General features: G+C 44.1%; 4 protein-coding genes and 2 pseudogenes across 4 annotated transcripts; 1 reads left to right on the top strand and 5 right to left on the bottom strand.

Moving 5' to 3' along the window:
* Nucleotides 1–24,291: 24,291 nt before the first annotated feature.
* Nucleotides 24,292–26,688, bottom strand: LOC136505253 (L-type lectin-domain containing receptor kinase S.4-like). The gene has a single exon (XM_066500405.1). It carries the CDS (start codon nucleotides 26,674–26,676, stop codon nucleotides 24,589–24,591), a length of 2,088 nt encoding a protein of 695 aa, XP_066356502.1. The 5' UTR covers nucleotides 26,677–26,688; the 3' UTR covers nucleotides 24,292–24,588.
* A 9,962-nt stretch (nucleotides 26,689–36,650) lies between these two features.
* On the bottom strand, nucleotides 36,651–41,299 carry LOC136504219 (transcription initiation factor TFIID subunit 8-like). The gene is made up of 2 exons (XM_066499066.1): nucleotides 39,978–41,299; nucleotides 36,651–37,920 (listed from the first exon to the last, which is right to left on the bottom strand). Exon 1 carries the CDS (start codon nucleotides 41,150–41,152, stop codon nucleotides 40,061–40,063), a length of 1,092 nt encoding a protein of 363 aa, XP_066355163.1. The 5' UTR covers nucleotides 41,153–41,299; the 3' UTR covers nucleotides 36,651–37,920; nucleotides 39,978–40,060.
* A 904-nt stretch (nucleotides 41,300–42,203) lies between these two features.
* On the bottom strand, nucleotides 42,204–48,166 carry LOC136504220 (uncharacterized; annotated as a pseudogene).
* A 2,466-nt stretch (nucleotides 48,167–50,632) lies between these two features.
* On the bottom strand, nucleotides 50,633–51,322 carry LOC136503729 (uncharacterized; annotated as a pseudogene).
* A 4,378-nt stretch (nucleotides 51,323–55,700) lies between these two features.
* Nucleotides 55,701–57,104, bottom strand: LOC136503728 (UPF0481 protein At3g47200-like). The gene has a single exon (XM_066498716.1). The coding sequence runs from the start codon at nucleotides 57,102–57,104 to the stop codon at nucleotides 55,701–55,703; it is 1,404 nt and encodes a 467-aa protein (XP_066354813.1).
* Nucleotides 57,105–60,018: 2,914 nt separating this feature from the next.
* On the top strand, nucleotides 60,019–62,679 carry LOC136503727 (transcription initiation factor TFIID subunit 6b-like). The gene is made up of 10 exons (XM_066498715.1): nucleotides 60,019–60,130; nucleotides 60,770–60,876; nucleotides 60,960–61,097; nucleotides 61,177–61,272; nucleotides 61,390–61,514; nucleotides 61,694–61,706; nucleotides 61,800–61,812; nucleotides 61,909–62,072; nucleotides 62,143–62,241; nucleotides 62,647–62,679. Exons 1-10 carry the CDS (start codon nucleotides 60,019–60,021, stop codon nucleotides 62,677–62,679), a joined length of 900 nt encoding a protein of 299 aa, XP_066354812.1.
* Nucleotides 62,680–72,089: the final 9,410 nt, after the last annotated feature.

The following is a 72,089-nucleotide window of genomic DNA, read 5'->3' as shown; positions in this document are numbered from 1 at the left end:
GCTTGATTTCGAGGGTAATTGCCACTCGTAGCCCATGGATGAGGGCTTCGTATTCTGCTTCATTATTTGTTGCTTGCCATAATATTTGAAGGACGTACTTGAGTTGTTTTCCATCTGGAGAAATGAGGAGAACACCTGCACTGGCTCTGCCTAGCTTGAGTGATCCATCAAAGTACATCTTCCAATGATCAAGGATGGTATTTGACATAGGTTGTTGAATTTATGTCCACTCGGTGACAAAATCAGTCAGGGCTTGAGATTTAATTGCCTTCCATGGGTTGAAATGGATATTGAGAGCACCAAGTTCAACTGCCCACTTAGATATGCGCCCTGTTGCATCTCTGTTGTGTAGGATGTCTCCGAGTGGGAAATCTATCACCACGGTAATCTTGTGGCTTTCAAAATAGTGGCGAAGCTTGCGTGAAGTGATCAGGAGGGCATAGAGTAGTTTTTGCACATGCGGGTACTGGATTTTTGATTCTGACAGTACTTCGCTGATGTAGTATATGGGGCGTTGTACTTTATATACACACCCTTCTTCTTCTCTTTCTACGATAATCGTTGTGCTGATCATAGTAGAAGTTGCCGCAATATACAGCATCATGTCTTTGTATTTCTTTAGAGGTGTGAGAATGGGCGAGGAAGTTAGGTATGCCTTGAGCTTCTTGAAAGCTTCGTTGGCTTCTTCTGTCCACTCAAATTTGTCTGTCTTCTTTAGTAGTTTAAAGAAAGGTAACCCTTTTTTGCCGAGTCTTGATATGAAATGATTTAGGGCTGCCATGCAGCCTGTTAGCTTCTACACATCTTTGACACTTCGAGGAGGGCCCATCTCTGTTATGGCTCAAATTTGCTTGGCACTTGCTTCGATTCCGTGATGACTAACCAAGAATCCGAGTAGTTGTCCTGAAGGAACTCCGAATACAGACTTGTTTGGGTTCAATTTCCACCTCCATCTTTTTAGGTTTTCGAAGGTTTGCTTTAAGTCTTCAATTAGTGTATCTGGTTTCTTTGTCTTTACTACTATGTCATCCACGTATGCCTCTACGTTTTTGCTGATCTGATCACCAAGGCATGTTTGGATAGCTCTTTGGTAAGTGGCACTAGCATTCTTAAGTCCAAATGACATGGTTTTGTAGCAGTAGGCACCGAATGGAGTGATGAAAGATGTCTTGCTCTGGTCTTGTTCCTTTAATGCGATCTGGTGATATCCTGAATAGCAATCAAGGAAGGATAATAGGGCAGATCCTGCTATTGAATCAACTATCTGATCAATGCATAGTAGCCCGAATAGATCTTTCGGGCAGTGTTTGTTGAGATTTGTGTAGTCGACACACATGCGCCACTCATCCATATTCTTTTTTTGTACTAGAACTGGGTTTGCTAGCCAATCTGGATAGAGGATTTCTCTGATGAATTCGGCTGCCATTAGCTTTGTGATTTCTTTTTTAATTGTTGCCTTCTTGTCGGGTGAGAATCGTCATAGTCGTTGCTTCATAGGCTTGGAGCCTTCATTGATATCAATTCTGTGCTCAGCCAACTCTCTTGGGACACCAGGCATGTCGGCCGGCTTCCAAGTGAAGATATCTTTGTTGTCCCGAAGAAAGTTGGTGAGCATGAGTTCCTATTTTGCCGAGAGGTGGGCGCTGATGGTTGCCATTTTGGAGGGATCACCGGTGCCCAGGTCGATTTGCTTGATGTCGGCTTCTTTTGGTGGTGCTAGGATGCTAGGTTTTTTAGCCGGTATCACTAGCTCTTCTAGGCTCATTTCTGCTGCAATAGTGGCTATTTCTTTTATTCCATCGGTGGCCTGTGCTTTTGCTGCAATTTGGATTGCCTAAATATCGCAGTCAAAAGCGCGCTTCAAATCACTCTGAAAAGAAAGGACACCGTTAGGCCCTAGCATCTTAAGCAACAGCTACAGATAATGTGGTATCGCCATGAATTTTGCTAGTGCTGGGCGCCCAAGGATTGCGTGATATGATGAATCGAAGTCCGCAACTTCAAACTTGATGAACTTTGTACGGTAGTTCGAGGGAGTCCCAAAAGTAACCGGTAGAGTGATTTGTCCAAGTGGCATTGCTGCCTTGCCGGGTACTATGCCATAAAAAGGTGTGCTTGTTGGTGTAATCATCCCGACGAGTTGTAGTCCCATCTTCCTTAGAGTTTCTAAAAAAATGATGTTGAGTCTGGCTCCCCCGTCGATTAGTACTTTTGTGACAGTCATACCAGCAATAGTTGGATCTAGAACCAGTGGGTAATGGCCTACGTTTCCTACGCTAGTCCATTGGCCTTCACTTGAAAATTGGATTAGATACTGTGACCAATTGAGATATCTTGGTGTAGCCGGTTCTACTGCCATGATGGTTCGTAACGCTAGCTTTTCTTGATGTTTGCTTCTGGAATCTGGAACCTCAACAAAGATTACTGCTACTATCCCCTTGAATTTTTGGAATCCCTTGTCTTCGTGGTTGTCTTCTTCTTTTTTCTGATTGCCTTCTTTGGTATTCTCCTTACTATCTTTTCTTGTGTATCGATCTTTGAAGGTGTAGCAATCTCTGATGGTGTGATTTCCTTTGGGGTGTAAGATGCAACGCATATTTTCAATGTCATCATACCTTCTAGGCTTGGAAAACTTCCTTGATTTGTTAGTCACTGCTATGGTGTTGTCTGGCCCACGTTTTCTTTCCTGAAGTCTGTTGTTTCGATGATTTTGCTTGTCTGGGTTGTCTTGGTTGTTTCTATCCGGGAATCTTTCTCGTGTCTTTTCTTCTGCGGTAATCATCTTTTCCACTGTTCGTCTGAATTCTTCATTGTTTCTTGGGTTTTCTTTGTAGAAGTCTTGAAATTGCCACCTAGCCATGATTCCGTGAGAGAAAGCTTCGATTACTTCTCGTTGGGTGATGTCATGTACTGGAGCTCGTAGTTCGCCAAATCGTCAATAGTAATTTCTGAGACTTTCACCTCCTTTCTGCTTGAGTCCTTTTAACTCTACGTGGGTGATTGGGTGTGTAATGATACCCACAAAATTTTCACAGAAAGCTCTTTGCAAGTCCTCCCAATTTCTGATTGATCCTGGATTCAATTTGTCAAACCATTGAAGGGGCATGGTTTCTAGGGCCATGGGAAAGAACAAGGTCTTGATGTCATCGTCTCCTCTAGCCAATTCAATCGATTGCGAGTAAATCCTAAGCCACTGCTTTAGTTTGGTCTTGCCATCATACTTGGAGTGGTTGGACGGCTTGAACTTGTGAGGCAATCGTACTGAAGCAAGTCTGTTTGCAAAATAGGGGAATCTATCGTGCGTTCTGGCTTCTGTGTATTCTGATTCAGCGCCCCCTTCTTGCCAACTATTGTCTTGGTGAGAGTAGTTTTGCGTGGCTGTCCGATTAGGTGCTTTGCTTCTGGCCTTTCTTGGTTGTTCGACTCGGTCATTTTGACTATGGTTTCTTCTGCTTTCTCTGTTGTGACTTCCACTTGGTCCAAGTCTCTCGAAAGCAGACTTCCTTTGATTTTGATCTTCCTGCTCATGAGATGTTGACCTATCAGGTAGTCTTGAGCGGGCCCTTCTGTCGTGTGTCCTTATGACTGTTGATCGAAGGAAGTCCCGGAGCTGTTCTTGTTTTTCACTGGGATGTGAAGTCGCCCTGAGTTCTTCTAGTGCTTCTTGGATCTTATCATAGGGTGTATTCACCGCTCGTCCTTCTTCGACCTCTCGCCCTGATTTTCTTCTATTGTACTCGGCTAGGTTTGACTCATATCTGATCCAAGCTTCCTTGCGCTGCTTAGCACAGCGTTGACGTCCTTGTTTCAATTTGTTCTTTCTCTCTCTGGCTTGCCTCTGACTCTCGGTCTCACCATCATGCCCCTAGGTAAATGGTGATATGTTGGACTCAGATTCATCTGAAGACCTAACGTTGGGCACTTCTAGGGGGACCAATGGTGATCGAGGACGGCGAATCATGAATACTTCTCAAGCGTGAGTTGTTCTGTCATCGGCGTTGGTTTCCGTACTGTCAGAGTTGTTGATAACTTCAATAGAGGCTTCAAGGTCACAGATCAAGTCTCCTTCTTGGTAGGGTAGAGCTGTTGTTGTTGTTGTTGTGTCAACTAGCTGGGTACTGCTATCCTCAAGAACAAAACCTGGCCAGTGGATGATGCAGTCTTGAGATGTTACGGTTAGTACGAGACTTTCCTAAGCTCTTGTCAGTGGTATTCCAAGCACTAGATTAAGAGATCTTTCGAGCTGTGCCCGATAAGACGTTGCCATGTTGCCAAGACCGAACGAAAAGGACCTGTCTTCTTTGAAGTACTCTGAGTGTACTCCGAGTTGTATTCTTGATAGGTTGATGTCATGTTCTGGAGCCTTGTCGGAAAAGAACTCGGTTTTCCGAAAGAACTCGGATAAGACTCTGTCTCGAAAGTGGAACCTGAGTTTGAATCAGATGCGTGAAGCCACGAAATCTGAGTTGGATCGGACATCGTGAGCTGCGCAAATCTTCTAGTAAGTTGATCTATCGTAGTCACCGAAATAGAATGGTCTTCATGGTGATCCAAATTTTTGAGAAGATGGCTCTGGAGCTTGCCATTGTCGTCCGCCTCATAGATCCATGAGCCGAAGATGAAGGTTGATCCCGTTGAGAAGATCATGTTGTCGAGGTCCATCGAGCTCTCGGATGCAAAGTCACCAAAAGCCCCTACCTGGCGCGCCAGCTATCGATGTTTTACCACCGATAGCCTGCCATGGGGGTACCCGGGGCAGTTTGTTTAGGCTTCAGCGTATGCAGAACTCGATGGTAAACGCAAGAGACAGTCGATTTATCCTAGTTCGGGCCCTCGACCATAATCGAGTAATAGCCCTACGTCCAGTCGGCGTTAGCCTTTGCGTTGGATTGATTGTAAAGTGTTGTGTTGTAAAATCTTAGTCCCGTCTCTAGGAACCCTGCCCTCCTTTATATAGTCAGGAGGTCAGAATTCTAGTCGGTTTACAATGAGAGTTCCTAGTAGGATTACAGAATAATACTACTACTAAGATTACATAGGAAGAATCCTAGTTAGACTAGATCTTCTCCCTTCCTTATGGGGTATCCCGTGGGTCCCATACCGACAGCGGGTCAGTACAGCTGGGGCTCTACAGTGTTGGCTTTTCTTTACCAGCAACTTTGCGAGGCGTGTCGTCGGATTTCGTCCTCAACCTCACTTGGTGGATGCACGTACCTACTCCAATTGTGGATGTGGGCTCATCTACCAGTTGGCCGTCCTGAGGTTCTGTCTCATAATGACTGGTTCCCAGGTTAGCCTCCACGTCGGTAGCCGACGTGGGCGTACCTTTGGGACCAGGTTAGAGTTCCGCACGTGAGGTTATAGTGGCCATACATTGAGTTCACAAATGAGCTAGACACGCTCACGACCTCTAGTGTAAGTAAATTTTATTTCCCATGCTGGTTTGAAATGGTTTAATATAGCATCTAACATCTTGTTTCGACATGTTGCAAGTGTCGTGGTAGCCATACGATGGAGAGAGGGCACTTCCTTTTTGGTTGAGCGACATGTGTGGGTGCGACTACGACTTCTACAGGATGAGGTGCCCTCTAATCTTCATCTATGCTATCGAGTTTCACCTGCTAGATAGAGTTGCATGCCAATTTGGAGTGAGATAGCTTTGCCCAACGGCTTCGTTCTCGACTGGCGTTGACTTACACAAGTAAGTGTTCTGCTATTTCAATTGTCCCGTTATAGTCCATTTCTATTAATTCCTATATAAGATAAAGTAATGATGTACGTGCACTTTTAAAATGGTCACATGTATATGGATTGAGATGAATGTGCGTGTATGGAATGCATATATTCATGTCATATTTTTGTTTGGTTTGCATCAAAAAACAAAGAAAATTTTGCCAAAATTTTCTGCACAAATTTGTATTACTTCGTATAAAAACTTCACTAACAATGGCGTACGTGATGTAACTCCTCTGGTGTTATGAGCTCGCTAAGCACTGAGATTATGGCCTGAGAGATAGATCTAATAATATAGTGAGTTCGTTTACTTAGTGTAAAGAGATGGTGATGAAAACTCCTAACAAAAAGAATAGAATGAGTTGTGTTAATTGTTGGCATGAAAACAATTTCTATGAACAACGACCAATTATAACTAGAGTATAGTGTGGAAATAAATATTTGAGGGCAAGTTACGTAGCTGGGCATGCAATTTCAAATCTTGGAGAATAATAATATCAGCTAGTATTTTTTGGGAAGCTCAGAAATCAAATTGAAATTAAATCCACTCTTCACGGTTAAGTCGGCAAACAAACAATTTAAGTTTAAAGTGCTATCTTTGGTAAATTATATAGTGGAACATACTTAAATAGTGCTTTAATATTTTGTTCCTACGAGTTAGTATGTAGTATGGGCTGGGTCATGGTACAATTGTTAGTTGAAACCGGCAAGGTTTAGACCCTTTAAAAATTACGGCAAAAGCACTAAAGGTTGTTAGTTCTAACCAAGCCTTTACTCTGTCCAAGTCACAAAAGAATTGTAGACAATGCCATTTTGGCAATTAAAATTCAACAAAAATGATTAATCAACACATCCATGTTTTTGTACAGTTGGTTGCATCAAGACGAGCACTTGAGCATGGTGTAGGTTATAGTCATGTTGGTTGTTACGTGGAACTCGTAAAAATTGCCCGAACTACCATGGAACGTGCTGTGAACCGTGTCATTGGCTCTCTGTTTGTGAACCGGCATTTTAGTGATGAGCTTACCTTGGCACTCGTTTATCTTTACCCCTAGCTGCTCTGTGATCATAATGGTTGTTTCGTTAGGAACCAGGTAGTGTTGTCTTTAAACTAGCATAAGTGGTTGAACCTTAGAGAGATAATTAGCTGTTTTTGTTTAGCTTGAAAATGCATGCACGACGTAGTTTGCTACCACTCGGCCTGAGCCATGGTCACTGCGCGCGTGGGCACTTCTAGCGTTGGGCTCGCGTCTTGACCGGGCTACGGCCGCTGACCAGCTTGCGTTGGTTGGCGCCACACAGCCTTGCCCTAGGCAATGGCCGGCCCCAGCTGGCTGCGGCCTGGTCCCGCTGCTATGTGCACGCTGCGCTCGCATGACCGACCGCTAGGTCTTGCCAACGTTGAGGCTGCATCGCTTGGTCGACGTGGCGCTCACCCCGCCCCTCGTTCTACCTACCATGCTAGTCTATGCCTTAGAGCCCTACTGCCGTGTCGCAATGGTGGCCCGACCACAGAAGTGATGGGAGCTTCCCTGCCTTGCCTTGTCTCGCTAGATGCCATGGAGAGCTTGGCTCGGGTTCGGTCACTCCTAGTTAAGAGCGTCGTGCCAAGTCTCCTATTCATCCATCGCGTGGACTTGCTCGTGTCACAGCCAGTGACCAGGGTTGGCCGTCTTAAGCCTTTCGCCCATGCACGTGTGCTTCTCCATGGTAGGGCACGACCAGAGCTCCCCGTGGTGAAGTCAGCAACATTCGGGGGGGCATTTGTAAAAATGATGACTAGGAGAATAGTATGTAGGGAGGTAGTGCTATTACGTAGAAGAACAGGGTCTCTTTTGCAAGAATGCCACCACGCGTGGGTGTCCCGGCCTTGGGCCACGTTGGGCCATCATGGTGTGCACGCGCCCGTACCCTATGCTGGGCCGTCGGGTCGGATTGGGTTAAGGTCGGCCCTTTTCTTTTTTCCAAGTATTTGTTAATTTAGCTTCTAAGCTAAAATTGTGAAACTCATCTTGTTAGGTTCCTAAAATCATGCTCCATCCACCAGTATACCTTATCCACAAAGTTCTATAATATTTGCAGGAGTTCTTAAATTAAACTAAGATGCTTAATATTATTAAGATGCAAATTTGTGGGAATTTTTGTGATAGAATGATGGTAGTGTTAGCTTTGAAAATTTTACATTAGCTCCATAGTATTATTATGTGCCATCTGTAATTTTTGTAGCTTTAGAATAATTAGTTTGCTGAGGTAACTAATGAGCCCTAGTTTATATATATAGTAAATAAAAGGAAATAAAGAAACACCTAGGGATTTTATAACTAAAACATTGTGGAAATTAGTGCCTAGTTCGACAACTTGGATACATGGCTTAGTATATTAGTCATTAGAGCTAGCTCGTTAGCTTGCGAGACGTAATCGTATTTTAGAGTTGCGGTTGCCGTTGATTATTTACATCAATGCGTTGCATCCACGTATTTCATGGTAGGAGCGATGTTGGATCGTGGAGTCATCGGGAGTAGCGGAAGCAGATGGTGACTTGATGATCATGCCACCAAGATGAAAGCTAACTTGGTTATATCTTACCCAGGCAAGTCCCGGTGCATAACCCCTATTATTCTGCACTTTATCTTATGCTTGTTCATTAAGTTTTAAGGAGTTGAATGAAAACCACTTGCATATATATATCCTTATCCTATGAGTCCTACTAGTATGCTAGGATCATGTAGATTGCTATGCTATAGGACCCGGTAGAAGTCGAGTGATTACCTGTCACTCGCGAGAGATAGGAAAGATATTATTGTTGTTATTATATTACTATCACCTGGAATATATATATATATATGAATGATAATTGGAGACTGGGCGGAATGGTACTTTGGATCTAGACTTGGTTTGGCATTCGAGCAAGGCTCGGATTGCACTTGTTCCACCTGTGTCGATTGAGGACCGTTCGTTGCATTGGATTCTAGTCAGGTCACAGACTTATTATCCTGAGCACATACTTGCTTATGGGAGCGGGAAGGCTCGTTGCTCTCTTATCGTGTGTTCTGGCTCTTTTTGGACCGACTAATTGGAGGCGAGGATGGTGGAGGTCTAAGCGTCACACTGAGTCTAGGACTCAGGAGTGGGGGCTTGGAGTCCAAGCTTGGACAGGGATCTGGACCCCTTGACAGGAGAGTGTTGGGTTGGTCTTGCTTATGCCTAGGCTACAAGCAAGGCGTGTGTTTTGGGGTACCCAGCTAGATACATTGATTCACGAATCGTCGTGTGATACGGTACAGCTTGGCTATGATCTAGCACCGTAGTAAGAACTGGAATATGAAATATGGTAAAATGGTTCTGATTGCTTACCACCTGCTTGAAAGTAGCACAGGTGCTTACTTAAAATGGTTAGATAATAGACTAATGTTAACTGCTAATAAAATTGAATATAATGATGCACGCTTAGTAATGCCTCCTGTAGATGCAACAAACCCACAAGCCAGATAGTCTTGCATATCCTTGGAGTCTTTTCTTTCCTCCTGACGGGTAAGTCTTGTGGAGTATAATTGAGTACTCAGGGTTTGTTCTACCCTATTGTAAGTGACAGGTGGATGCTAGAGCTGACACTTGTTTGCGGGAACCTCCTGGTGGGCTCAGCGAGGATTTCCTTAATGTGGTGGACATAGAGTTTATTTGAAAATTCCACCCAAAATGTTTTACAACTATTATGATGTATATAACGGATCATCATGTTAATGCTTAACTTGTCATTAAATGATTTTATTTCCGCTAAAACTCTGATAACATGGTTATATTTCGTTGTTATAAACAATAAATATTATACTCTAATGTTGCATGAAAAGTGATGTAAGAAATGGCTAAGAATATTGTAAGCTTTATTCTCTCATTTATGATACTGCTGGAAAAATGTGGATTTTTGAGTTCTCCCATGGGGTGTGCTCGATAGAACTCTTTAAATTAGCTCACTCTTGGGGTGTTTAGTGTCTAATGGAAGACAAGCACCTTAGGAAGTGAGTTATTTTAGGCGGTTCTGCCACACATGATGTGCAGGTTGGATCGTCAGAAGAACAGGAAGATTTTTTATTGGGAGAAGCACCACCACAACTACATTGAATAGTGGGAGCTGTTGGATGCCAACATGGACAAGAACGATGAGCCGCACATGAACCATGAGTATAGGTGCTACCAAGCTTGGTACCAACGTGCGACACGTTGCAGGTTGAGGCTACAATGGATAGAAGATGACTACACTGACATCGGGTCCTCCAATGATGAAGACACGACGTATGATCAAACTACTCATGTAGGAGGGCAAGTGGAGGTGGGACCAATCTTGGACAGAGGGGTAAGTTAATTGCCTTATTTTTCTATGTTCAGTTGCATAGCAATACAATCTTACTAAGAACTTTGTTACAGGGCAACACCCTCAAATGCTCGGTTGAAGACATTGAGCGCTTTCATCCAAGAGTCAGGGATGACAACATGCGTAGCTTCCTAGACGTAAGATTCTAAAAATTCTTTCAAGTATAATATTAATATGTTAAATTCTTTTAGTTAACATGATTTTGTACAACAGAGACGGTCACGTCGGCTATGCCGTGCGGCTACTCGTTGTGGTTGTAGGACAGCCATGATGCAAGACGTGCACGTTCCTTCCATAGGCAGAGGAGGCTTAGGTTCATCTAGCCAAGCACCTATAGGGTCCATAGGCATTGCGTACGAGGACGAAGAGGAGGTGGACCAGAGGCACGAGGAGCTTGGACCGTCTCAGCTATAGGATTCTCCCTCGACTCATCCTACACAGCCTCCAGGCACTAGGCGACGTCGTCGACCTGACCCTTACACTCCAGGCACCGACGCTCTTGGTCACAAGGGTAAGGGTAAGACTAGGAGGCAGTGAGGGTTTGTGGTAGAGTTTATGGTAGATGTTATTATGTACTATTATGGACTTTATGGACTTTCATTATGAACTATCGTGGACTGTATAGACTATTATTATGGACTATAAACTATTATGGACTATAATTATGGACTATGTGGACTATTAATATGCTCATGTATATGGTTTGAGATGAATGTGGCATATATTTGTATGTTTGAACATGTTGTATTGAGGTTAAATATTCATGTCATATTTGTGCATGGATTACATAAAAAAATAGGGGAAATTATGCCAAAATTTTTTGCCTAAAGTATATTTATGTAGTACACCTATAGCATCTAGCCTTTATAGTGATTTGTCATGTCACCGTCGAATAAGCTTTTTAGTGTCCTTTGAAACAGTGATTGAAGTCTAAATTGGAATAGGCTTTTTAGTCATGGAATGTAGGCTCTCCAATGTCCTTCGATGTAGGCTTTTCAGTGATTCTGAGTAGACTTTTCAGTAGCATTTACAACACAATACAATAGCTAGCAAACCAGCCTCTACCTATATATATGTGTTCCTGTTTGCATTGCTAATCAAAAGCAAAACCAAACTAGTATTCAGTTTTGTTGGAGTAGGAATGTCTGGAGGGTCATCTAGAGGTAAGGGTTTTGGGAGTGGGAGAGGAATGGGGGGATGAAGGGAACTCCCATTGTGTGGGAGGGGTCTCTTGGGCCAGATTTCTTTGAGGAACCAGTGTATCAGTTTCCCCTAAGAGCAAGAGTGATTTCACTAAAGAGTTCCCTCTCAGAGGATACGATAACCGAAAGGAAGATTGGCCAAAATGCATGCATGGTGAGGACTACATAGTGCAGATGTTCACCGAGTGGATCGACGGAGGTCGTCGCTTCTTCAAATGCCCGCGAGCATGGGTAATTGCTATTACATTTCGTTTGTTAAATATGTTTCTCGAATACCCTTACAACTCATAGGACATACTTATTGTGGTCTTTCGAGTCTAAAGAAAACTGTGAGTTCACTAGGTGGGTCGATCCTCAACAAATTTATCCGCATCAGCAGTACATCTACTACATGTAGGACCGTATCTTTGATCTAGAAAGGGAAGTTAGCAGCAGTTACAAGGAAAACAAAGACAACGATAACAACAATGGTGCAGGTTCACAGGAGGCACTCTACAATGATCCATATCGCACCTGCCCTCATCACAAGAACATGGGGCCTCCGCCGTCACCCCCACCACCACCAACAACAACAATGGGAGACTATTGTGGAGAAGATGCAATACAATTTGCTATGTGGCCACACTACTAGGACGACCCTATCTTATTCACATGGCACGTCCATGTGTTTGTTGTTTGGTTTAATTACCTAAGGCATGTTAGGTTCAGTCGAAGAAACTATATACCCTTGTTTGGTACATGTTCTCACATGTCATTTCGTGTGCTTATTGTTCGCTTCAATTACCTAAGGCATGTTGGGTTTAGTTCAGGACCTCTGTACCCTAGTTTGGTACATGTTCTCACATGCCATTTCATGTGTTGTGCGTATTGAATTATATAATGTCCTACTTCGTTAGGTTTTATTTGCAGTACGTGATCTCATTTCACTACGTCCATAATATTAAACTGAATATTATGACCACAGATAATGAAAATAATAACATAATGAAAAGTTCAATACTATGACACATTAAACAACACAATAATACTAGAAGTACATGCTGACAAACTAAATAATGCAGTACATGACCTAAGTATGCCCATACTTAAAGTGCATTACATGACAACACAATGAAAAGTTCAATAATAGACAACATTGTTCATGAATAAACCATAAAACTAGTAAGACATGGAGACTACTGAGTGCAATGAGGCCACTTTTCCTTCCTCAGGGCATCGGGATTCTCCTCCATCGCTGTTTCTTCTCTCTCTCCTCTCTATACGCAGCAACACGCCTTCTTTCCTCCTCTTCCTTATGCTTCTTTTTTGCAGCATCCTCTCTCCGTCTTTTCTCCATCATCTCCTTGTCCTCTGCCTCCCACCGCAATAATTTCTGAATCCATTCCTTGTCTTCAGGCTTGATCTCAGTGTCAATCCACTGCTCAAAATCACAGAGCTGTAGAGGGGTCTGCAATAAATGCAATTGTTACAAAACAAAAAAAATCATACAAGATTTCACATGATACAAAATAATTATTACACAACATCAATTCCTTACCATCTTGTTAATGCGGCGCTGACGAAGTGTAGGCTCAAACGTAAAATTGGAACACATCCAATATATCTGCCTATACGTGTCCTCTTCATCGGATTTTGCTACCTTGCAAGGATCGTCGCAAAAGTACATGGGCACTGGAATACCACTAGGCAGAGGCAATAGATCGAAGGCATTTTCGGTCATCCAGCCATAACTACAATTTAATCAATTTCGTTCTAAGAACCGAAAGCAATTAACATTAAACCTTAAACCTAGGATTTTCTATTTGATCTACAACAATGAACCCATAATATAACAACATGCGATAAGGTTACCTTGGTTTGCTAGCTTTGTCATGCCTGACATCCTACGGTTGTATAATACAAATATTAAAAATTGCATGAAATTCTAAGTAATGACGATTCTTAGGTTGAAAAATCCGACTAATATATACCGAATTGATGTGAAAAAAAACTAGGAGGGGAGCGAGAATACCTGGCCCTCGAAGATCTACGGATCAAATCAAAGTTTCTAAAGTCCAATATGTTGATTCGTAAGGTAGGGTGAAGTTGGGAGAGTAAAAACCCAAGAGGGAGGAGAAAGAAGAGGAAAAAGCCTCGGTCAGGAAGGATGGACGGCAGGTTAAAACACCACCTCAGCGTCGGGGTTATTGGCGCCAAGCTCGACACCATAGATCTTGGCATCAAGCTCGGCGCCAATGACCCCGGCGCCGAGGTGGCTGCCATGGGCGCCGACGTGGCCGAGAAAGCTTGGCGCCAATTACTATAGCACCGAGACGTGTAATCTCGGCGTCAATTACTACGGCTCCAAGCTGAAGGTCCAGATTTTGAATGCATACCTCTAGAGACATATCTGTGAAAATCTTTCAAAAGAAAAGGGCTAAAAAATAAAAAATTCGGGCATGTAACAAATAATATGAAAACTCCAGTATAATTTATATATTATATTATTAAAAAATGCCAAAAGCTTTCTGGTGGGCTGCCGTCGCCATTCAGCGGGAGTCCGAGACCCAGCAGCATCTCATTCTTCTCCTCGCGCCCAACCACCGCATCCTATTCTTCTCCTCTGGTCCTCGCGGCATGCTATGCCGCATCGCGTCCTCCTCCTCGTTCGGAACCTGAGCAGGGCCACCGAGGACGTCGAGCCCAAGCGGTCGAGTTTGTGCAGGTACTATATGCTATATGTTCGGCTGCCAGTCATTCCAGCTGCTACTGCTGCCAACCTGTGACACAAAGACACTGTAGTTATAGTACTATCAGACTTAATGGATATATATATATATATATATATATATATATATATATATATATATATATATATATATAGAACTACTACTCTATAGCTGGCTACAAAATAACTTATTCTGTAGCCACCTTGAGTTACTATAATTACTATGTTAATTTATGAGATTATAATAACTCCTTACTAAGTGGTTTACTATAACGTTATGGTAAATATTCCTGTGTGTTATAGTAACCCAACTATAGTAAATATATATTGACATTATCGTAAATTAGTATATAAAATTATGGTAAATGAAGGTGGCTACAGAATATCTTATTCTGTAGCTGGCTATTGAATAGCCTCTCCCTATATATATATATATATATATATATATATATATATATATATATATAGAACTACTATCCTGTAGCTGGCTACAGAATAACTTATTCTGTAGCCACTTTGAGTTATGATAATTATTATGTTAATTTACGAGATTATAGTAACTCCTTACTAAGTGGTTTAATATAACGTTATGGTAAATATTCCCATGTGTTATAGTAACCCAACTATCGTAAATATATATTGACATTATGGTAAATTAGTATATAAAATTATAGTAAATGGAGGTGGCTACAGAATAACTTATTTTGTAGCCGGCTACTGAATAGCCTCTTCCTATATATATATATATATATATATATATATATATATATATATATATATATATATATATATATATACCAACACTTTTGGTCCAAACAATCTCGTGTGCTTCAGTCTATATATACTAGTCTTTCCTTTGTATAGTCAAAAAAAAATTGCGCAACTTAATGGACATATACTTCCTTCGTCCCAAAATAAACGACGTTTTTTACTTTTAGACTTCTTTGACCAGTCATCTTATTCAAATCTTTTATATAAATATTATTTATTTTGTTATGAAATAGTTTATCATTACAGAAATGACTTATTTATTTTATTATTTGCATAAAAAAATAAATAAGACGAACGGTCAAACAAAAAATTCAAAAGCATCACTTATTTTGGGACGTAGAGTATATGTTTGGTAGATACATGACTGTCAGCCATCATTGGCATTGGCTACTACTCACCGATCTTTTTGAATTTTGATGCAGCCATATGTCAAAATTTTCTTGATTTCCAAATTTTGCACGCTAATAAGGTGCATTCCACTAAAGCAAATATTTTAATTTTAATCCAAGGAGACCACATGTGTATATGATTCTTCGCCCGAAATGGAACGGTTTCTTAAAAAACAAAAAAGAGGCTACCACTGTCTCTCTGCCGTTTGCCGTAATATTTTTAGTTTAAGTTTTATTCTAACCATTGGTGCCCGAGACAGGTAATTTAAAGGCATGTTTAGGCGTAATCACCGGCGGAGCCATGTATTGGTCATAGAGGGCTCCCCCCCCCCCCCCCCCCCCCCCCCGCTCCGTAAAAAAAATAAGGATATATGCTGTGGAAGAAATGTTCAGCGTAGTTGTTGATAGAGACTGACAGAACTAGGCAACTATTATCTGCTCTGTTAAATAAAGGTGACCTATCCATTTTGGGCGCATAGAACATCTCGAAAACAATGGGCCGATCTAACAGGATTTCCACTTTTCTCCTGTTTGCTCCTGTCTCAACACCTAGAAAAAATCCACAACCGCTGAACTGGTAAGGGTTGTAGATGCTGATTTGCGCCGTGGGAAGCTGGAACACATGATACTGTCACGCTGCCGTGCCCCCCGTTTCCTACATCCTGTTCGGCTGGAGTGAAACGATCGTAAATTTTCAGCCGGAACAGTATTTTTCTCTCACACAAACCAACCAGCGGTACTTCTTCACGAACCAGCCTAGCCAAACGACAGGCTGCTAATGGTTAAAGCAACTCCATTTCTATATACCCTGTTCGCTTGAGATTTTTGCCGCCCCCGCCACTGTGGCTACAGGATACACCTATGTGTCATTGTTACTAGCAGGCACGGACGGAGCTAGGGGGGTCAGGGCCTCCTCTTGCTCCGGCTGTATCACTATGGAGGTTTACATGTCGCTGCATGCATGCAATTAATTCCTGCCTCTCTCGTACCATGCTTGTTGTTCCTGACGAGTGGATCACAGCTTACAAGTATGTGAATCCGCATATTGTTCATTTTTCTTTGATAGAATTTTAATTGTTCATTGCAGTCTATATAGATAGAACTTGAAAAAACAAAGATTTTCCACAGAATTCCAATTGTCTATACTACTATTGGTAATACTGTAGCAGTGTAGCTTTGAATCGACCCCCCCTGCACATTCATGCAAGCTCCGCCACTGGGCGTAATGTTAAATTATCTTTTATAATGACAAAGCTTGGTAGTCTAGATGTAAATTTAAGGGGTTATTTATGCTTTTTGATAATGGTGGAAGTGGGCAATCTTTTTGGAAAACAAAAAATGTTTAGTGGCTATTATTCTCTATAATGATTAGAATCATTTGAATTAATGGTTAGATATTTTTTATTTGTATCATAATTTCTAGAATTTATCTTTATTTTATAACATATATTGTGGAAATTAATGTGGAGATTCTGTTTAGGGCCTCTTGTTAGTAATGTTAACACAAGTGTCTTCATCTTTTGTATTGCACATCCGTAGGTCTTTAATATGTACTTAATTGAAACATAAGCTTACATTATACCAGCACATGTTGCATCTCTTTGTATGACATCACAAGTCCATAGTTTGGCTATCAACTTTTGATCTTTTTAGTTGTTGCAATTCTTTTATCCATGTGTTAAGTTAAAACTCTATCACTTAGAGCAACTTCAATTCAGGAGCCTCTTTATATCCTTATTAAGTGGTAAGAATAAAAATTTTGGTGAAAAAAATACTCTCCAATAGTTTCTTTAATTAGATCTCCAATCATAATCATCTTCTATATCAGATTTCTCGCTAACCAAAGATGGAGAGTCATGGCAATAAGTCGTGCTTATTAGTTGTGATTTTGAATTTTAGATGTTGTGTTGGGTTCATAAAACCTGGGGTCCCTCGGGGACCGGCTTCCACGCCAAGGCTTGGCCCAAGAGTCTAAAACGACAGGCCGGAAGGGTGGCCCAGTCATCGACCGGAAGGTCTGGCCGAAGAGGAACAGCGCCCGCTCATCGGCTACTTTGGCACACCTCTCCGACCGGAGCGTTCGCTTCGACTCCAGCTGCCTCCGGACGACCTCTCCGACCAGAAGGCCTGGCCCAAAACACTACTTCCGACTCCGACCCCGCGTCTCCGACCCGGCTTCGCAGAAACCCTGCTCACCGCTCTTCTCCGACCGGCACACTCAGAGCCGACTGGAGCCATCCGACCGGGGATGCCCGGTCGGTGGGAACTAGAAGACGTGTGGAGAAAAGCAAGGCAAGGCTCACAAGTCAAAACTACTGTACCAGGGACCATACCCTGCATGGAACAGTACTCTACAGCCACCCTGACACAAACAGTATTGTAGGCGCCGACATCTCCCTCTACAATATTATAGGGGCCGCTAAAACTCCCATACGGTAAGGCCCCCCACATGCCTCCGGGCATCGATAGCGGTATGGGCGCTAGGATTTACCGTACCGGGTGAACATAGCGAGACTCCTCACATGCCTCTAGGCATCAAACAGTATTTGCAGGTACCGACGTCTACCATCCCTGAAAAAGGCAGCACGACCTCCCGCATGCATCTGACATTCTACAGTGACATCAATAGCATTGTAGGCGCCTACCATTATCTTGTACCCGTCGGCGTGGGCAACAAGGCTCGGTAGCATATGTACCCTCACCCTCTCACTTATAAAGTCATCCCCTTTATCTATAAAAGGGGACGCACCCCCTCCAACAAAGGAAGAGCCCTTCTTGAAGATAACAAGAACCGATCAAGTTCAATAGCTCACGACCACAAAACCGTCGGGTTCGGACTCCAAGCACACACTTGAACACTTACTCATAGCGCAGCTCCCGTCGCTCCCGGCCCTTTCGACCGGAGCCGACCGGACCTCCTATACATCCCTTCTTCCTCCTTCTCGTTTGTAACCCCACAGCAAACTTCGAGCACCTGGACTCAGGAATAAAGTCACTAACCGACCCAAACTGGACGTAGGGCACGTTGCCTGAGCCAGTATAAATCCTGTGTCATTGAGTGCTAGGCCACCTCTGATCACAACGTACGGCAAAACTACAAATATTCACTAGTTGATCATTTTCTGCACCAACATATTGTTTATGCTACCTTAGCTTTTTTCCGTCCTCTGCCACTATCACGATTGTACATAGGATTTATACTTACTTTTAATTTAACATATGTAGAAGTGTGTAATTTTTTTGAGAATGTGTAGAAGTGTGTAATGTAGAAACACTTTGTGGTTATTGAAATATTTACAATAATAATTATATTGGTATCTAGACGTAAATTTGAGGGATATTTTAGTTTTGTTATAAAGATGAGTAATTTAGACACAAATTAAATGGTTACTTTATATTATGTTTTATAATGGCAGACGTGAGCAATCTAAAAGTAGTTTTAGGTGTTACTTAGCATTATTTTTAGTGACTGTGTGAGTGATTAGAAGGAAATTTATGGGGTTATCTTAAATTATCTTCTAAAATGGCTACTTGAGTAATTTAGATGCAAATTTACGAGATTACTTTATGTACTTCACTAATGATAGAGTGATATTTTCTTAGAAAATTGAATAGACCGAATAACTATTATTAGCGATGATAATTTGAGTATCTCAAATCAAAGAAAGATGTTTTCTAATGTTTATGAGAATTTATAAGATTTATTTTTTCCCTTGCGCACGTCATGAGGATTAACATGGTACGCATGTCATGAGGATTACAACATGATAAAGTGGCTCCCTTGGGGCCTCCAACTAGTAGCAATATATAGAATAAGATCTTTGTTTTAAATAGTGGGCTATTGAAAATAGTGGTAACTTTTTTTCAACAGCTATAAGGCTATAGCGGCGCTATAGCGATACTATTACAGATAGCGTTTTTATAAACAAAACATGAAAAACACCAATAATTGATGAAAAAACATGGTAAATATGAAATTCGATGAACACAAATATGTTTCTAAGGTTCCACAAGTATAAGTAACATTACTAATATGACATTACAACAAGGTTCATGAAAGTCTAGTGTTTAATTATCCAAAATACCAAATTAGTAAAATGATAAGTAGGAAATAACAAATTAAATTGTCAAAATCTATTAGTAATGACAAAATCTGAAATAGCGCTCCTATTTGAACCCTAAAGCTGTGCAATTAGCAGGGCTATAGCACATAATAGTGGTTAAAGTCGGCGTAGCGGCACAAATAGAAATAGTTTAGCATTGAGTCTTTCGGGCCGCTATAGCGGCGCTATAACGCAGCTATAGCCCGCTATTCTTTTCTATGATTAAGATTAAGTAAACAATGTCGTTCTACTTAGACCGAAGCAGATGTAGATATGTAGCATTTAGGAGGCCTTTGTGGAACTAGTCTTCTTTAGTCAAAAATAAATTGCGCAACTTCATGGACATACATTATGTTAGGTAGAGACATGACTAGTCATCATTGGCACTGGCTACTACTCACCGATCTTTTTTAATTTTGATGCAGCCTTTTTTTTTTTTTTGACACGAGGAACCTCTCCATTTTCATTGAAAGCAACGGAAATACATTGTTAGAGTTTACAGACCAAGACAGGAACAGAAGGATAACATGATAACGCCAGCCAAACACGACTCAGGTCGCCTACCATTCTGATGAACTGAAACAGACCACACCTAAAAGAACTGTAAAAGACCAACTACGGATTGCAAAAGAACAATCCACAACTTCAATTCCCAGAACTTCCTCTGGATCACCCTGCAGGCATCAAAACATGGCAGACTTTTCAGGCACCGCCATTCTGACCTCCTTCCTGATCGTCCTTCAACAGAAGTGGAGTCTCCTTCGTCGATTTCTTGGTCAGAAGCTTCCATGCAATCGCCAACATCGTATTTGCGCCATCCACCAGAGCCTCTCTATTAGCCTCCAGGAACAAACCTGCCCAGTAACACATGAGCGAGCAAGCCATACAAATGATTGTAATCGGATTGGAAACTTTTTTGCCTTCGAAACAAATATTATTTCCAACTTTCCAAATACTCCAACATATAGCTGCAATTCCCAGGATATGAAACTTTTTACTGGCTGGTAGCCATCGTTCACACCAGGTCCAGCATTGTTAGCCCCAATAGAATGAGCAACTACAGCCCACACAGTTCTGGCCATACTGCACTGAAAGAAGAGATGCGCCACACTTTCATTTTCATTGCAGAAAAGACACAAAGGGTTTCCTTTCCATTTTCTTTTAATCAAATTATCTTTAGTGAGAATCGCATTATTCATGACCAACCAGAGAAAAATCTTGATCTTGACTGGGATTTTTCCTTTCCAGATTTGTTTGTGATAGGGACCAGCATCATTGCTAGTTAAGGCATTATACACAGAACTGACAGAAAAGCTACCTTTCCCCCCAAGTTTCCATTTGACTGAGTCCTTCTCATTCATCAACTGAAAATCAAGCACATCCTTCAGGATGTTGTTCCAACTAATCCTTAAGTCATCTACCAGCCACCTGGTAAATGTTAAGGAACTAGGATTCAACTTAACCTGAGCGACAGAAGCTTTTGGTTGTTCACAAATCTTGAATAAGTCAGGGAAAAGGATGGCTAGAGGTTTATTGTAAATCCAGGAATCCAGCCAAAATAAAGTATTCTTACCATCTTTAACCTCAACTTTTCTGCCCTGTAAGTATACATTTTTGGACTTTTAGTAAATCAGTCCAAATTGGAGAGTCAGTGTCGGTGCAGAAAGTGACCAACACGTAAATATTTATAGTTTTGCCGTACGTTGTGATCGGAGGTGGCCTAGCACTCAATAACACAGGGGTTATACTGGTTCAGGCGACGTGTCCTACGTCCAGTTTGAGTCGGTCGGTGACTTTATTCCTGAGCCCAAGTGCTCGAAGTTTGCAGTGGGGTTACAAACGAGAAGGAGAAAGATGGGGGTATAGGAGGTCCGGTCGGACTCTGGTCAGAGGAGCCGAGAGTGATGGAAGCCCCGCTATGCGCTAAGTGTTTGAGCGTGTGCTCGTGGTTTGAACCTGGAGGTTCTGTTGTTGTGGACTAGTGAACTGATCGATCGAAATGAATCTACCTGTTGGGAGAGAGTGCATCGCCTTTTATAGATGAAGGGATGGCCTTACAAGTGAGAGGGGGAGAGTACGAATGCTACTGAGCCTTGTTGCCCACGCCGGCGGGCACAGGATGATGGTAGGCGCCTACAATACTGTTGAATGTCAGATGCACGTGGGAGGTTGTATTGTCTTCTTCAGGTATGGCAGTCATCGGCGGCTGCCACACTGTTGATACCTGGAGGCATGCAAGGGGTTTTATCATGTTCGTCTGGTACGGTAAATGCCGGCACCCACAACACTATCGATGCCTAGAAGCATGTGGGGGAAGCCTTACCGTATGGGAGTTAATGGCGCCAACAATACTATAGGAAAAAATATCGGCGCCTACAACACTGTTTAGGTTCTGTCGTGCCAGGGATGTCGCAGAGTACTGTTTCTGCTGGTGTATAGGGTACGGTCCCCGGTATTACGGTTTGACTTGTGCGTCCTGCCATACTTTCTTCGCCTGTTTCCTGGTCCTTACCGAGCGGACGTCCCCGGTCGGTTGGTCCCAGTCGGCTCTGATCGCGCCAGTCGGAGAGGACCAGTGAGCAGGGGTTTGGCGCATCCCTGGTCGGAGACGCGGGTTGGAGTTGGAAGCGGTGTTTGGCCAGGCCGTCCGGAGGCGGGCTAGAGACCGAAGCGAGCGCTATGGTCAGAGAGACGGACCGGAGTCGAAAGCGGGTGTCATTCCTCCTCGGCCAGGCCTTCCGGTCGGAGATTGGATCGCCCCTCTAGCCTGTCGTTTAGGTACTTGGGACGGCCCATGAGTTGTGCGTTGTCTGCTTGGGCCGAGCCTTTGTTGAGAAGCCGGTCCGCGAGGGACCCCGGGTTTATGAACCCGACAGTCATACTGTCTGTGACTCATAGTACAGACGACTTCAGATCTCAAGTACTTGAATCTGATGATGTTTTGCCATAGTCCCTCTTCTGTCTCTAGCTTCCTCCACCATTTGCACAATAGACTAATGTTCATTTTCTTGATATCTTTGATCCCAAGCCCACCTCTTTTCTTATGTTTACATTTTTTTCCATTTAACTAAGTGATACTTCCTTTTAGTCCCCCCTCCCTGCCAGAAAAAAGTCCATCCAATTTTGTCCAGTGAGTAGGTAATGGTTTTAGGCAGCAGGTAGATAGACATATGGTATATGGGGTTGTTATTCAAACTAGAACTGATCAGGGTCAATCTCCCTGCAATAGACATGGTGCCACCCTTCCTGACATCAAGTTTTTTCGCGCTTTTTTCAACCAGTGGCAACCAGTTATTAACATGTAACCGGCTCGGGCTCACAGGGACACCTAAAAATCTAATAGGGAAAGTGCCCATCTGACAGTTAAAGATCTCTGCATAAGCAGAAGCCAGGTTTTCCTCATCATTAATAGTGATAATCTCACTTTTGTGAAAATTGATTTTCAAGCCAGCCATAAGTTCATACATGTATAAGAGTAGCTTCATGTTCCTAGCTCCTTCAAAATCATGATTAAGACAGACAATTGTATCATCAGCGTATTGCAATAGAGCCACACCGTTTTCAATTATGTGATCGATCAGCCCACACACAAGCCATTAGATTGAGCCTTATGGACCATTCTTGTTAAACCATCCGCAATGAAATTAAAAAGGAGAGGAGAGAGTAGATCACCCTGCCTAACTCCTTTATGACTTTTGATATATGGGCCAACCAAGTTATTCAACTTTACACTCACAGTTCCCCCTGAGACAACCTTCTCAATCCAATTGCACCATATTTCACTAAAGCCTCTAGCTTTTAAGCACTCAAACAAGAAATTCCACTTAACTTTATCATATGTTTTTTCGAAATCTAGTTTCAAAATGACACCCACTTGTTTCTTTCTTTTTGTCTCATGTAGAATTTCATGAAGTACCATGACCCCACTCATAATATTTCTCCTCTTCATAAAAGCAGTTTGATTTGTGTGTATTAACCTGTCAGCCACTTTTTCAAGTCTAGAAGTCAAAGTCTTAGTGATCAGCTTGTATAAGCAGTTAAGCAGACAAATGGGTCGAAATTGTTGGATTTTTTAGGCATCAGAAACTTTTGGTAGCAGGGTGATGATACCATAATTAAGTCTGCTAATATCCACTCTTCCATCATAAAAATCATTGAACAATTGAATGATATCCCCTTTCACAATCTTCCAACAGGTTTGGTAAAACTCAATTGAGATCTTGTCAGGGCCAGCGGCTTTGTTTCTCTCCATTGAAAATAAAGCATCTTTGATTTCATTTTCAGAGAAAGGGCTACCCAACATGGAATTATCAGACTCTTAGACTTCCTCTAACTCAGCCCATAAATTTGGATCAATATGAATATTATGTTCCTCCCCAGGGCCAAACAAATCAGAATAATACTCAGTGGCATGTTGTAGTAAATTTTCATCTCCCTCAATGATCAAACCATCCTTGTCCAAGGATATGATAGTATTTTTCCTTTTACGCCCATTAGCAATCTTATGAAAATATTTTGTATTATTGTCCCCCTTAAGTAACCATTCCTCATGACATCTTCTTGTGCCAATAAGCTTCTTCTTGATCTAAGAGACTCAAGTTTTCTTTTACTAACCATGCTTTCCTGAAGTATTGTTCCTTATTAAGATCCCCTGACTCCTCGATCGATTCAAGTTTTACTAGCTCATCACAGATACTCTTCCTTTTCTTCTTTAATTCCCCTTGTAAATTAAAACCCCAACCTTTGAAATACTGCTTAAACAGTTTCAGTTTTTGTTGGATTTTGTCTAATGCAGATTGAGCTCTACAAGGTTTGAGCCAGATTTTTTTGACAGCTTCAATGAAATCAGGGTTGTTAAACCAACTAAGTTCAAAATTGAACTGAATGAATTTAAGAGAATTGCATTGCCCAGATGACAAAATTAATGGGTTATGATCAGAGACTTCTCTAGGCAGCTTCCTGACCATTGCATGGGGGAAAATGTCCTCCCACTTGACGCAGCCATATATGTCATAAATTCCTTGATTTCCAAATTTTACACGCTAATAAGGTGCATTCCACTGACGGAAATATTCCAAATTTTAATCCAACGAGACCGCACGTGTATTTGACTCTTTAGCCCAAAAATCGAACAACTTTTCTAAAAAAGACAAAAAAAAAGATTAAATAAGAGGCTACCAACTGCCACTCTGTCATCTGCCGTTACTGAGTGCAGTAAAAAAAATAGACAGCTCAGATATAAACAGGCTCCGGTCCCACGTTTGACGAAGTCGTCATCTTACTGGCAAGCGGGCCCAGGAGGAATGTGGACGCATCACATGCTCACGTGAGACGACCGCATGGACAGCGGCGAGAATGGAAACGTGGCAACCGACGTCTGGGTCCCACCGTCCCACCCGCCGCCAGCCGCGGCGGCGCGCTCGAACGACGACGACGGGTACGAGTGCACGAAGTCGTCGAAACCGACCTCGCCGGAGTACGCCGGCGGCATCGGCGGCGGGGGCGGGGGCTCCGGCACCTCGCCGGCCTCCCCGCCGTCAAGGTACCTCGCCACCTCCCGCATGGTGGGCCGCGACGCCGGCACCGGGTGCGAGCACCACAGCCCCACCTTCACGGCCGCGGCCGCCTCCGCGAAGTCGTAGGCGCCGGCGAGCCGGGCGTCCACCACCTTCTCCACCTCCCCGGCCGCGTACCGCTCCCAGGCCCACTCGGACAGCACCAGCTCCTCGGGCGGCGCGCGGGGCTCGATGGGCCGCCGCCCGGCCACCACCTCCAGCGCCAGGGCGCCGAACGCGAACACGTCGGCGGCCGCCGTCGCCTTCCCCGTCCGCGTGAGCTCGGGAGCCAGGTAACCCAGGGTGCCCACCACGCGCGTCGTGCTCGGGTTGGCCCCGCGCTCGTGGAGCTTGGCGAGCCCGAAGTCGCCGAGCCGCGCCGACATGTCGGCGTCGAGGAGCACGTTGCTGGCCTTGACGTCGCGGTGGAGGACGACGCTCTCCCACCCCTCGTGCAGGTACAGCAGCGCTGAGGCGACGTCGCGGAGGATCCGGTGGCGCACGGGCCACGTCAGGCGCGACGCCTTGAGGTGGTCACCGAAGAGGTGGTGGTCCAGGCTGCCGTTGGGCATGTAGTCGTAGACGAGGAGGAGGTCGCCGCGGCGGCGGCACCAGCCCTGGAGCTGGACGAGGTTCCGGTGGCGGAGGCGGCCGATAGACGCGATCTCAGCCACGAACTCGCGGAGCCCCTGCCGGGACTCGTGGCTCACGCGCTTCACGGCCACGGTCTCGCCGGACTTGCCCCGGAGCACGCCACGGTACACCTTGCCGAACCCGCCAGACCCGAGCACCTCGCGCTCCCGGAACCCGCGCGTCGCGCGCCGGAGCTCGGCGTACTTGAACCGGTGCGGGCCGTAGTCGAGCTCCCACGGCTCGATGATGTCGCGGTTCTTGTACCGGTACGCGCCGTACGCGCCGGCTCCCGCGAGCACGACGATCGCCACGAACGCCGAGAACGTGACGGCGAGGATGAGCGAGGTCCGGTTCTTGCCGTTCTTGACCCGCGGCAGCGACGGCAGCGATGCGAGGTCCAGCGCCGGCGCGGCGCCGCCGCCGAGGCGGAAGCTCCATCCCCGGACGTAGTGCGAGCTCGCGAGCACCCCCGTGGACGCGGAGAATCCGACGTACATCTGCTCGCGGAAGACCGCCGACAGGTCGACGCGGAAGGAGATGAGCGGCGCGGCGGGCTTCCCCGCCGTGCCGTTTGCGATCGAGACGTTGAGCACCCCGACGGCGCCGTCGTAGTCGACCCAGGCCGTGGTGTCCCCGTCCTTGAGGTTGAGCGGGTCGGCCTTGGCGGACGCGTTGGAGATGAGGCTGTTGAGGTTGACGCCGACGTGGTTGCCGTTGACGTCGTCGAACTCGAAGTCCTGCACGGTGTCGAACTCGACGGCGAAGAGGTGGTTGGTGGCGTTCCCGACGTCAGCGGCGCTGAGCAGGCCCAGGTACTGGCTGGGCAGCGCGCCCGGCATGCGCGGGTCGGGCGCGACCACGAACGCGAACCCGTGGCCGCCGAGCTTCGGGAACTCCGGGACTATGGTGAAGGCGAACTGCGTGGAGAAGGACACGGCGGTGCCGTTGGGCCGGTCGAGGAAGCGGAGCGGGGTCGGGTAGAAGGCGTGGCCCAGGAGCTTGGACGTCTCGTTGGTGACGCGGAGGACGCCGCTCGGCAGGACCTCGGTCGCCGACGTGCCGTTCAGGTTCAGGCTCGGGTTCTTGCCGGCGCCGCTGGAGCTGAAACCTTTGTAGGTGAACTGTTGGGAGGCGGCGACGGCGACGGCGAGACTGGCGAGGAGGAAGAGGAAGGAGAGGAGGATTGGAGGCTTGGGTTTCTTGGAGCTTGACATTGGAGTGATGGAGTGCGGGGAGGAATTAATGGGGATGGAGATGAATCGAATGGAGGATGGTGGTTTTGTAGGTAGGAGGAAGAAAGGGAGAGGAGTGGTGGGACTGGGTGTGGTGTGGCTGGCTGTGGCTCTGTGGCTCCCCAGGCCGAATTTTTTATTTTTTGGCTTTTTAAAAAAAAATTACAAATAGATTCACGTGGGTTTGGGCCATGTTTAGTTCACCCAGAATCAAAATCAAACTTTGACACTATGTAAAAAGAAGATTTTCTCGTCACATCAAATTTACGGTACATGCATGGAGTACTAAATGTTGACGAAATCAAAAACTAATTACACAGTTTGGTTGTACTTTGCGAGACGAACGTTTTGAGCCTAATTAGTCAACGATTAGACAATTATTACTAAATACAAATAAAATACTACGGTGCGCTACAGTGCATACCAAAATCAGCCGGCGCCAAGTTGGGCCGCAACTAAACGCGGCCTTGATTTTCGGTTATAGATCCTGATCTGGCGTCATTGTTTTTGCGCTAAAGAATCACGTCTCCACGGTATAACCAATGGCGCCGTGGTATTAGCGAGACGTCGGACGTGGTGGTGCTCTGGGTCAAGACGTAGACAAGGCCTGAGACAGAGAGAGCGTGCGCGAGTTCAATTCATCTGACGCGAGACGGTTGGGGTTGGTAACCTTTTTGGTGCTGGCGATGGTGAGCCGAGCGGACGGCGGTGAACCCACCACCGGCAGGCGGCGGCAGGCCGGCCGGTCTTCGCGATGGAACGGTATCGTCCGGGCACCTACTCCTACTAGTAGTACGCGACAACCTGACGTCAAAAGCTGGATTATTACGGTGAAAAAAAAGCATCAAACATACATTACGAGTCTTAATAAAAATGTAGAAAAAAACAAGATTCAGCGCGGGTTCAAACCCAGGATTCTGAGCTTTAAGTCCTCCACGTCCTAACCAGCTGAACCACAATAGCATTGTTGCATGTTTCTCGAAACAATTATACTTGTTTCATTTCAAACGCCAAAAGCTATAGGATAATAGCTCGGTGCCAAGATCTATAGCGCCAAGGCCTTGTCCATGTCGGTGCCAGGTCACCGCCACGTCCGATGCCTCGTCAAAACCTCGACGCCATTGGCTATGGCGTCGAGACGTGTTTTCTCGACGCCAAAAGCCATGGCACCGAGGTCAGGGTCCATAAACAAAAATCAAACCACCAGAGACTTATTTATGAATATTTTTCAAAAAAGACCGAAAAATAAAAAATTTGGCTCACCAGCAACACCCGTGTTTATTATAATATATTATTATATATCATTATTATTAAAGGCAATGGGCATATAAAAACACGAGGATATGTTATTAAATAGCTAAGATTGTACTACCTGCACTTTTGGTTCTGCTCATTTTCAATTGCCTGAAATATTTTTTTTCACCCGAATTAAGCAGAGTTTTTGTCTCGTATGTTAGTGATTGGAGGGGGCCGAGGTAGAGGCGCAAGAGAATTTTTGCTTTCTATTTAAAAAAAAAGTTGCAATTTTAGCTTCCTTTCAGGCGATGAGTATTGTATATATTTTATGTTGAAATTATAGCTTTAGTTCGTTGTAATTTCTATAGATATAATTTGTAATTTTTGATCCAATAATAAAAAATTATTTAGATAAAACCATAAACCTAACAAAATCTAATATACGTTGGCACAAAAACAACTGACAATTTATAATTTTTTCTATAGTTAGACGGGGATAAAAAATTAATATATTATAGCACAAAGACAATTAACAAATCATAAACAAATCACAGGACGACAAATACAGGCTGTGCCACATGGCCAGCACGTCGCTGATGTAACTCTAATTTTCAGACACTTGATGTTTACGAAAAGTGGTTTAAAATATGTATGTATGGCAGTTCAATTGAATGGTTTTCATAGCATAAATTAGAGTATCAAATACGCGAAATGTTGAAGTGACATAACTAGAATTAAGGAGAATAGAGAAGGGAATTGTTTGTTTATACGATAAACTTTCTATAGGAAGGAACTAAGATAGGGAAAGTTATGACAGATTCAGAATAGGAGCGAGAAGATAGACTTTTAGGTAATGAGAGAGAAGGTTGATGATTGGATAAAAAAATTACCATCTAAAATGTGGATATAGTTTTTATGTGTAATATCTACATCAATTGAAAGGTATGAAAACTATGGTCCCGTTCACTTCGTTGAAAAAACAAGCGAGACACTGTTCCGACTGATTTGTTGTGAGAGGAAAATACTATTTCGACTGAAAAAAAAAACAAGCTAAAAAAGACAAATTAGAAGAGAAATGAACATGGCCTATATCATGGTTTTATGGTTGGGACTATCCTTATATCTCCTAGTGAGTTCTAATAAAACAAGATAAGGATAAAAAGGCTGACATGTAATCTTAGTAACTATATACTCACTCCGTCCCTAAATGTCTATCGTTTTCGTTTTTTGAGAAATAATTTTGACTAAATATATATTAAAAAATATTAATATTTATAATACATAATTAGTATCATTGGATAGATATTTGAATATATTTTTTAATAAATTTATTTGGAGATAAAAATATTGCACGCATTTTCTATAAATTGAGTTAAAAGTTATTGGCATGCAAATCATTGCGACGAACATTTAGGAACGGAAGCATACAACTCTTCCTTTTGATTGACATTAGTCGACTCGCTTGCGACCGTCGTAAACCCAATAATGCCGCCTCACTAACACTAATAGGGATATGTTGTAGCCTTGATGCTTAATCGATTCCTTTACATATTTGTTTACGCTCGCCTTGTTCTGCATTTGTCAAAAGGCCAATATGAAAGGAACTTCGCAGGAAAACCCCAAAAGCTTGTGTTAATCGTCTTATTTGTTACTTACTCCAAAACTTTAGTCCCTGTCATATTGAATGTTTGGACATATGCATGGAGTATTAAATATAAACGAATTACGAAACTAAATACACATATTGAGACTAATTTGCGACACGGATTTTTTAAGCCTAATTAGTCTATGATTTGACAATGTAGTGCTACAGTAAATATGTGTTAATAACAGATTAATTATGCCTTAATAAATTCGTCTCGCGGATTATCAAGGACTTGTCTAATTTGTATTATTACTGATACCTCTAAATTTTAGCATCTGGATTTAAACAAGCAAGCACCCCAAAAGTCAACCAGAACAAGACGGCTCTAAAGCATTTGGCGCCTACTGTTTGACCCGAACAAGTGCGTGCTGAGAAATTCAGCAGTGTCGTCGGTCGAAAACTACCGTGTCATCCAACCAAGACCGTGTCCGTGTCCGTGGCTGACCAATCACGACGATCGGAGGAATCCGGAGCTGCAGTCACATGCGGCTATTCAATTCGCGCCGACGCTGGCTGGCACTGGCAGTGGCAGACATGACACTCTCTCTACCGGCCTGTTCGCCGCGGTCGCCGCCGTGCCGAATGCAATGGCAGCTCTCGAACAAGACTAAAGTTTAAGATGCAGATATTTAGATACTAATTAAAAGAATTAAATATAAGTCTAATTATGCTTAATAGATTCGTATCATAAATTAGTATGAAACAATGTAATTAGTTTTATAATTAATTTATGTTTAATACTTCAAATTAGTGTTAAATATTTAATGTGATATGGACTAAATTTTAGTAGAGAGAACCGATCATCCCCTCAACATCATTAATGAGGCAGAAGCTCGACATCAGCATGTCACCAGGCTACATGCCTACTCACTTCGTCCCATAAACTGCACTCCTAATTTAATTTACTTATGTACTTCTATGCTAAGTGGTATTTGTCGTCCCTCCTAAATTTTAGTGGTTGTCATATCGAATGTTTGAACATATGCATGGAGTATTAAATATAGACAAATTACAAAACTAATTACATAGTTTACGACTAATTTACGAGACGAATTTTTTAAGTCTAATTAGCCATGATTTGACAATGTGGTACTACAGTAACATGTGCTAATGACGGGTTACTTAGGCTTAAAAAATTCGTTTCGTGGAGTACTGACGGATTATGTAATTTATTTTTTTATTAGTATCGAATACCCCATGTAACATCCTTCCGACACACCTCCTAAATTCCAAACATCATCTAAGCTTAGCTAGTTCGATTTCTAGTGAATTTCACTGGAAAACGACTGTGCTCCGATTTTAATTTTGTTATTACACTGAGATTAAAGTTTTGTAAGAAAAAAGATTCTGCTCATACGCAAGTTCAAACCAAACCGCGACAGTTTCCATTTGCTTTGTTTTTTTTTTCCTATCTTGTCGTTTGGACAGTTTGTTGTTCCTTGGTTGAATTGCCAACGTTATATCATAAATTTCGACTTGGTCGGCGATGATGTGGATTAAGGAAGGAATGAATGAATGAGTGACTGTGATATATGAGGGGCTTACATACGTCACTTTCATTGCGCCTGACCAAACCTTTTTATTTATATATATACATACCAGGCCTAGCCCTACCTACATACAAAATCACTGTTAGGAGAGGCACATCTACATGCAACACAACCTGATAAAAGGAAAAAAAAAAACATCATGTGATTAATTGCTGAAAGGATTACTATTTGTTTATGGATCGGAGGACATTTCATTGGCAAATGCCAACTCAATCACAAAAGTTGCTCAAAGATTTGGTGAAGTTGCTCAAAGATTTGGTGTCACCACATCCAGTAGTGGTCACATATTCTCCTCATCCCTGTTCGTTTCGGAAAAATAAAACAATATTAGTTATATTTTACCTAACAATAATTTCAGTTGTAAAATATGTTCCTTTCTTCTAACTTTTCCTCCAATTGAGAGGATGAACATGACTAAACAATAACATGAAATCGCGTATTGTGGTAGTATTGTCAATCCTCGTTGACACTCTAAGAGTAAACAGCAAACGGAAAAGAGAGAGGTTGGAAAGATTCAAGAAAGGTGGGGATTTCTATCGTCTCCGGTTCAACCCAAAATCCAAACGGCAGCAAACGTGTTTGTCATCATTAGGAAGCCGCATTTTCTTTTTACACATATGATACGAGATACTATAAATTATTGCTTCTACTCCCTCATATTTTGCTATATTTGTTCATGGCCTCAGGAGGGTTCATTGCATAATGTTTGTTCATTGATATATATAGTCTAGAGTGTATGTATTGCCATATGTTCACTCACTGGTCACTGCCCTCAATTAAATGCCTTGAAAGAATAATAAAATGGATATCTTACTTATTTAATAGGGTCTTGATGATCATTTCATATTAATTATTACTCCTTCTGTTCCCAAAAAAAAATTATTACAGATTTGTACCGATTTAAGTTATCCTAAGTTGACTAAGACTCTGTTCACTTGAGCTTATAAGCCACAATCAACCCTACTTTATTTTTCTCTCATAATAAATCAACCACAGCAGCAATAAGTCCTGTCGAACAGTCCCTAAGTTTATAGAGAATGGTATTATTAGCATTTAGGACCCCGAATAAAAAATTAAATATGTTTCATGACTTATGTATCATAAATGATGATATTCTTTTTGTATAAACTTTGTCACTTCAAGTGTATCCAAAATGATACTAGGAAAGAAATATGATATTATGCTTGGTCAATCCTAGTTGACGCCAAAAAAGTCGTAAAGACCAACAGAAAGATATAGGTTAGAAAAATTCAAAAGGGGGAGAATATCATTATTTCAGGTCCACCCAAAATACAACCTGCAAGATTCTGCGCCTGCTTTTTCTCTATTGGTTTTCAGATACCATATATTAAATCATTGCTTCTGCTAAATAATTGAAGAAGAGTACTTCTGCACTTGCTAGTGGATATCTGTCTGATACACATGCCCCCATTGCGTGTTCTTAGGTAGCAAGATAAGAAGAAATTTCGTGCCTCGTTCGCTTGGCTGATAAGTCATGACTGAAAGTACTGTTGGTTGATTTGTTGTGAGAGAAAAATAATATTCGTTAATTAAAAAAATACGACTTATAAAGTCCGTCTACACTGACACACGATCTGCATATTTAATTATCTTGTTGCAATATGTTGGTTGATTTTCGGCAAACATCAGTCACATACGAATCCGTGCATGAGTGTATACCTTTTTGGAGATTGTGGTGGCAAATGCATCTTTTTCCCATACGTCTCATGCTGGCGCTAACATCCTGACGCTCCCCGTACAGCAAGTCAACAAGCGCCTAGCAAGTCGAACTTGTGAGGGAGCGCACCAGCAGCAGTGGTCACACGCCGCTATGCAATAGTCGATCTACTTTTGAAATATCTAGGTGTAATAGTTGTAATATACAAAAGAAGACGGATGAAACACTAACAAAGCGTATGAAACACATGCGAAAACGCCTGAAAAATATTTGAAAACCATTGCAAACATATGTCACATCCAGATGAAACACTTGCAAACATACGTATGAAACATCTGAAAACACTTGAAACATATGCTTACAACATGTATGTATATACAATATCTATATCTGTTTTTGCAACATCCAGACAAAACACTTGCAACATTCATCTGGAATAGATGAAATATTTGGAACATACACTTGAAATTTATGTGTATAGCCATTACAACATGTGCAACATCCTGATCTACTTTTACAACATCGATATACAACACTTGCAACATACTTCGGAAACATCTGGAACACTTGAAATATATTATTGCAACATGCGTTTTCAGCGTAGCATCTGCTTCTGCTCGGAGGAATGGAGGCTTGTCGACGTGGAGCTCGACGCCGGCACAGAGCTCGAAGCCGCGGAGTGGCGCGGAGGTCGCTGGTGTGGAGCCCATTGGCGGCACGGACCTCGGTAGGGGCAAGGGCAGGGGTAGGCGGATGAAGCACGGCCGCGACGGGAGGCGCAAGTCCGGGAGCGAGCGCCTAGCGCGTCGGACTCGCCATGTGTTGCGCGAGCGGGCGGGGGTGCAAGCGGGGGCGGCGCGGGTTAGGACGGGATCCGTCCGTCCGGACGCACGCACTATAAGGAGCGTTTTCCATTTTCCAATGTAATCTTCTGCGCGCTAAAGGTAGAAAACGGCTTGACCAACTTGAAAGATTAGTTGAGGCAGTTGTTGAAATAACAGAAATGGAACTTGTTTGTTTAATTTGGCCTTGTATGGGAAAACCAACCAAACCGAGATATCTCCACGGAAATGTTTGCTTCCTTCTTTCTCTTCTTCTACTCCTATATATACAATGACTTCGGATAACACCATTGGAAATTATGGCACTCGCAGACATATTTTTTGTGACCTTTTATTTTGTTTTATTTATTTATTTGCGAGAATTGGCACTCACAGACATGTGCATAGGCATTTTTCGTGTTATCAAGTAGAAATAAATGAATCTCTCGAGTACAAAAAAAAGTCAATCTTGATAGTACCATTTCCCACACGATACAATACCCTGCTTGTTTTTTTTTTCAAAAAAAATCTATCTTTGTCCAACTTTTCTATATAAAAAACATCAATTTATGCAATATCAAATATAGTGTAATTAAATCCACCATGAAATTTTGCCAATTATTTGGTACTGTAGACATTAATAAATTTCCATAAACTTTATCAAAGTTAGAGCAGCTTAGCTCAGGCTAAAATTATATATATATATATAAACACTTCCGTTTTAGAATGGAGGAAATATAAGATTATGGCTCATATATACTAGTAGAATATAAAAGACGATTGATCCTCCAAAATGCGCCCGAACAAGAGAGCGGCCAGGTTTGAACGAGAACGTGCAAAAGTGAGAGATCCACCACTCCCAGTCCATGCATGGACGGCATATATGCCGATCGATCCACATCAGATCCGACCCACTGTATATATGCACTCGTGCATGTTCATGGTAGTGGCTGCCTCGTCGTCCATGGATCCCACCCACATCTGCAAGTTGCAAGAGGCTGGCTGGCTGGCTGGTCAACAAAATCGTCTCCGAGTTGGCAGCCGCGCGCACCGGCCCATCGCACCCGCATTTCCATTTGGCGCCGCATGGCCCGCGTGCGTGCCTGGCTCCTCCTGCCTGGTGCTCACTCTATGGCTACTTTCGCTTCCCTAAAAGGCCATAGCTGAAAATATTCTTTTACTAAAAACAGTACGGCAATGTCGGCATCGGCACAGTTGTGGTTACTGCTAACACCACTCACTGCTGCTCCTGAGAATTATTCAGACCTACTAGCTGGGGATCTCATTCTCGTGGCCGGCTGCCGGGCCCTGTTTAGTTCCACTTCATTTTGTTAAATTTTTTTAAGATTTTCTGTCACATCGAATTTTTGACGCATGTATGAAGCATTAAATATAAATAAAAAATAAAACTAATTACACAGTTTAAACGAAATCTACAAGACGAATCTTTTAAATCTAATTAGACTATGATTAGACACTAATTGCCAAATAACAACGAAAAGCGCTACAGTTGCATTTTGCCAAAAATTTTGCATCTAAACTGGCCCAAGTGCCGACTAACGGTGATGTGATGCATGCCTGTCTAGCTAGCTAGCTTAGGTTCATGGTGGCTGTTGCTGTTAGAAACTCCGGCGTCTTTTTAGCAGTACTGGTCACGGTCTCCTTTCCCAACAAATTTCGTTAGGCTTTTTTTTTCTTGACCCGCTATATATCCGCATTTCCTTTCTACGACTCCATCTGCCCTCAAAGTACGTAGGATTGACGCGGTAGCGTACATGTGCTCAGATCATATATGAGAATAAGATTTTGTATATATACTATACACTCTGATGCGATTTTTAGAAATATATACTCTGTAACACAATCTGGTGGTCCCCGGCCCTATCTATCTTGTATACGTGTATCACTTCGACACAAGTACAAATATTTGCATGTCTATATTTGGTCTCCAAACAAGTACCAAACCCAACCATTTTATTTTATATATATAGTGCTTGCAGAATAAGAAAACAAAGTCTCGGCTGCAAAGACCATATATGAATAGATACTCGTACAGAGAATGATTCTCGTTGACTTGTCCTCATCTATGACTTTGACCTCTCCACAGCGACAGCAGTACGGCTCTGGTAACCGGATCAGGGGATTATTAAGAGCTGAAGAACAAGGAGAAGCAAACAAGAATTAGCAGGTGGACAGGGATAATTTGCAGTTGGATTTATTATTGGAAACGAGGTAGCGGTAGGGATTTTCGCGGGGATGGGATGGGCTGCTGGTTTAATCAGAGTGTTTGACTGTGCTCGCCACTTGAGAGTCGAGACATGGTTGTGGGTGAGTGTGCTCTGCTCTGGTCGATGGTGTGCGTGAAGTGAAATAGTGCCCGTGCACCTGAATCGAAGTATGCATTGGGTGCCTGTGCCACTTCCATCGCTGCCGGCTGCCGGATGCCCTGACCTGAGCCACCAAATTATTCGCTGCGTCGTCCAGGCAGATCTGTACTGGACCTATTCGACAGACCCGTGAGCAGGGACGAAAATAGATCGGACACGGACGAATATCACTGATATTATATATTTCTGTTCGAATTCGGATTCGAATATGGATAATGTCAACCATACCGGATAAGATATAAATGGATATCGACATCATAAATATGCGATTTGAGTATTCGGATATGGATACGGATGTTGAATATTCGGACTCGAATACGAACAGATTTAAATTTAAACTCATCTAAATGAATTCGGTTTCGAATACGATCAAAAATATCCGTATCGTTTTTAAATACGGTCGAAAATATCCGTATCGTTTTCACCGCTAACTGTGAGGATTGAGGTGGTGGTAGAAGCAGCTGCTGCACAAGTACATCACGGAAGTGGACTGCCGTGGGTGTTTGTTTGTTCAGGCTGCAAAGATAACAGTGAAAATGCAGGGGATAAGGGTGGCGGCAAGAGACCACCAAGATATGAGCTGCTGCTCTTCTCATGCATGTTCACGACACACAAGGAGGCTTCGTTTCGCTGAAAAAATAAGTCGAAATATTGCTCCGGCTAATTTATTATAAGAGAAAAACATTGTTCCGGCTGAAAAAACAAGCTGAAAAATACAAATTATAAGACAAGCGAACAGGACTATATGTTTACAGTATATACCACAACGGTATTTCAGACATTTCTATCTTTTCTGTTTTTTTTATAAGGTATTTCAGACATTTCACCAGTATATACCACGACGCATATGTAGAAGGAAGCAGAAGCCTCTTGAACCACTCAATAGCCCAATACGGCGGCCGATGAAACAGAAGACAACCTTGCAAGCAAGGCCGCCTAGTTGATCCAGTCTGGGCTTTCCTGGTCCCTGCAAAACACGCCGCATGCTTGGCAAAATCGAGGAACCACCCTGTGTTCAATGATCAAGACCAGTTTACGCACAGCCAGACAAGTGGACAAGATCCCAGATACACATCAGGATGCTGCCTTCCAAGATCTTCACACAAACAGCTACGGAAATGCACAAGCCCCAGCCCCATAAACACATTTCTGCATTGACTGCTACGTGCTACCTCTCAGGATCTTCACAGTTCACACAAATGCACAAGCTCCGGACACATTCCAACATGCTTCCTCCTAAAATAAAATCTTCACAAGTTCAATCTGGGATACTCACTCAAGTTAGATTGGGGGAAAAGACGAAAGAATCATATGGTACACTGTTATTACAATCCCAGTCTCCAACTATAAAGCACTACATCAACTCACTAATGACATGAACTGACCAACTAGAATCAATCAATCAATCCTCATAATCGAGTCCTTCACCAGGTATCTGGAAAGCATTTTTGTCCCAAACACAGCTGCGGTGTGGGGGGCCATACTGCACTATTAGGCCAACTTACTGCATACTGAAGCTGGCTGTTGATAGTAACCCACTAGATCCATCAATCCTGTCTATGACGAGTCTTGGTAAGAACAATCAGGTTAGCTTTTGTACAGACATCTCTCTCCAATTCTACCAGGGAATACAGCTACAAAAACTAACTCGGGAGCATCATTCTTTTGGATGCCAGGTCTGGGGACAAGAACCACGGCCTCACAAATCAGCTCCGTTTGAACCAACCCACTTACAGCTAAAGGTGAAATGCCGGCGGAACCAAGTTCAATGCGGTGAGATGGTGGAACTTCAGTTACAGCGCTGCAGAATTTATCAGCGCTTGGTGATTCAAGGAAAATGCTAGGTGGAGGAGGGAGAGCCTGGTTGCAGGTTAAGCTTCTGAGGAAGGTTGTATCACGGACACATGGCCTGCAGAAATCACCAAACCTCAAGTCAGATTAATAATTTATTTTGACATGCTGATGGGAATGTTTGGTTTGGAGAATCAATCCATTCTATATAAGGTGATGCATCATGAATCCATCCCTCAAATTTAATGGAATGACTTCATTCCTCATATTAGTACAGAATGATGATGCATTAACTCATTTCATTCCACAAACCAAACAAAATTAAGGAGTGAGATGATGATGGACTACCTCATTCCACAAACCAAACACCCAATAAATCGATAAATCCCATATATTTAAAAAAATAGAATGTCATTAAGGAATAAATAATTCCTACTAGAACCTAGATCCATTCAGTAAAGTAAACTTCATGGTTTGGACTCTGAACACGTGAAAAAGCAATAACAGTAGGATGGTGCATTGATTCGCCATGCCTAACTATTACTAGATCTGTGGTGAACTGCTCAACTTTGGGCTTCTTAACTGCTGCATGCGGGACTATGGGACTACTAAATGCTGCTTTCAAAAGCATGGCACCCATGTAAATGTAGTTGTCACTTGCCAGGTAGCCAGTGATCAATACGAGTTACTTTTGTTTCAGAGAGAATTCCACTTTTAAGGAACGATGCTACATTAGCTATATATTATCTTGTCTTTGTTGTATTATTCTCATAAGTTTACAAACCAGTATAGAAGTGCATAGCACTATGTAACTATATGTTTGGAAACACCCTTAAGGCATTCTGCATCTCAACTGATAGCATGCAAAGAATCCTGCATACCTTTAAGAGGCAGCAAAAAAACACAATAGAGAATCATGTGGTGGCATATTATTTTCCATCCCATCTTATTAAACTACAACTCGTTTCTGTTATAACAAAAGAAAAGATACCTATGTCACGGTATGGCTTACAAAATATGGTAACCAAAGTACCAAACCCTAACCCATATCGTGTTTCTGTTATTTGGAAAACATGGTAACCAAACCCTAAACAAGGTAACCAAAGCCTAAAGTAGGCATGTTCATCGATTGAAGTTATCATATCTACCAGAGCAACATATGAAGACATGATGCAGTTTTGAACTGCTCAACAAGGGATAATATGTAGGGTAAAGAAGTGAATCTAGTTACAAGCATGCCAAAGGACATAGGCAAGGAGATATCCTCTTGTGTGTACTACTTTACAAGCAAAATCCTGGCCGTGTTGTCATATCTTCAGCATACTATAAACACTCTAATACAGTCCTAGGCTAGTCAGGATAGCCATAATACCAAACTTCAAGAATTCCTTTTTTAGACTGATAGTCTAATCCAAGTAGTTGGTTAACCAATACATATCCAGATTAAATTCCTTTTTTCCAGAATTCCTTTTTTAGACTGATAACAGAATTCCTGTTTGGATGCATAGGGCTAATTGTTAGCCAGCTAATTTTCAGCTCCAGCCCATCCAAACAGGGGGTTAATAAGTGGGCTAATTTTTTTAGCGATGACTCCAACTGGTTGTTAACCAACTAGCTAGTCAGCCCCAACTAATTTGGGCTAATTTTTAGCCCCACCTAATAACTAGCCCTAGATGATCCAAATAGGCCCATAAATTAGAATATCCTCCTCACATTACACATTATGAAATAGTGAATGCATGCAGTACAATCTGTACTCTCTTGAATGGAACACATTGGGGCACATAAGCATGCTTCATTATTGCTCAAAGTAGCTCAATTGCTAATAATACTGAGCAGAGCAAGCCTACCTAAAAGATACTAAGTATTAACATCCCAGATTTTCTAACATCCCAGATTTTCTACCATCCAAGACTAGTCAAAGTGGGTAAAGCTAACAAATAGATGCATAGATATTTTTGTAAGAGCTCTGTGTCATTGTCCTACATGAGCCAAAAAAAAAATCAATACAAATATACACTAACACATAGCTCAGCTAAAATTGGCAAATCGTTCCACCACTTTGATGCACACAACCAAAGAATTTTTCAACTACATGGGTTTTGTTCATAGGCCTATAGAGCATTTGACACCCTGGACCAATGATTTACCACAAGATAAATGTTTACAACGTACCTCAAGATTCCGGAAACTGAAGTTCCACAATTACACCATGATGCAACTCCACTCTGGGTATCGCACTTCCTCCACAAAGAACTTTAGAGCTGAGGAAGTTCTTGTGGGTTCTCCATTGATGCCCTTAATATCATGCCCGCCCTCCGCTTCTTGTCATCCTTTGCTTCCTCTTTCAAGAAGGAAGGATCTTCCCTCAGGTCCAGGGCTCTTGAATTCAGAGCTGATGCTAATGGCTTCTTTTCAAATCCAAGCTTAAGATGCACCGGAGCCCTCTCTTTTGGAACAATGCTCCTTTGATTTTGATCCAACCCTGCCCCGGCATCAATCTCCCTGATGGTTCTAGCTTGGATAGCTGGCGCAAATGCCTCAAGGACAGAGAGTTTCTTCTTTTCAGGAGGCATATCAACCTCAGATACATCCTTCTCTCCAGGCGGCAATGCTGGCTCAAGAAATGGGTTCCTCTTTGTCCCAGCTGCCTGTATCTCCTTCCCCTTCTCTGCGCTATCCTGCACCACCGCAACCGCTGGACGAAACCCATCCGCGCCTGCCATAGCCAGCCTTCTCTGCAAGCTGAGCAGGGACTTCTCCGCCTTCCTCCGTTGCCGCGCCTGCTCCACCTTGTCCACCCTGTCCTTGGTCGCCGGCGGCTCAACCCACACCTCCGTGCTCACATAGGTGTGCGGATCCGGGAACGCAGGCAGCCACTCCGGCACGTTCCTCATCCCAGCCTCCCTCCCCTCCACCTCCACCGCCGGGCTGGCAGAGGGCTGCGGCTGCACGCGCTGGACTGGGAACCTAGGCAGCGGCCGCGCGAACGGCACCTCGTCCTTGGAGTCGACGAACGCCATGAGGTCCCTGACGACGCCGGAGCCGACGAGGCAGCGGCCCGTGGCCACGGCGCCCGCGAAGCCGTCCGTGTCGTTGCCGACCTCCTCGAGCGCCTGGATGACGTCGAGCTCGTTGGCGAGCGCTCGGCCGGCGAGGTTGGCGTGGAAGGCGGCGGACCGGCCCAGGTGGGTGATGTAGCGCAGGAGGACGTCGACGACCGCGTCCACCGCGGAGCGGTGCGCGCAGTCGAACCCCGCGGCCTCCAGCGCCTGCGCCACCGCGGCACGCGCCACCGCCCGCCCGAACTCGTCCCCGCTGCCGCTCCCGCCGCCGCCGCCTCCGCTCATATCTCCGCCGCTTCTCCTCCCCCCGCTTTCCAGGCACTCATGCCGCCGAGGCGCCGAGCAGCTCGCCGGCGCGGGGTCACAGATCCGGACGGCGCTAGGGTTCAGATCCCTCCGGCCGAATCGAGCTCCCCAAGCTCGCAGCGCTCTCGCTCCCGGCTGGCCGGCTGGGTGATTCGAGCAGGAATTCAAATTCAACCTCCAAATGGTTGATTGGAATTCGAGGCGAGGCGAGCGCGCGGTAGATTGGGCGGGAAACCGAGGGGATGCTGCTGGGGTGGGTAGGCGGGGGAGAGACGGGGAGGCGAAGGGGAGATGGTGGTGGCCGGGGGGCAGGTCTCATCTTTTATAGAGGCGGCGGCGGTGGCGGTGGGTGGGCTGGAGTGGATTCGCGTGTGCGCCAGGCGGGGTGCGCGGAGCAAGGAGGGCGCACGCATACGTGGCCATTCGATTGGACGCGCCACTCGCGTTGTGGACTTTTTCCAACGTGGGCTTTTTTAGATTGCAAGTTTTTTTACTTTTTTTTTATCACATTAAATTTTTAGATATATATATATGGAGTATTAAATATAGATAAAAAAAAACTAATTATACAATTTGAATGTAAATTACGAGAAGTTAGACCATAATTAGATAATAATTGTCAAATACAAACAAAAAATACTACAATATCAAATACTAATTTCTAACCGAGGATCCTTTCGTTTTACACCATCCGGAATTATTGGCCAGGCCCAGCGGTCCAGATCAGAATCAGGACAATATATATATATATAACTCCTAAAAATTTTCACCCCAAACTATCCCATCGAATCTTGCGGCACATGCATAAAATATTAAATATAGACGAAAAAAAACTAATTGCACAGTTTGATTAAAAATCGAGACGAATGTTTTAAGAATAATTAGTCCATAATTAGCCATAAGTGTTACAGTACTAACATACTCTAATGATGGATTAATTAGGCTTAATAAATTCATCTCGCAGTTTCCAGACGAGCTATGTAATTAGTTTTTTTATTAGTATTCGAAAACACTTTCCGACATCCCGAAACATCCGACCAAAAAACTTTTATTTTGCGAACTAAACACAGCCTCAGAGGCTAAGCCTGAGAGAGACAGGGACAACGGATAGTAGCATACTAGCATGTGTGAATTGTGATGGTCCGTGACAACAAACAATGATGCTCCATCCAACAAATAAGCTCTACAGAACCAAACCAGGTGCGGCTAAAACGTGTTCATGGCTGATTGGTGAGAAATGGCTGGCGTGTGGCCTGCAGAGCTTCGACGCCATTGGAGAAGCTGGACTCTGGTGAACGCGCCATTGCAGAAACGTGTTCATCAGCTTCCTCCCGGGGGCTGTAAACTGTTAATGGACATGCTACCCACAGCGTGCTGTCATTGGCTCATTGCATATGCTGGTGAATCTGCACGCTGCCTGCTGATGCCTGGTTCGCGGCTCTGTTGCTGCCGAAGTTCTGCCGGTTCGACTCCCTCGCTATCCTTGATCCAAACTGCGTAAAAGTATTGGATGGAAGTGGTATCAGGTGCAAGCTTGTATGCGAAAACTGCTTGTGATGTAGTAATGAAAATGATGCTGGCTATAATTATTATGGCACTAGCATGTATCAGATGTTTAAGCAGAGATGGTGTTGCAACTTTATCGGGGAGTAACTATCCAAGATGCTTTGCCTCTTGTTAGTCAATACTCCTAGATTTTGTTAATAATTGGGTACTTTTTACCACTATTTTTTCAAGGATTTTATTAATTGTTAGGTATTTTTACCAACTAAGGTCAAGTATCTGGTTAGAATATGCACCTGGATCACACGCTTCGGCTGAAGAGCGGCTTCTTGTAGGCCCAGCAGCCTTGCAACCTACATAAATAGGACATGGTGATTGTCATTAGCCAACTATTAAGCATGTAACAAAAAGAACTGCAATCCATCACCAAATCAGCCTTAGATTTCGATATTTCTCAAGGTAATTTTGCAACAGTTGCACTCATTTGCCACCCTGGCAACTGTGTCATTATACAATACCATTCCATCCACACAACTGATGCACTCAGCAAGTATATGTTAATTTGCAATGCAAACTAGCATACAATGCAAAAACTTCTACTCGAAGTAAGGCAATTAGGCAAATTATGTGCAAACCTCAATATCTTCTAGTCACCCTTTCCAACAGGTTCATCAAGTTTAGCAATTTCCCATAATGGAATTTCCAACAAAGTTTTTATCACGTTCTCATCAAGAAATGGGAAACGGGCCTACAGGATGTACAGTAGTACACATTAGAGAGCCAAAAAATAAAGCCATAACTGAAAATACTAGGCATTCAGATTCATAATCCAAGGAAAGACAGCTTACCTCCTTGCCATGATCAGATATGCACCTATCATCTCTTCCCATATTCCTTTTCCATATTCTGTGCACATCTAGTCTTATCTCCTGATCCAATGTGTTCCACCTAAATAGCAGCATAAAAGCTTAATTAATAGGATTCTTACCATTACAGTGCTTGAACAATTTAATTGATATCCATCATACTAAGTACAGCAAATCAAACTGATGTACGGACATACCCTCCAAGCCTATATTTAGTCCGATGTCTACCATAACCAGCACACTGCTCATCAGCCCCAGAACCCACTATAAGGTCTATAGATCTCGACCTGTACTTATAGCGAGCACCGTCTTGCATACGACATGTACTTCCATCCACCCAACCATCCCCACCAGCAGCCAACCAGAGAGCAATACCAATGTTCAAATCCTGTAGAACAGATCGAATGATTCAACTTTGATAACTCTATCATGAGTTACACTCTCTGTTCCAAATTATAGTTCACTTTGGCATTGTCCTATGTCAAACCTCTAACTTTGACCAGGTTTTTAGAAAAAGTATATTAACATCTACAAGTTCAAATAAACACACTTTCAAAAAAATATTCCATGGAGAATTTAATGAAACAATTTTGACAGTACAGATGCTGGTGCATTTTTCTATAAACTTGGTCACAAAACCAAAGTTAACTGAAATTTGGAATGGAGGTGGTAATAGACAAAATTTCAAGTTTATGTTACCATTCCAAAACCCCAAATCCACAAACATGTAAACAGAGTGCAAGTGCACAAACAATATATGTGGCATGTTATCTAATGTTATGTTATGGGGAAGCAATGGAATGAACATATAAGGCTTTAATAAAAGGATACACATCATATAGGTGTTTGAAGGGTGTATGAGTGACATCACATGTTCACTTTCCCCTTTCAAGTCTGTCAAAGCAGTGTCAATCTCAATAAGATGCCATCTGCAATTTAAGAACACAGGGACAATAAAACAACTATTTCAGCTTAAAGTCACAGTGCAACACAACATTTATAAAGGGCGTACCCAGTGCAGAGAGCTCCCGCTCTGCGCGGGGTCTGGGGAAGGGTGTTAGTGGCAAGCCTTACCCTCGCCTGTGCAATACGAGGGGACCGCGACTCGAACCCGGGACCTTACGGTCACAGGTGGTAAGACTCTACCGCTTGCACTAGGCCCACCCTTCCAACACAGCATTTATAGCTAAACTGAAAACTAAAATGAATTACAAACTTGCATGGATAGCCAGAAAAGCATACAAGTAAAGATGCAAGAGTGCATCGTAGCAAAGAACATGAAACATCATAATGGACAAGGAACTCATAAGGGTATAGTAGGAATTTCATTCGCCCAAAAAGGAAATTAGGTGCAGGTATCATCATTCTTCAAGTGCAATTACTATGGAGAATATGAAGATAGGTATGATTAAACAAAATCAAATACATTTAGTGCTAGATCATACAAGCTATTGGGGCTAAGAACACAGCAAGTTCAGAAGCCAAATCACCTCCGGCACAGAGATATCCTCTGAAGCTCCTTCAGTCCTGCTATTGCAGAAATCCTATCAGTGGCAAGCTGCCCATCAAAACTGACATTTAATAAATCAATTGTCCCTGTTGGAAATCTTTATTAGCTTTACTTAAATATTCAAGTTTAGGGATAGAGATGAAGAACATAATCTTCTAGCAGCAAATCTATATAATATATAAGAACTTTGAAAGCTTGAATGCAACAGAGTAAAATTAATAGTCGGGACTTACATTTGGAATCAATGCACTGGTCTAGCAATGCTGCAAGTATCATGGAGTCTAAGCCACCGGAGAAGAGGACTGCTATTGGGGCTGACTCTTCATCCTCAAATTTATTTGTCCACATGAAAGAACTCAGTATAACCTGATGTATACTAGCAAGTAATGGAACATGAAGAAAGATGTAACCATTTTCAGTAAAGAAGGTCCTGATTAATTAATTACGCAGGTGGAGTTGTTAAACGACCATAGGTATTACAGAGCAGCATTAAGAAATTAAAACTTGACATGTATGCCAACCTGAAAGAGTGTGTTCATTTTAGTCCGCAGCAATATAGATTCCCTTAATGCAACCAATACTCTATGTGCTGAATGTACATATCAACATAAACAATATATCAGTATAAGCAACTCTTTGAGACAATTCAATTATGAAATTTCAGTAGTAAATGTTTCATGTACCTGACTGTGTTATGCAATTTGCTTCACATAAACTAGAATCTGACAGGAGATCTGCCTTTGTAATCCCATTATTCGCATTTTCTTCAGCTTCTCTTGAGCTTATGAAGCTCTGAGACAACTGATGGTTCCCTCTGTAAACAGAATTGTTCTCCATGGTAGGAACTGTAAGTTTCCTCTCCCATTTAATCAATTCATTCAATGAAGAAGCCATCCATTTATGTGTGTTAACTTCCACAATCCACCTTTCCTTCATGCGTGCACCATATTTTCCAATGTCTTTCATATGGATGCTGTATATCCCACAAGGAAGCTCTTCCCAGTAGCTAGCTCCAGTATGGTTAGACATGTCACGATCTGACACAAAATCATTTACTATTGGATCTGTAGCAGAGGAAAAGACCACAAACACAAGATTGAATTTGTGAAAACTGAATAAGAGTTATCACTATTTAAAGCATGTAAAGAAACAAAAAACTTAAGCACAGACAAAACCATAGCTTACTGCAAAGATCCACCTGAAAGTTAAGCATATCTTACCAGAGTGATTCTTTGCAAGTGAAGGGGGTGATACTGATGATAATATGAAGTGAGAATCATCAGCTGTGGGCCAATGTACTAAGAGGCTTCTTCTTCCAAATGCATCCCGGCCAAACCAAATCGTATTTGTCTTCATCTGGAAGTTCAAGATGGCTTGGGTGTTAGAAAGATGAACCTCCAACAGATTGCAAAGATCACAATCATAAAAATTACCTGCCTGCCAGTATATCAAAGCCCATGGACCTTTGATTGTGGAAAGGAGTTGCAAAACTGATTTGGCACCACTCCCACAACAAGGACATGTTTTATCTCTACCAAGAGCATGGCAATCACATGAACAACAAGATTCCAGAGAGGTAAAAAGAGCTTGGGTATTGTTCTCATCATCTGCAACCTGAATTCCTCCATATATCTCACCTTAGACGAAATAATTTCATTAATTTGATCAGCATATATGAAGGGGGGGCCTGGTGCAAGCGGTAGAGTCTTACTGCCTGCGACCGGAAGGTCCCGGGTTCGAGTCGCGGTCTCCTCGCATTGCACAGGCGAGGGTAAGGCTTGCCACTAACACCCTTCCCCAGACCCCGCACAGAGCGGGAGCTCTCTGCACTGAGTACGCCCTTTTAATTTGATCAGCATATATCACCACAGGACAATAATTTGTGAAGAAATAAAAAGAAGCAACTTTACATCAAGCTCAAGGGCATTACGACACTTCCAGTGGGGGCCACCAGTGGCTGCGAAACCAGCTTAGCTCCCATAAGATGCAGTGTTGCCCCGATGAAGAACAAATCAGCAACACCAGAGTCACACTGCCTTTACCCTCAACTCCATCATTGCAGCCATCACTAACTGCAACGCACGACAACCTATAAGAAAATACTTAGATTCAACCAAAGTCCTGTGCATATAGAGTCACCACTCACCAACAACCGTGCCATCAGCGAGAAGGCGGCGACTTTCGTAGCCTACACTATCAGGACCTCGCCGGCGCAGGGCCTCCTTCAGCTCATCTGGCAGGCCCTTCCTCTGCAGTTAAGTGAAAGCAGCAAATCAACCTAAGGTGCTAAGGTTTAGTGTATGGCTGGCGTTTAACTGAAGGTTTGGGAGGTTGTGGAGGGTGCAGTAACATACCTCGCGGGAGTGCTGGATCTCCGATGCAGCGGCAGCTGCAGTGGCACAGGGAACGATGACGAGGCGGTCACTGGAGAGGACAAGGGTGATACCACACATCGATGACTTCAAGGTCTTCTTGTCTGTGGAAAGGGGCTAGTGCGCACAACGACTGTATAAAACTTGATGTTTTTGCAGCAAGGACCTCAAGAACAAGAAATTATGTCCTATTTGGTTCTCTAGTCTATGGACTAAAAGTTTTAATCCACTTTAGTCCATGAACTAAAAGTAGACTAAAGTGGTGTTTAGTTTCTTTAATTAAAATAGACTAAAATAGAGAGAGAGCAATTAATGAGAGGCATGGGTGTCCCCAACACTTTTTAGTTCATTTTAGTCCATTTTGCGATACGTGCATTAAGCATTAAATGTAGACGAAAAAAAAACTAATTGTACAGTTTGGTTGGAAATTACGAGACGAACGTTTTGAACCTAATTAGTCCATGATTGAACACTAATTGTCAAATAAAAATAAAAGTACTACAGTAGCCAGATTTCCAAAATTTGCGAACACGCACTCATTAAATCCCCACACAGGAACAAGCCGCAAGCCAATATCTGTTTGATTTTCACGAGAAATAGACAGATATAAGAGGCGGCAGGCAAGCCATACCCGCACTGCACTGACCCTGGCTGACGGTGGCAAGCCGCAGCAGAGATACCGGATGCGGCGCCCTCGACCAGATGGCCGCCGGCGGCGCCCTGGAGCAGATCAACGGCGGCCGGTGACGGGCTGACGGCAGCGGCACCCTCCCTGGAGGCCTGGACAGTTTTTTTTTAGAAACTGGAGGCCTGCGCAAGGCCCAAGCGGGAAAAGCTAGTCGATCTAGGCCGAAGTTCCCCTGCGAGGCCCAGACGGGCTTCCATTGGATTCCTGGTTCGTTGGGGACTTGGGAGCGCCGGGCGCAGGCGAGCGACGGAAATCTTGAGACGGACGCAGCCCGGATCGCCGGATCGGGCCCGTGGGAATATTAGGTGTCCGGCCCTGCCAATCCTGGGCTGGGCGGGAAGCTGCTGTCAGGCGCGGAGTGTCGAGTGAGAGTACAATCAACACTCAAAAATTGTTAGTAGTGAAGCTTAGGTCCTCTTTGGCAGGGCTTCAGCGGCTCTGGCTTCGGTCTGTCGGCCGCCCAGCAGCTAACACCTGTCTACTGTTTACCGGAACCCTTTTTCACTCATCTCCTTTGCTCTCTCACTACACACCCGGAGCTGGAGAAACTCGTTTTTCTGGCTCCACGGCTCCGGCTCTTGTAGGCACCGGCCGACACCCTACTACATGCAGGAGCCGGAGCCCGCCGAAGCCGTGCCAAAGAGGTAATTTCACGAAACAGGTCCCCTACCTCAACTCAATCAAGAACAACTGCAATCTGTTATGCTGTCGGATCCAGTAAACACAAGCATTTGCTATATATGCTAGGCACGTTTTTGACAGCGGTACAAATTTTTATTCACCGTGAAGAATATGCCTTTGTGAAAGGACCGAATAACTCGAGAGGATATGGATTGGACTCTAAAAATTCAAAATTAAAACCTTGCCATAATTAAATCTACTCCATTCACTTGTGTGAAAAGATCAAACTAAAGGTCCATCCTACTTCTACGAATATTGTGTTAGATATTTCACCCTAAACGGTCTCAAATAAAAAAAAATGTTTCAACTACGATCTAGTTCTTTGTCGAGCACTATAACTTCGGTATATTGTGTGTCTTCATATCAGGTCGGTTGAAAATTTTAAAATTTTTATTTCCAAAAATGGAGAACTAAAATGTATATTTAGGTCCATAAATGATCTCAAATAAAAAGGCACAAAATATAAAGTTTTAGATCTCACCCAATTCTACAGCTTCGATATAAAATCCATTTTTTCTTTATTTTGTGTCCTCGCCCCCACCGCCACCCATTTCTTCTTCTTTTTCTTCTTCCACGGTGGAAGACTATCAATGGAAAGAACTCAATCCGGTAATAGGAAATGCCAATTTGGATTGTGATGAGCTCATAAGATTAGAGATTGTCCATTTAGATGTTTTTTTAAGAAATCAGGAGGGGCTGGAGCCCGAACTGTTAGAAGAACAATGCCAAGTCCCAAGCATGGGAGGGAACAAACTTTTATTTGGAAAAAAAAACAGGAGGGGAGCCCTCAAACCCCTATTGTTTACAGAAAAAAAAAACTTGACTTGCATGGGCGATAGTACAGACTTCATTCAAGGAGATCGAAGAACAATTCACTCGAGCAAGATGTTAATTTAGTAGGAAAAAGGTCAGATCCAATTGCTACCGAGCACTTGCATGCTTTCTAATACCACCGCCAATCCAAACTAACAAAGTTGTTAGCTTCAACAAAAAGCTACACTACAAATATGCAGGGAAGGGATAAGGCTCCCAACCTTCAACACACAAGCCATGCTTCACTACACATGCAGGGAAGAGATAAGGCTCCCAATCTTCCCACTGAAAAGTTCCATCCTGAAATGACGCACGATCATGTAACTTTGGTCCCGAGATGACCCACGCCGGGGCCTCCCATCTCCTCTCCACCGCGGGGGTATAAAAACTTAAGGTGCATAGCATATATATATGGAAGAGAGAGAAATAGACGCAATATTTATGGAAAGTCATGTGAGTCTTGTTTAGATTGCAAGTTTTTTCACTCTCTCCATCACATCAAATCTTTGGACACATGCATGGAGTATTAAATGTGATAAAAAATAACTAATTACATAGTTTGATTGTAAATTACGAGACGAATCTTTTAAGCCTAATTAGACCATGATTGGATAATAATTATCAAATACAAACAAAAATGCTACAGTGTCAAATACTAATTCCTAACCCCAATCTAAACAAGGCCCTAGACTTTTTTCTGTCGCTTTGGTTGGGACTGCTCTAAGACTACCCAACACACCGACACCTTGCCATGCAAGGTGAGGCAAGGTATTTCCCCAAGAAAGAAGAATACCCTCACTCTACCATCGTGTTCTCCTTTGTTGGCAAAGCAAGGCTTGACACAATCACCTCTTCAGCTCGCTACAAATAATAACGTGCACGTACGGTGCGTGTCTCACACTCTCACAGCTACATATCCATCCCATTTATCCTGACGGGAGCACAGAATCCACACAAAATCATGTTACAATCATATATAGAGCAATGCCCTGCTAATCCGGCCGGCTGCAGATGCAAACGCGTTGGTCAGCTGGAGGAGCCCTGCAGCCTGGACACGAACGTGGACGCGGCGACGGCCTGCAGCGCCACCTGCCACGCCTGCTCCTCGGGGACGAGGTACACGACACGGCGGGGCCCGCGGCCAGCAGCGGGAGCGCGAGCGCCAGCAGCGCCCCCGGCGTGCCCGGGTCCGCGGCCGCCGACAGCGCGCCCAGCTCCTCCGCCTTGGACAGCAGGCCCAGCCGCTCCACCGCCGACAGCGACAGCCCCGCGCGCTCCGCCGCCGACAGCAGGCCCGCGCGCTCCGCCTTCGTCAGCAGCCGCAGCTTCTCCACGTTCGTCAGCAGCTTCACCGGCGCCTTCTTGCCGCCGCTCGTCGTCGCCGCCCGCGGGCCCGGCTCCCCAGCGGGAACACCGTCGTCGTCGTGCCCTGCACGCACGCGCGCTCCCCGTCGTCAACCGCGCCGTCCTTGAGACTCAACAACGAGAGGCGTACATACCTAGGAAATGGCGGCGGCGTTGGCGGTGCTTACCGATCTTCTCGTGCCGGAGACGGTCAACCGCTCTACCTCGAGTCCTCTCGACCGCTTTTTAACTCGCAGCCGCCGCCGCCCGACGCAACTTAGCGCAAGAAAGAACTCATCGGCAGGGGCGAAAACAAAACCCTACAAGAACCCACCGGAGAAGAGGCGGAGGGCGATCGGAGAGCGGTATCATGGCGGGGCCAGCTGCAGCGGTGGCGGAGGCGTGGGACAAGGTCACCGTGTTCCTGTACTCTCAGCTCTACGACGAGAGGAAAAGGGCCCAAAACAACGTGAGCGCCCCTCATCTCACACCCTTTTTTTTTGTCGCACTTCGCCTTAATTCTTGACTTTGTACCAACGATTCACGGTTCGCGATGCCGTCGCAATTGTGAACTTGGGGGGTGGCAATGGTAGATTGTAGGAGTTTTTTGGTTTAATATAATCTGCAACGTTGGGGAGCACGCTTAATTAAGACGAGAGGCGACTGATCTCCCTGCCTTTGTTGGTAAAAGACTAGGATTGAGTTGTCTTAGACTTCTTGTTTTATTTCTCCTGCATATCTGCTGTATTAGTTGTGCAACTGATTGCTGAGTATAGTTGTCTCACTAATTTGCTTGCACAGATAGTCATCTTAGATTGTGCTTTGATGTAAAGTCGATCCTTATTGGAAAATTTCTTGTGTATGTGACAGTCCTGCAACGTAATTAGGTTATTGAGGAAATTGGCGGAATTAAGTTGCTGCAGTTCGTGTTCGTGGTTAATGTGTTTGTTGTTAGTGTCATGGATCAAATTAACACAAGCTCCGTTCTCTGGACCCCCCCCCCCCCCCCTTTTTTTTTTGGAGTTCCTTACTTTCAACATTGAGGCTCTATATTTTATGTACTTGGATATTTGTAAGGTGACAGTCTGCCCTCTTGTGTATCTTTTAGGGGTGATATATTAAATAAATGTTGTGTGAACTAGTATACTGTTGGGTTGCGTGTAGAGTGAGCTCTAGGGAGTGTTCCGCAGGACTGAAAAATAAACCAAAATACTGTTCCGGCTGATTGTTGTGAGAGGAAAATACTGTTCTGGCTGAGAACACTGTTTATGCGAACAGTGTTCTTGTGAGTGCGCGCCCCAGCCCCAGCCGAGCGGCGGTCCAGCCAGCCGAACGCACTCCTAGCTTATTAACTTGTGCCTTCCTGGATTTGCTATTTCTGTAGCTCCTTGGGTTCAGGTGTGTCTCTCTCATATGCCAATGAATTGACTTAAGGCCCTGTTTAGTTTTCAAATTTTTTTTTGCCTCCTACAGTAAAAGAGCATGTTTCGACACATGTATGGAGTACTAAATGTAGACGAAAAAAAAAACTAATTGCACAGTTCTCGGCAAAATCGCGAGACGAATCTTTTAAGCTTAATTAGTCCATGAAAAGTCTTAAGTGCTACAGTACCCACATGTGCTAATGGCCGATTAATTAGTATCATTAGATTCGTCTCGCAGTTTCCTGATGGGTTCTATAATTTATTTTTTTATTAGTATCCAAAAACCCCTCCCGACATCCTTCCAACACATCCGATGTGACACCCAAAAATTTTCAACCCCCAACTAAACACACCCTAAATCAGGCTCACCTTGGTGTGGGAGCGACTCTTTTAATATTGGTTTTTTTATATATACATCAGTAACGACAAAAAACCCTGGTTATCTTTGCTTCTGGCATATAACCCATTTCTCAATGAAATAGACCTTGGTGTTGGGGGTAGGGGCGGCTGTGCCAACCTCACTCCATGTAAAAAGGCCCAACGTCTAATAATAAATTTAAGGACCTTCATCTAAATTCATAAACATAAGGGAGGAAGATGCATTCTCTCACCTCCTCTGTAAATAGAACCCAAGGGCAAGGGAATGCTCTTTCTCCCTTTCATTCTCAAAACGCTATGTTTAGTATCCACTCACATTCTATTCTCCTGTATGGGACAAGCTCCCCAGCTTTCCCTTCACCTCGGTGAAGGTGGTACCTAGACATAACCCATTTCTTAATCAAATAGAAATAGATCTTGGTTGTAGTATAAATTACAAAAAATATAGGTTCTATTCATCTGTCATCATTGTTGCAGAAAACCATGGTTATCTTTGTTTCTGCCATATAACCCATTTGTCAACTAAATAAACCTGAATTTTATTTTCATGTTTGTGGTTGTTCTTTTTTACTGAGAAACTCTATAATTACTAATGCTCTGTTTTCTTTCATCTTCTTTTGCTTGTACAGAAGATAGCAAAGGTTCTTGGTCTTTTCGCTGGATCCATCCTATTCATGCGCATCTGTGGTGATATCATGGCCATCTAGGGAGTCTTCGGTCGTCTGACAGCAATGGAGATCAGTGGAGCTGTATTTCTTTGTTCTTTTCTCCCCTTTTTGTTAGTAGTGGATTTGTTCTTACTTTAGTCTGGGATAATTGAAGTGCATCTAGACTCTAGAGACAGTTGTCTTAAATGAAACACAACGACTGTTGATTATGACATTATCAGTAATTTGCAGTAGTGACAGGACTATTAAGTCTATCGATTGCTGCTGATCATTTTTTCCATATTCTTTTTTAATTGCTTGGTCATATGTTTCATTGTTATGGAAAAGGAGATTCAAAGAGGAGCTTGGCCTAGTGTGCACTAAGGCCAATTCAAAAAGGCAGACCCCCCTCACAATCTGGAGAGATAGCTATACTTCATGACTTTGATTGTTTTGCTTTGGGTCCTGGAAGCCTTGTAATCTTCCTTCTTTTGCTTTATGTAAATACTGTAAATACAATTCTTTCATTTAGTGGAAAAAGAAAAAAAAATATAGGTAGGGGGCTCCCCTGCTTGTTTCGGTCAAAAAAATGTTTCATTCTTAGGCAGATTTCATTGGCTGGGAGGAGCATTTTAGTCTCTGTCTGTCCTCTCGTCCGTCCGTAGGACTCTGGTTAATTAATAGAATGTGATTGTTGGGTCTTCTGTAGCTCTGTGGTTGTATGCCTTTAGAATATGAGTGTGTTAGGTATATGTATATATAATATAGGGAGATTGGACTTGTTTGATCCTATGTCAGTATCATCTCCTCACCAAAGCAACAGGGCTGTTAGTCATCAATCACATCAGTGCACACAAATGTCCATCTCATCTCATTAAACAGGATGAGAGATCTTTCAAACATCGATAGTTAGCGTATGCAACTCTGCAATCAAGCGAGCTTGCAGCTTTTACATGCACAATGGTACCATCTAGTTTGGTTCACAAGGCGCGCTAGCTGCTGCATCTCCCACCTTCGCCGTAGCGCACGAATGGTCATGACTCGACACACACCCCGGGCGGAGCCAACAATGAGTAGCCGCCGTCCTAGAGGCTAGGGTCCACCAGGCGACGACGAGGGCTCTCGATAGATCTGCGGCTGCTGTGTTTACTCTGTATATGTACTCCCTTCGTTCGTTCTAAATTATAAGATGTCTTACCTTTTCTAGAAATATTTCTTTAATTAAAAACATTTCTTTTATTAATAGTTACTATATATCTAGACATAGTGTGTATTTAAGTGTATAGCAAAAACAATATATCTAAAAAAAAGTCAAAACATCTTCATACCGCATTGCTACTGCACGAATTGAAGCGTCGAAGTATATGACAAAGACAAACAAAAAGGAAAAAGTCTACTCCACCCCCCAACTATGGGGGTGGTCTACATAACCCCCTCAACTATGAAACGGTCTGATTTACCCCCTGAACTTTTCAAAACCGTCTATTTTACCCCCAGGCGGTTTTCAGCGGTGGTTTTGCTACAGTAACGACGGGTTTGCTACGGTGGCAGGGGTTTTGTCTTTTTTCTTATTTCCGCTGAATCTTTGAAAAATCATAGTAAATCACAGAAAAATCATAAAATGGAAAATCTAATTTTGTTGGACTCCACATGAGTAGATCTACACAGTGAATATATAATATAGTACGCTTTAGTACAAAGTTTTTGCTGTAGCTTTAGATTAATTGGAAAACCCATGTTACTGTAGCAAAATCGCCGCTGAAAACCGTCTGGGGGGTAAAATAGACGGTTTTGGAAAGTTCAGGGAGTAAATCAGACCGTTTCATAGTTGAGAGAGTTATATAGACCACCCCCATAATTGGAGGGGTGGAGTAGACTTTTTTCCAAACAAAAACATGCCAATACAATGACTGGATATACACATAGAGAGAGAGATACATATATACTATGCAGACCGACAACGAAGTCGATCGATCAAGTTTGTTTATGCACAACGACTGAATATACACATACAGAGAGAGAGATACATATATACTATGCAGACCGACAACGAAGTCGATCGATCAAGTTTGTTTATGCACAACGACTGAATATACACATATAGAGAGAGAGATACATATATACTATGCAGACCGACAACGAAGTCGATCAAGTTTGATTATGCAGGATGCAGTGAATAATATTAGATGTTTCAGACAACTACTAGCCAATTTGACATGCATGCACTTAATAGCTTTTTCTTGTCTCACCGGCCGTCAACTAATCCTTAGTCGTCGATCACAACTTGCAAGTTGCAGGCTGCTACTTGTGCTTGATTGAGTTGGTGACCACGATCCCGATGATTGCTACGAGGAGGCTAAGCAGTGGCGCGGCGGCCAGGATGATCCTCCTGTTCCTGTAGTAGACGGCGTGCATGCCACTCCTGATGCTCCTCCTGCTCCGGAGCCGCACGATCTCCTCCAGTGTCTGGAGGTAGAGCTCCTGCCGCGGCAGCGGGTCAAGGAGGCCCTCGAAGAACTCCACGGTCCGCCGGTCGCTCATGGTGCTGAAGAGTATCCTCCTCGACCGGAGCTCCTCCACGTCCCGCTCGCCGCGGATGAGGGAGCCGATGATGGCGAGGTAGGAGCTCACGCCGCTGCGGTCGGACCGGTCCGTCACGCACTCCAGCGCCACCATGTTGATGAGCCAGCAGCGCGGCAGCCAGCTGAGCGAGAGCTGCGGGAGGACGAGGTGGCCGATCCGGAACCGGAGCGTGGCCGCGGCTGGCAGCAGCGGCTCCACTCTCACGTCCTTGACGCGGCACGTGCCGCCGCCGTGGAGGTGGATGCCGGCCTCCGCGAGCTCCACCGCCGACGTGAAGTGCGCGAAAGGCCGAGCGTAGTCGCAGTACCTGATGGCGCCGCCGTTGGCCTCCGGCGCAGGTCCGCCCAGGCCCAGGTGCCGCTGGTAGACGAGGTCGAGAAGGTGAACTGGGTTCACACGATCGTCCCACGCCGTTGACCTGCCGCCGTCGCGGCTATCGGCCGGCGTCGTCGTCGTCAAAGCGCCCCGCTTATTGTGGGTATGGACGTCGAAGTCGAAGTAGGCGAGGACCTTGGAAACGAACTCGTCGACGACGGGGACACGCCACAGCCCAATGAGCCTGCGCATCACGGCCCAGGGGATCTGGTTCTCGAACAGCAGGATGTCCTTCATGATCCGCAGCATGCGGCCGTGTGTCCAGGACGAGTGCTCCAGCCCTTGAGGGTACTTCCTGGCGAGGATCGCCATCACCGCGAGCAAGAAGCAGCCGTCGACGACCATCATGTAGTCGAAATCGTTGTTGGTGATGTGGTCAAAGCTGTCGGCGTAGTAGCTCCGTGCGTCCGGCAAGACCGGGGTGACCACGTCGAGGAACCGCGACACGGCCGCCGTGTCGTCCTGCAGCGCGGCACGGCAGAACTGGTGCGCCACGGCCTCCTTGACCTCCTCCATCTCCACAAGGTGCGGCCTCGCGCGGTGGTGGTAAGGGCCGATGGAGACCACGTCCGGCACGAAGTAACGCTCCTCGAGGCTGTCCCGGACGCTCTGCGGCACCTTCTGGATGATGAGCGGCCTGTGTGCCGCCTTACGCCGGAAGGACTCGTCGCTTTTGGAGACGCGGGAAGCCAGATCCATCTGGTGGCGAGGGAGAAGGCCGGACTCGGGGTCGTGGATCGTCGCCATGCCGCTGCTTCTTTCTCCGGCCGAGTTCAGCACCTGACCGCTGCTGCTGCTGGCGGAATCTCTCTCTCTTTGTCCCTCTCTATATACTACTCGTACTCCTAACTGAGCTGGATGGTTCATCACATTCACATCACTACGGTGACGGCGCCCTGCTGACGTGTTCGCTTTCTTGGCATCCAAGATAATTCTAGTGTTCCCATTGTTGTTTTCTTGCAGCCTCTGGCCGCCTTTTAACATAATCAAATGCAGTGTCGCCCTTACCGTCTAGTATTAAGGTAGTGTTTGGTTCTGGAGCAGGACAAGGATGAAGTGGGAAATCCCACTTCGTTCTGGTATTTGACCGAGAGACATTGGGGATAGAGTCATCCGCAAAGAGGAATATTCCTCTAGATTTGGGGACTCCTCTATCCCTAGAAAACTTAGGTACGCAGCCATCCCCTACCGACGGCGTTTTCTTCCATTTGTGCATGCCATCGAAGGAGAATGGAGAGAGAGCACAACGAGGTTGGATCTGGCGTGGGGGTGCGGCCCTGGCGGTGAGGGCGAGCTCGGCTCCGGCCACGGCCCCGGCGAGCACGCTCCCAACGCGGGTGAACACGACCTCGACAAAGGCGGGTCTGGCCCCGACGGCGGTCCTTGTGGCCCCAACCGCGGGCGAGCTCAGCCCTGGCGACGGTTCTTGTGGCCCCGGCCACGGGCGAGCTTGTCCCTGGCGACAGGCGCTTGTGGTCCCTTGTGGTCCTGGCCGTGGGCGAGCTCAGCCCCGGCGGCGGCGATTGTGGCCTTGGTCACGAGGCGAGCTCATCCCTGGCAGCAGCGCTTTTGGCCCTGGCCGTGAGTGAGCTCAGCCCTGGCGGCGGCGCTTGTGGCCAGCGCGGGCGGCCCCCGACGGCGACGCAGGCGGCTTTGACAGCGGCGCAAGCAGCCCGATGAGGGAAGCCGCCGCAGCGCGGGTGGGACAGGAAGAAGAATGGTGCTGAAGGAGGAAGTAGTTAGAGGATGACAGGTGGCCCCACTTAACAGCTATCTAACGGAGTGCAGACGTAATATTATTCCCTTCATCTCCATCCCTCCAACCAAACATGGAGAAGGACGTCCCCGTCCCTCCCAACTAAACGCGGAGATGGAACTATCCTATCCCAAAAACTAGAGTGGATCCATTGCATCCCTCTCCTCCCACAACAAAACACATCCTAAGTGTCTGCTTGCTCATGTGAATTATGGGTTGCCGCTTTCATAATCTTTTCTATGGATGGAACTACTGGAGTTGGCTTCAAGAGTAGTGCAACAGTAAAATCAACAGGCGCACGAGCTGCAATTCTTCTAAAACCTTTGAATTCTAGACAGTGAAATGATACTCCCTTCTTGGCTTGCTTAAACTATTCATGCAATGTAATGTAGTGTGTTGTTTACTGCCCCCTTGGGTTCGAATGTCCAACTCCAAACACATTACCTTATTGGATGACTTGTTCAACGCGCAGTGAAGCATGAATCGCTACATGGTTTCATATGAATTGCCTCCAAATAGCTTGGGGGAAAAGGATCCAATAACTGTGTGCATTGGCCAATTCTTGTTTACAGACATTCGTGCTACATTGTTTCATATGAATTGCCTCCAAATAGCCTGGGAAAAAAAAATCAATAACCGTGTGCATGGGCCAATTCTTGTTTACAGACATTATTCACATGTTAGCATCCGGCCTTGTCAACGAAGAAATAGATTACAACACTAGCTAGCAATTGCATGGTTCCAATATGTCACGTCCTTGTTACAGTGTATTGGTTGACTCGGGTACCCTCGGTATGTGCCAAATGGAAATATACTCCTCCCGAATCGTGTCCGGACAGCAGTAGCAAATACTATCATTAGGCTGGAAGTGATTGCATTTTGACTGCTCCTCTTATTGCTAGATGGTCGTATACTTAATAAGGGGTTGGAACAGTTGCCTAGATGATTGACTCTAGTGCAAATTGAAGATTGGTGGTGATATGCCTAAGAGACAATCATGCCCGTTATGGATTGGATCCATAAGTGGGCTAAAACATAATCCATTAGTATAGTATTAACGAGCTTTTAACAAGGGACGGCTTTAAAGGCCATGAGTGAAGGTGAAACATGCAACATTAATTAATACCATATCGCTAATTGATATTGAGATAGAAAGTTCTCCCTCACTACGTGAAAAACAGTTTGTAGCAACGGAACACATTTTTTTAGGGGCGGCTGGTGATGGAGCCACCCCTATATTGGCGTGCTCGGGAGCCCAAAGACCAGCCGCCTCTACAAATAGAACATCAGGGGCGGCTGATGATACGAGCCGCCCCTACAAATGTGTCTGATTTATAGGGGCGGCTCACTCACCAGCCGCCCCCGGTGTTTCTATTTGTAGGGCGGCTCAATCACCAGCCGCCCCTACAAATGACTCTGACTATATATTCTAGAGCATAGTCGAAAAATATATTCTCCTTCAGAGCTTCTCTTCCCCTCCCCTCTCTTTCTCTCCTCTACGCTCTCTCCACCTCCCGACGCGAGCAGCGGCTAGGGCAACGGCGGCTGGCGCGAGCGGGCCAGCGGACGCCGCAACCACCCTCCTCTTCCTCCACACCTCTCCCCCCTCGCGCCCCCTCCCCCTTTGCGCCGCAGGGGTGCGGCGACGGTGGCCCCGGCCAAGTCGCCGGTGCAGCGGGTGGTGGGTGGCCGCCCCTGGCTACGGGGGCCCCAACGGCTGCCCGGGCATGGCTCCTACCGGTGGTTGCCGGCTCGGTTGCCCCCGGTGCGACATCTCGTCTGCTCCATGAAACCCTAGGTGACTATCTCTTCCTCTGCCTCTCCCTCTGTCTCGATCTCTCTCTCCGGATGTGCCTGTCTCTTCGTCTGCTCCATGAAGCTCCTCAAGGAGCCAAAGAAGTTGCGATGGCGTCGTTCTCGGAGGCTCCCCCCAGGAACCCCAAGGCGGGTGAGGAGATCTTCAAGACCAAGTGCGCGCAGTGCCACACGATCGAGAAGGGCACCGGCCACAAGCAAGGTGAGCGACACCCCCCTCCGCCGCGGCCTTAGCGGATCAGATTTGAGCTCAGGTAGCCATAGATGTAGATTTCTTTGTGTGGGAATGGTGTGCGTGGCGCTTAGATCTGTTCGATTGCTATGGGATTCGTGATAGGAACTCAGGCTAGTTCGTTTGCTTGTCTTATTTTAGCATCAAAACGCCTACGGTCTGGGTGGGTTGTTTGATTTGAGCCTAGCGTTAGTAGAGCAGGGCTAGCTTGTTCCGATTTCGCGTTGTGTTGAGATGATCAGGATCTGGTGATAAGCCCATTAGTCTGGCTAGATTGATCCCCTATACTCCGTATAGATTTGGTGATGGTGGTTCAGATTTTGCGTTGTGTTGAAATGATTAGGATCAAGTGATAACTGATAAGTCTATTAGTCTGGCTAGATTGATCCCCTATAGGTTTGGTGATGGTTGTGCCTGTTCTGTGACCTGCAGGCCCATCCATTGTTTTGGGCTTACAACAGTTGGCCAGATGGGAATTTTTACTCATGCAACTTGCTATGCAATTAGAACCTGGCATATAAAAAAAATGTACAAGCTAATAGTGGAAGAACTAGCTTTCATTACCTTTTCCTGTTCTAAGGTCCTAACCAGAAATAAGGAATAATCAATAATGTTCATCACTGACTGAAAATAAAAGGTCTGAGCATGGGAAGGATGATGGACTTCCAGTTGATGTCAAGCTTCCTGTTAAGCATGTATTATCTAGAGAACTACAGGTACTTTGATTATGATACCATGCATTGTATTACTCATATATTTCCAAGAAACTTATATACCTCTTCACTGTTTGGTTTTGCAGATGTACTTTGATAAAATAGCTGAGCTTACTATGAGTAGATTTGATACATCCCTTTTTAAAGAAGTTTTAGTGAGCTTGGCAAAAGATTCTGGTCTTCATCCTTTGGTTCCTTACTTTTCCTACTTCATTGCAGACGAGGTTTTATAGTAGCTTCTTGCTTTTGGTGTTATTTTTTTTTTTTGAGATGGCATTAAGTGTGTAACCATCTGAATTTCAGGTTACCCGGAGTTTGGGTGATCTTCCTATTTTATTTGCTCTAATGAGAGTAGTCCAAAGTCTTCTCCGTAATCCACATATTCATATTGAACCTTATGTAAGTGGTAAACCATAAAGTTTTGATAGTTCATGTGTGTGACTTATTTTTTAGTCATTTTGTATATTCTTCTCATCATATTAGTCCTAAATTAGCAATGATTATCTTGATTTGTAGTTGCACCCGCTGATGCCATCAATGATCACTTGTATTGTTGCAAAAAGGCTAGGGCATAGGCTCTCAGATAACCACTGGGAACTTAGAGACTTCTCTGCCAATTTGGTTTCCTCAGTATGTCAGAGGTGAGTGATATGTGAAGGGTGTCAGTAGGTCCTTTGTATAATTATCAAAATTCAATTCAATTACATTTATGATTTCAACTCCTTGATTCCCATATTATGATCTTAAAGAACAGTTCATATGAAATGTGCCCATGAAAGTGCTTTATCTTAGTTATGCTAATATGCTATCTTTTCGACAGGTTTAAGATGAAGGTTAAGTCAATAATAGTTTGACCACTATTTCATACTCTTTCTTCCATATATATAAGATTCTACTATTTCGTGGGATCATGTTATATGTGACAGGATCAGTTTCATGGCAGCTTACATCTTCTTTAGCGGAAAACATACCAATAAACCATTGCGTGGCTTTGCTACTGAGTAGACTACATATTGTGTTCTTGGCACGTCATAGATAGATTCTTGGCACGTGAAACTGTGGTGCGGAAGAAGCTTCAGTTAGTTGGTGTAACTGCTATGTTGCTCGCGTGCAAGTATGAAGAAGTGAGCATACCGGTGGTCGAGGATTTGATCTTAATCTGTGATCGCGCCTACACAAGGGCTGATATTCTTGAAATGGTAAAAAATGTGCTGCATGTTGATTTTTAGTGCAAAAAAAAAAAGATAACTGACATTGAAATCTCTGCAGGAGAGGAGGATAGCGAACACACTTAATTTCAATATGTCGGTGCCGACTCCATACTGTTTCATGAGAAGGTTTCTAAAGGCAGCACAATCTGAGAAGAAGGTAAGATACTAATACATACTCCTGTTTTTGTGATCAATAAATCATGTAAGCTATAGGTTTGCTGTACAAGTACATAAACCCTGACAAAATCTTTATACTACTGGACAGCTCAAACTCCTGTCTTTCTTCATGATCGAGCTGAGTCTTGTCGAATACGAGATGCTCCAGTTCTGCCCGTCTATGCTAGCAGCTGCTGCCATCTATATAGCTCAATGCACCATGCTTGCTTGGTCTTTTTGTGATATAGATATATGTTTTGTTGTCATAATATGAGTCTGTTTGTTATTATTGTGATTCTTGTACTATAGAAGATGTTTAGAAACTTTTGGCTAAACAATCTTGTTTGGGCCACAATATTACAGTCAAGTTTGTTAGGATACTGATCATGTATTTTACTCGTCACAGGATGATTTGGGGGAGCACATGTTGGTAATTTGAATTTTTTTGGTGAAAAATACGCTATAGGGGCGGTTGGTACTGTAGCCGCTCCTACAAATCGATTTATAGAGGTGGCTGGAAGTTATCAGCCGCCCCCTACAAATTGATTTGTAGGGGCGGCTGATAACACCAGCCGCCTCTACAAATCGATTTGTAGGGTCGGTCTGAAAACCGCCCCTATAAATGCATGATTTGTAGAGACGGAATGGTAAGGGCGGCTGGCCTAATCGCCCCTACAAATGCCCATTAACCACCCCTGAAAATCATATCTGACGTAGTGCCTATATAAATATACCAACAACACCCCATGAGAAAGACAGCTCTTGGTTCTTCAAGTCTAAGCCTAAGCCCCCTTTCTCTCCCTCTCGGCCGCGCGCCAGGTGCTACGCATATCGGCACCCGGTGTTCCATCTCCGCACATGTGGATATTGTGAAGATGCTGCTGTTGCTGCTGCGGCATTGATTGGCAACGAACACGAGGCGGGAGGATGTGTTGCGGCTGCCAGTACAGCGAGGACGTATGACTACTTCCACTACATTGATGCGCACGACGTTGAGCTGCTCGGCTGCTCCAACTCTTCTTCCGCTGCACTGGGCGTCTAGTGGTAACGATTCATGATCCTCTACTCGCATGTTGTTATCTTGGTTGAACGCGGTAGATCTGCTAGCTTAGCGTCCCCGTTTCCTTACAAGTTTCGCATAGATCAAGGGGACGGACCTTGCTTGTGTCTGCTTTCGCTTTTTATTTCTACTAGAGCTACCAGCAGCTTGAGCTTGAGTGTCCCGTAACCAAAAGTCCCATGCAGACCGGCACAAGATCCTGATGTTGTGTGCCACCTTCGCCACCGCATCGTTTGCCATGGCAGCCACGGAAACAGTGGTTTCTTCTCCTTGTACACTGAAAAATGCCAAGCTGTTATCGTACCAGTTATTGATCATGTTCTTAGAGTGGCACCCACTTGCTGATCCCGTCCTCCTCCTAACAGAAATAGGCTTGTCTGCTACACCTGGTCGAACCTTGGCGCCTCGAAGAGCACCACCAGGATCGTCGTTGGAATGGCTTTCTCATGCTCAGCGTCCGTCTGGCCTCTGTATCAATCTCTCCAGTGCGTGGAGGCTAGTGAGCAATGACTGATAGCCAATCCAGGATTTGCGGACTCTAGCTGCCTAGTAGGCTGGGGTACATCCCATCAGTGTGTAGGGACTTGCATTGGACCCAACCATCACCTTTGGCATGTGACGAATCTCGTCTATCTCATATCTTCGTCTATCTTTCGTGATTATCCCTCTGAACCGTTCCCACTGTGTACATCAGCAGGCACGAGACGCCAACTGCATGCGTAGGCACACCAGCATGCGGGGGCGGGTGTGCATGCACAACAATTGCATGCATGGCAGGCTTAGCAGCATGCGTGGCAGGTAGGACGGGTGTGTTGGCGTCTGAACGGAGGCTAACGTCCGGATGTCCTGGACACTAGTCACGCTGTTTTCTTTTTCCTTTTTTAGCCCACTAGGCAAGTTCTCTTGCCGGCCTTTAGGCCTTGTTTGGCTCATCCAAAACCAGATCCCATCGATCTCATCTATGTGAACGGGCCGTGGCCTGGGTCGAGTGAAGCATGCCCTTAAGCTAAGCTAGACCGGCAAATAGCTAGTTATTAGTTAGCTAATGTATCATGTATGTCAGCACTTATCTATAATTTTTTTTAGAATTACATAGTACACATAGATGCCACAATACGCGCACACACAAATGCAAACCTTACCCTATGAGCATCTCCAAATGACCGAGCTCAGTCGACAGTCGACAGGGATGTTGCCTACCAATGAAAGTATAGCGCCGTTAAATCCTGGAATGAATCCAGAAAAATGCGAATGCCCGTGCAATCGAGAACTTGAATCCGGGTGGCAAGTTCTACCACAAGGACCCAACCAACTGATCTATGATCAGTCGCACTTATCTATATTTTCATGTACTACAATTTTGTTTGCAACAAAGTATACATATCTGTTAGAATTTATATGGATAGTTTCCCTAAATCTATATGCAGAAATTTTAATAAATCTCATAGCCCAATACATGTGTTTCCTAATGGGTTTTAATCTTTAAGCCCATGAGTAGAGGTGGAAGGTGCAACATCAATTAGTATTATATTGCTAGTTGATGCGGAGGCTAGTGAGTTCTCCTCCCTATATATGTACCAATTAATCCTCTTGGGAAATACACAACAACAGAACTACTATTGGGAGTTTCTAGTTTGTTTCCTCTTCTCGCTATTGAGCTACCGTCGTAGTTTCTCCATCTCAGTGTCTGCGTGCACTGGCGTTCGAGAGAGCAGGCCTTCGAAACCCTCGTCTTTGTGATCAAGCACCGGGAGAGGACGAATAAGGTTTTTGGGATGTGCTCTTCGCGTGACTACTCCCAACTTCCACGACGAGTCGTCTTCCATCATGAATAAGGTTTTTGGGATGTGCTCTTCGCGTGACTGCTCCCAACTTGCACGACAAGTCGTCTTCCATCCAAGACAGGTGGCACTATGCCCCAGCGTATTCGTTGCCAGCTGCTCTGAGCTCTTCCTCCATCGCTCATCGACGACTTCGCACCACCACCACCACTAGCAGCATCTCCCTCTGCATCTCCATTACCAGCAGCACCGTCTTCCCTCGAAAACAAAAGGTACACGCCATGTGATCCAATCTATTGCTGCCTTTTGCCTGATGTGTAGATCGTGATGATCTTCGTTCGGTCGCTGTTAATGTTGTCCAATCTAACTAGTATGTTGGGCTCTACATGTTAGTTTATGAGATTGTCATGATTTACATTCTGGTATTAATCTAGAAGTTGCCTAATTATTCAACAATATCATCAGTGCAATACCAATAACAATAGGGAATTTCGTTGTCAATCTTCTTACAAGAAATCATCAATAAAAAATACTAAAGAGCGGATGTATTATGAAAAGAGATCAGTTTCATGAATAGAGCCAATAATACTGACTCCAGGTCCAACGATAGGTGGGATGATGACAGAGCTCGGTGCCTCTTCAGTGGCTTTTGCCCTTTACTAGACTTGGCTTACAATGAACATACGTAATCAATTAACTAACTAAAATTAATTGACAAGTCATGAGAATATAATTAATATGTGCAGTGCAATGATATTATTTTTATGAGAGGTTTGTTAACATATATAAACCACTCATTACATTTTGTAACTATTTGATGCCACAAGATATGTGATTAAACAACATCGAAGACACTTGACTTTCTCTTGGAATAAGAAACTCGTGTAAATAGCTCAACAAAGAGATGCACTGGCGTTTTCTTTTAGTAATCCAACTTCAAGATTTATGGCTTAGTTTAGATTTGGCTCTATATGTGTGCTTAACTGGTTACAGAAAAAGGGTGTTATTATGAAAGACTCTAACGCTACTCTAGTTTTTTCTTATTACACACACTACCCTAGATCTGGACATCACTGTCGGTTAAAAAACCCACTTCACTGCCGGATTTTGAACCGACAGTGGCATACTGGCAGTGATGGGGGTTGACATCACTGTCGGTTCTTAAAAACCGACACTGATCTTCAGGAAACAGTGTCGGTTCCTGGCTCCACCCGACAGTGTCTAGTTGAACAACACTGCCGGTTTGTAGTCTCAACCGATAGTGATGTTTGCTTCAAGAGTGTCGGTTCTTGGCTCAAGCCAACAGTGTTGAGCAAGCCTACACTGTCGGTTCATGGCACAAGCCGGCAGTGTTGAGCAAGACAACACTATCGGTTCATGGCTCAAGCCGGAAGTGTTGAGCAATCCAACACTGTTGGTTCATGGCACAAGCTGGCAGTGTTGAGCAAGACAACACTGTCGGTTCATGCTCAAGCCGGCAGTGTTGAGCAAGACAACACTGTCGGTTCATGGCTCAAGCCGGCAGTGTTGAGAAAGACAACACTGTCGGTTCATGGTTCAAACCAGTAGTGTTGAGCAAGACAACACTGTCGGTTCGTTGCCAACCACTAGTGATGGCCCATTGGCATTTTATTGTTTTATAATTGATTTTAATTTATATTTTTTCGTAGGAATCGGGTTTTGCTTTATATACGCTACGTAGACGACAGGTCCATCAATATTAAACATTACAAATGTTACGGTTACAGTTCAAATGTTCTTATCTAGATCTCGATCCCTCAAAACAAAAAAGAAATGTTCTCGGACTTTACAGATTGTGCAATGCTTCTCGGACTTCTTACAATAATCTAGGCGAGCCGCTCTGGGCCATACTGGTCCTTGTACCTCATGGATTGTGCAATGGAAAATACTCCATCTTTTTCCAATACCTCGGCTAAGATAAACTTTGCGAGCTCCGATTGCAGTGCGACGATATCCATGTCTAACAGCCTTTGGTGGTTATATTTCTTGCGCTGTCGTTCAAAATAGATGATATCCAAAGAGGAACAATAAATCACTTTGTTGAATTATTAATAGATATAAATAAAATGGGGATTATACATACCAACTTATCGGCTTCTTCTGATTTCCCGCCAATGTAGCGAAGCATTGCCCACATTACATAAAACCCACATTCATTGTTTCCCGCCGGTTGTGACAGGTACTTCCCCTCCATTTCGACAACCTTGAATGGGACATGCGTCCCACCGATATGTCTTCTTCGGACACTGAGCAACATTAAAGGGAGAAACATTAGAAAGCGGTATGTGTGACTAGAAAATAATATGTTATTAGGATCGCTTACTAATTCAGCACTGCCACCAGTGCATCTAGATGATGAAATGGTTTTTTCTTTGAGTCCCACACCTCGATCAGATTTTTGGACAAGATTGACACAAATGAAGACGAAATGGTTGCTACAATCATAGAATCCTAATTATCGAATAATCTTAACGAAAAAAGAAGCATAAAATTAAAAGCTGAGAATACATACTCGCAGTTGTAGGCTAGAAGTATGTGGGTTTTCTTCTTCATCGTGAATTCGTTGAAAACAACAATCAATCTCTATTTTAGGTCTTCCACGTCACATCCATAGAGGCCTAGACATGTCCTCTCATTGACTCGCAAGGGGTCCAAGAAGCCTATATAATCTCCATTTGCTTTTTACAATGCAAAATTTTGATATACACCTACATAAAATCATGGAAAGTGCTCAAAATTTAACAATTTGTCTCGAGTGAGTAGTTAATTGTAATATCAGCGTGTGTAGGGTACTTACATAGTCCACAACATCAACATTTGAACATCGAGATCGCGTTTCTAGTATAGCTAGAACAAGCACTCCCACTCGACATCGAACTTCTCTTCTTCGGGATAATGGAAAACATGTGGCGAACGGATAATAACCTCAAAGCCAAAGTCGTCCGTCTCTGTTGCTTGAGCCATGTAATATTCATGCAACTGGCGCATATATGTTGTCTGATTTTTATACTCGTCATTGGGAACCAAAAGATTGCCCCTTTCATACTTCATTGCTGGTGTTCCCGTCCCTTGTACATTATAATAGATGTTCGCGGCCTCTTCCATGGTTAATCCTGGGTTGTCTTCGACGTACTTCTGTATGTTCCTTAAATCTTTATTATGTATTTCTTCGTCTCTTGTTATAGCGTATTTATTCTGTGTTTGCCTTTTGAATTTGGACTTCAACATATACGAAGGCAGTGAGGCATAGAGATTAAAGAAACTAACACAATCTTCCTTCAAGATGTGTGCTGTAAATTTTTCTTTCATCAAGGTGGTAACACTGTCACTAAACAACCTTTTTCTTTTCTGTTGGTCCACTTTGGGAGCATTAGAGACCGAATCCAAGGACCTTTTCTACGATTGCGATGATGTCCTTGATATTGTTTTGGGCTGAGGTGGAGGAGGAGGATGACGACGAGAATTCTGTTTTCCTGGCGCTGATGAAGATGGAGGAGGAGGGGGAGGAGGAGGAGGAGTCTCTTTTCTCGAGGCTGATGAAGATGGAGTCGAACGAGGAGGAATAGAAGGAGACCTTTGTCTTCTCGGGGGTGATAGCTCCGGATGAGGAGGGGAGTGATCTCTGTTGGGAGATGGTGAGTGATCATCGGGGGTGGGCGAAGACTCGTAGTCGTCCTCATCATTAGAGGACAATTGATGGTTAAGCTTAATGAAGCGCTTGTGCCAGGCCACTTGAGAGCCCTTGTTTTGACCAAGTTTTGGCCTATCTTCCGCTACGGGGTACTCAATGGGTATCTTGTTAAACTTCTTATCAAGTATTCTGTCAATGGTGACTGCGAGCATACCCCAGTGGAATTGAGTCGGCCATTAATTGTCACGTCTCCTGCAGGCTAGGCCTAGCCGAGCGTCACCTTGTCCTTTGTCCATTCCTGACGGATGTACAACCTGACATTGATGGGTTCAGTGATGTCATCCACCAGATGAGGCACATTCGCTCTTCTTCATCGAGCGGGGTCGATCCGTAGTTGCTGCGACACCTAAACTATGGGCTAAAGGCACTAGGAGTAGGATTTTGTGGTACTACTGACCCCTTGGACAGCAAAATTTGCTCGACTCGCTGCTTCAACGGTCGCCTCAATCCGTGCTTCCATTCTGTCTTCCATCTCTTTTAGTCTCCTCAAATACTATGCCTCATATTCCGCTCTACCCCTCGAGCGGCTCTGGTAAGTGTTAGATTCTTGGGGGAATGCTAGTTTCCAAGGAACAACACCGGTTCCTCTAGTATGACCAGGGTGCTCCTTGGTTCCGAGTGCTTGGGTGAGCACGTCTTTCTCCCTATTAGAAGTGCGAGTGCCTTGCCTCACCTCCTTAGTTACCTAGGAGATCCTCTGGATGAGTTCGCTCATGGGTTGATTTGAGGAGCTAAAGCTCCCATCCTCGGCGTGTCGTACATTTATCCCCATACAGTATAATACCGATCTGGGCTCTCAATCGGCGGTCTCAACCTAAACGCCTTCCTCAGCAAGGCAATCCATCTTTTGAAGTTCTGCTTCAAATTCTGGCATCTTTTTGGCGTAGCCACGAGAGCCAAGATGATGAGGATTGATCGCTTTCTACAAATTCTCCTTATTCTTCCTGCTCAGTTCTAAGTACTCCTCGGATAACCTGTATTCCTTGAAATCCTGCCAGAAGTCCTTCTGCTTGCTAAACTGTCCACCATCGAAATCTGGCTCTTTATTTTTTAGGACAAAATTTTTGTACAATGTCCCCTTGAAATTCTTGAAGCATGTCCCCATGATTTCTTTTGCTTTTTTCTTGACTAACTCCCTATCATACTCGGCTGGGAAAGTGAAATACTCTAGGATCTTGACATCCCATATGTAATCCTTCTCACTTCTGGGAACCCTCCACCGGTCATCATCTTTCCCAATCCACTTCCTGTACTTAATCAGGATGAAGTCCCTAACAAGTAACCCGAGGATAGTCTTGTATTTAGTCAAAGCTTTAGGTGGTGAGAGTGGATCCCTGAATTCATCGAAACTCAGTAATGTGCCAGTGTGCATTCCTACCAATAGGAATCTTTGACACGCCTCGCTTGGATCTAGCCTTCCTACTACTCGAACCCTCTGGCTCCTCGACCTGGCGGAGGCTCCTGCTAGAGACACTAAGTAAGCTATGACCCTCTCAATTGATTAGCGTGTGTGGCTACATAGTGACATGATACCAAAGTTACCTGGCCATCTTGGTCATTTGACCCAGATTGAGCAGGCCGAACAGGGTCCATGGCTGCTCGTTCTCACCGACCTAATTAACCGTCACCATTTGTCAGATCATGCGGCTCTCCCGTCCCAGCAATATCAGTCGCTTCTTGTTGACAATCAATTCTTCGGCGATGGGGTAACAGGCGACGATGAGTCATGGCTGCGACACGATCATGGTTAGTTTTGGCCGTGGACAACTACTAATAGCATATGTTCATATATATAATATGTTTAATGCAAAGTCTAATAATAAGTCTACATACAACAAAGTCAAATAATAGCATATGTTCACCTATAACAAATTCATTGTTTGATTGACCACATACAACAAAGTCCACCTACTCTTCTACAAAACTATGCCTACATCAATTTCCAAATAAGAAAAGCGATGACCATAGCCATAAATAAAAGCATGACATCTTTCCAAGACCAAGGAGCAATTCTCCTAATCTTCACATCTCCGGCGGGTGGCTTCTCTTTGATCTCCAGTGCTAGCGGATGGCCATGGTTTGCATTCATTGGACCATAGTAGGCCGGTTGCCCATGGTTTGCAAGGTAGGCCGAATGACTATAGTAGGCCCTTAAAGCTTCAGCTTCTGTGTTGTATTTTTTGTGCAAATTACCAGTGTAGCGATTGACTTGAGCATAGCAATCTTCCCAGGTTTGATAAATCCCAGGCATGTGACCAACATGCACTACATACCATGACATGGTTGCCTATACATTTAAGTAAATTAGGTTGTCATTCAAGCATGATGTATTCTTATACAATTTAATATATTTACGAATAACACACGACCATTGCATAGATAGGTGTTTTGGAAAATAGCTATTCACGTGCCTTAGTAATAGTTGTTAGATGTAGGAAAGATATAAAGAATATTTTTTATTCGTTAAAAACCAAATGATGATTTAGAGAGCTAGTTTAAGACTTTTGGATATACTCCTAGAGATGTCTAAGAGTCTTCAGTCTCACTATAAATCCCCCAACCATCGGCGCGAGGTTCTTTCACAAGTATCAGTGCAGGTAAGCATCTTTCCAAATTATTGATACTTTGATCTGAAACTTACATGGTTGGTAGGGGCAAATATGCATCTCATACTATCCCTAGGAAAGTGACATGCAAAAACTCATAATAAGATAGGATTGTTGGAAAATATTCCCAGTTTAATGCACAAGGCTACATAACTATGTATTACTTGTAATCTTGCATAAGTTAATAATTATACATCTTTATGCTGATAGCATGGAGAATTCCATGACAAGTTTGGACATATATTAGTTCTATAGGTCTAAAGTATATATACTCCATCCTCACATCCAAAAACATTGAGCATCGGTGGCACAGTTCCAAAAACATTGAGTACCCGCCTGATGGGAGCGCAGTTGCAATTGCAAGCTACGAGGTGAGGCCAGCCATTGGTTTCACATATGTATCCGGCCAAGCTCCAATGATGCACAAGATGGTTTCACAGAGAAAACAGTAAGTTTGTTTCATAGAGAAAATGCAAGTACTCCAAAAACAAACTACCATTAACGTTCAGAGAGCAATTTCTATCAAGTATTACGAGTCCCTGCTATGTTTATCCTGGTAACCAAAAATAAAATTACGCTTTTGTTCTTATCAGTATACTGATGAATAGAGCTAAGCAACGTGCTACTAAGTAACAATGTACTACTTACTAGCAATGCGTCCAAAAACACAAAGAAACAGATAGCACACAC

This window comes from Miscanthus floridulus, chromosome 14, assembly GCF_019320115.1.
Source record: "Miscanthus floridulus cultivar M001 chromosome 14, ASM1932011v1, whole genome shotgun sequence".
NCBI lineage: Eukaryota > Viridiplantae > Streptophyta > Magnoliopsida > Poales > Poaceae > Miscanthus > Miscanthus floridulus.
This window is presented reverse-complemented; position numbering and strand designations above follow the sequence as displayed.

Coding starts and splice junctions, on each gene's coding strand:
- LOC136505253 (XM_066500405.1), bottom strand. CDS start 26,676: ATGTCAAGCTCCAAGAAACCCAAGCCTCCAATCCTCCTCTCCTTCCTC.
- LOC136504219 (XM_066499066.1), bottom strand. CDS start 41,152: ATGAGCGGAGGCGGCGGCGGCGGGAGCGGCAGCGGGGACGAGTTCGGG.
- LOC136503728 (XM_066498716.1), bottom strand. CDS start 57,104: ATGGCGACGATCCACGACCCCGAGTCCGGCCTTCTCCCTCGCCACCAG.
- LOC136503727 (XM_066498715.1), top strand. CDS start 60,019: ATGGCGTCGTTCTCGGAGGCTCCCCCCAGGAACCCCAAGGCGGGTGAG. Junction 60,131..60,769: donor GGGCACCGGCCACAAGCAAG/GTGAGCGACACC, acceptor GGAATAATCAAT/AATGTTCATCACTGACTGAA. Junction 62,242..62,646: donor CAGCACAATCTGAGAAGAAG/GTAAGATACTAA, acceptor TACTCGTCACAG/GATGATTTGGGGGAGCACAT.